This window comes from Phascolarctos cinereus, unplaced genomic scaffold, assembly GCF_003287225.1.
Source record: "Phascolarctos cinereus isolate Bilbo 61053 unplaced genomic scaffold, phaCin_HiC Scaffold_726;HRSCAF=1367, whole genome shotgun sequence".
NCBI classification, from domain to species: Eukaryota; Metazoa; Chordata; class Mammalia; order Diprotodontia; family Phascolarctidae; genus Phascolarctos; species Phascolarctos cinereus.
In genome coordinates this window covers 102,836,258-102,908,346 of record NW_027556098.1, presented here as the reverse complement: position 1 = coordinate 102,908,346, position 72,089 = coordinate 102,836,258, and the positions used below count along the sequence as shown (strand labels likewise).

The window sequence follows — 72,089 nt, the reverse complement described above, 5'->3', positions numbered from 1 at the left end:
GAGAAACCCTTCCCTAATAGGTGATCATGAACTCATATAAAGAAAGAAATCACTAAAGTTTGTTCATGGTTTGAATTTCTGATTTAGCTCTTAATTCTCAGGACTCTAGACTCTAGAGAAGAAGTTCATTACCTGGGGATCCATGGTTAGATTTCAAGGGGTGTATGAATTTGAATTGAAAAAAACTTACATCTCTAGTTTCACCAACCTCTGAGATTAACTCTAAGTCAGCATCTCCTTTTATTATGAAGGTAGGCAGCAAACATCATTCTGAGAAGAGGTTCATAGGTTTTACCAAACTACCGAAGGGGTCTGTTGTTTATTTGTCCTTCGTTCTAGAAGAGGACCATGGCATCAGGGAGGTGATGCCATGACATGCAAGTGAATCGGTTGTAAGTGAGGGAGGGCTGTGCAAAGTCACCAGCATCACTTTATCCTCTGGAGCCATCTGAAAATGGTGGCAAGATATAGATCAAGATGACTGCAGATGGCCCTCACCGAAGGGATCCATGACACTAATCATAGGCTAAGAAGACTTGTTTTAGAGCAGGGGTGGGGAATCTGCAGCCTCGAGGCCACATGTGGCCCTCTAGGTCCTTAAGGGTGGCTTTTGAACGGAATCCAAACTTCATAGAACATTCAGTCCAAAGGCCACCTTTGAGGACCTACAGGGCCACATGTGGCCTTGATGCCGCCAGTTCCCCACCCCTGCTCTAGAGCGTTCTGTAAGTATAGTGAATAGGCTAACATTTACTCAGGACCTTTTGTTCAGTGCTTCCCGTATTGAGGCATCTTGCATCTATGAGACAGGCCAACAGACAGTCGCCTAGGGCTAGAAGAGGCCCTAATAAATATCCACTCTTACCCAGGATTCTTTTGCTTTGATGCCATTTTCTATTCAAGCTGCCTGGCTCTAATATACTTTTCTAGCCTTCACATACTTCCTCACATATTCTGTGTTACATCCAGACTGAAACATTATTGTCCTGCCTTTACTAATGGCATCTCCTATGCTTGGGATATACTTCCCCATCTTTGTCTATTGAACTGCAATTCTGTGGTTCTGTGAAGTTCTTCCCTTTTCAAGGCTTAATTCAAATGCCATATGTTCATGAAGGTTACCTTCTATCCTGACCTGCCAACTGAAACTTATCTTCCTCATTTTCAAATTTTTCATATCTCTTTGTCTGGACCTTTCTTTTGCATGTATACCACTTTCCCTTGTATATAGTCACTAGTGTTCATAGATTGTGGGTAAGGTATGTTGGCATGCTGGTATGTTCTATGAGAGTTTTCCTATTGACTTTTCCCAAGTGTGTATTGGTAATACCTGGAGATATTTAAGTATGTCTATGACATGGTAATTTGTGTATATATTATTTTCCTCTATTAAATACCTTACATATTCTACTTTTTGATTTTGTTCTAATTTTTTGTTTCTAATTTTTTAATTTTGTTCTAATGATTCTTGTCTCATTGAATCACCGAGTTCTTTTTGCTCTATTCTATTTTTTAGGGTGTCTGTTGCTTGAGTAAGTTTTTCTACTCTGTGTCCTAGAGTGTGTATATTCATTCCATTTTGTTTTCCTCCACAAGAGCTCTAAATTAAATTCCAATGCCATTTTTAAATCTTTTGCTTCATTTCTTTTAGCCACTCTTGGAGTCCTTATGGCTGAGCCATTTCTTCCTCTGAGGCTGTACTTATGCTTGGTGTAGAGTTACCCTCTTTTTTCCTGAGATTGCCTTTTGGTAATCTCTTACCCCATAATATTTCTTCATTATGCTTTTCCTTCACTTCTGCTTGCCCATGTCACCGTTAGGTTCTGAATTGGGACTTTGCACAATTTGGCTATTCCTACATTCTTATTTAGGATGAGCAAGCCCCATTGGGTCCCTATCTCTTTGTAATCTGGGAGTTGCTGTTGCATTTCTGGATGGGGTGGCTTGGACCATGTCCTACCTTCTGCTGCAATCCTTCACTCCCAATGCCTTTCCTGGTGGTCCAAGCAGGGTGCTGGCCATCTCTGCCTCCTTCACATTGCCCTATCCCCAACCAGGAATTGGGTCCATGCTCTCCTATGGCCCTAAAATGCCCCAGTTGGATATTAGCAATAGGTGGCACAGTAGATAGAGCACTGGGCTGGGAATCAGGAAGCCTCATCCTCCTGAGTTCAAATCTGGCCTCAGACACCAGCTGTGTGACCCTGGTCAAGTCACTTACCTCTGTTTGCTTCAGTTTCCTCATCTCTAAAATGAGCTGGAGAAGGAAATGGCAAACCACTCCAGCGTCTTTTCCAAGAAAGCCCTAAATGGGATCATGAAGAGTTTGATGTGACCGAACAACAAAAACAACAAAAAACAATCATGCTGAATTTAAACTTTCTGCAAAGACCCCAGGCGTTGAACTCTTTGTCTCTTGCTGTAGCTTTGACACTGCCCTGCCTTGTGATCTTCCTTTCTCCCCACTCCTCACTGCTGCTCTTTCAGTCTAAGATCCTGATCCCACTGACTTCAAGACCCAATTTCTAGAGCTCACTCTAGCTTCTGTATCCTGGAGTGTGTCCCTACTCAGAGCTCCCACACATTTCAGGCCCTGTGAGATCAGGCTAGGTTCAGGCCCCCTCACGTTTCCCTATACACGGTACTCAGAGGTGCCAAGCTTTCCACTGCAGCTCATGCTGGCTTCCAATCATCCCGTCTGCAACCATTCTCTCAGAGTCCCTAGGCTTCTGACTTTTTTTTTTTAGCACTGTACAGGATGCTTACTGCTGTTTGTCTTTGGTCTTCTTGCTTATTGTTCCATCATCTAGTGCTTGATTAGATCTTTGCTGGTATCTGTGTGAGAGAGCTAGGTTGCTTTATAACTTTTTACATTGTCATCTTAACCAGAAGTCCCACAGAGTAGAATGTTAAGTTCCTTCAGAGCAGAATGTGTGTTATATATATTTGTATATTTCTGGTGCCTAGTATACTGTCTTAATAAGAAGTTGATTAATAAACATTGAGTTGAATTGAGTTCAGAAGGCAATATCTGTTTGACTTAGTCACCCATAGATATGCTAAATTTATCTGTGTGGGTTTAAAACGTTCTAGCTACCCTATGGTCAAATGTCAAAGGGCGCACCTTTGAAATAAATAATTTCATTATAGGAAGTGATAAAATGTCAGCAACTACATCACTGTCTAATGAGAGATACTATATTCTTACATGCAAATAGATATTCCTATATTACAATCAAAACAGTACTGATATGAGTGGGATTATGGTATCATAAATTGAGAGCTAGAAGAAACCACCTAATTGAACTTCATCAGTATAGAGATAAGGAAACTCAGAACTAGAGTGTCTAAGTGACTTTTCCAAGCTCAAACATGTAATAAGCGGCAGAGCCCAGATTAAATCCCAGGTTCCCCAACTCTAAATCTAGAATCTTTTCAATTGGAACATGTTGCCTGACTGATCATTGACATGACCATTGGTGTCTAGAATTTTGGTGAGCACAATATAAATTATGCGTCTTCTGAATGTTGTTTCATCATACAAAAAGAGAAACCATAAACCAAGAATGCTTGCCAGAGGTATCTGCATTTAATCAAAGTCAAATATATATTTCACTTTTACATGTATAGAGTTATATGTGAATTACCTGGGACAAGCAGCAATTTTGATATGGGCTTATTTTGTGACAGGCAACTAGGTGTTGCAGTGGATAGAGTGCTGGGCTTGGAGTCAGGAAAACGCATCTTCCTGAGTTTAAATTGGGCCCAGGCAAGTTACTTAACCCTGATTGCCTCAATTTCCTCATCTGTAAAATGAGCTGGAGAAGGAAATGGCAAGCCACTCCAAGGAAACCCCAAATGTCAATAAACCCCAAATAGGGTCATGAAGAGTTGGATCCATCTGAACAACAATATTTTGTGACAGCAAGGGGTGTGTGTATGTGTGTGTGTGTATGTGTGTATATGTATGTGTGCATGTGTTTATATAAACACTGGGCTTACATGTGACCTCGATCAGATGAAACTAGATTGAAAATTGTTTCCCCACTTTAAGACAGTTAAGGACTGGATTTCATGCCATACACTTATCTTCTTTGCTTTTGTTGTTGTTGTTTTTTATTCTATGTTTTTTTTAAAATGAATGTAGATTACTCCAATTAAACATGAAAAGGGTGTGGCTTCTAAAGAGTGTACCTCAATGACTTTTGGTTTGTAGAATTCAAACGTTTCAAGGACCATTCCAGTTCACAATAAACTAGGATCAGTCAAACCAAAAGGTTGATGAAAATGAAAAACAGTGCCAAGAATTGGCAAACTGTTATTGCCTAATGAGTCTTTAGATTAATCCTCAAATCAACCCATGCCGAGGAATCTGGCAGCTGGAGGAATTGTTATTGGTTTCCTTATAGTGAGGCATAGGCTTCTCGAAGTTAGAACAACCAAAAGACCAGTAAATAAATAGCTGCTAACCATCACTATGATGAGAAAAAAAAAGGTTGTCATGGGCAAGATAACGAAAAGATTGGAATACTGAAGATTAGAAAAATATAGTCTTTACTAATGAAACTTATTTTTTAAAAGGCTATACCAAAATTGTTGTCAGAATAACTCCTAGTGAGATCCGGGCATTTTCGTCAGATCGTAAAATATCAACCCTAAAACATTTTGTAGGTTTTTGGGTTTTTTTGCTTCCAGTAGGCCTAGAAGTCACATCACCATTACAAGAATGATAAACTCAGATATACAGATATGCTGAGAGGCAAAGTTGTTATGCAACTACATACCTCTTAAAGCAAAGAAGTAATATTGCAACACAACCTTGCACTGGGCTGTAAGGCAAGAAAGGTTAAGATATGTACCCAGAGATGGAGATAAAAATACTTCAGTGGTGTAGGAAGTCACCAGATTTAAACCCCATGGAAAACCCATTACTATAAAGAAGGATAACTAGAAAAATGGACATTTCCTGAACAGTGAGCTGAATATCAAGTGTGATATAGTTTTCGTGATGAAGATTTAAAGACTATGTGACAAAATCTTGCGATTTTGCCAATGCCAAATTATGTAAAATAAGTCATTGAAACAAAAAGAGGACATATTACCTGTTAAAAGTTCTTAAACGATGAAAAAATTATAAGGCTTATTGTATGACAGTAAATTTAATTAATTTACTTTGTCCCAGTTAATCTGCATTCCACTGTATTTAGAACTATTTTAAAAATCATTCATTGGTACAAATAAGTCTTAAAATTAAATTGCTGACTAATGAATAGCCATTATTTGGAATAAATGTTATACCTTTCTAGGGAAGATTGTTATGCATGCAAAATAATCTCAGCCAGATGAATGTTCAACGGAAGAGAGTCATTTTCCAGAGAAGTATGAAGTGTTATCAATGCAGTGAGATGATTTAGAGAACTGAAATCTTCTTCATTTTGTAAGCCTCATGCGATTTTAGAGCCATTACAGAGAAATCTTTCTGGAGGTTCATTTGAAAAAAGCTGAGGAGAGGGAAGAAGATGAGTCATAGTCATAGTAACCAGGAAGTAGAGAAGGGGATGGAACCATTGCAATGCCATCTTCCTGTATCATCTTCCCAATGAATGTTACATCCACGGGGTTCAAATCTGATGACTCGTGTGTGTACATGTGTGTGTGTGCGTGTGTGTGTGTGTGTGTGTGTGTGTGTGTGTGTGTGTGTGTGTGTGTGTTAGGTAATAAGGCCTATGTAATTTCACTGGGGAACTCCAGCTCCTTAACAATGGAAGCATTGACTTGCTCCAGGGGAATGAAAGGACTTGGCAGGGGACAGCCTATTATTATACAGAACTTTGAGTTTCCTGCTATTCTTCACATTAGTGGGTACTTGCTTCTGGGATAGGATGTCTCACAAGGGCTTAGGTGAGAATAGGGTGGTTTTGACTAGAAAGGACCCAATCAGACAGGAGAGAGAGTTGGCATATGATGTAAGTTGGATGGGTCAGAAATCAAAGTCAAGCACATCATAAAAAAGCAAGCAGGTCCAGATATACAAAGTGATAATTCATTTAATTATGTTCAATAAATGTTGATCAAGTCTGAATAAGAAACTCTATGCAAGATATACTTCCAATACATTGAAATATTAAATCCAGGACAAGCAGATGAATTAGAGAAGGGAAGGTGGATACTATAAATCTAGCTAAGGAAGATTCAGACTCTGGCAGGTCAGACAGCTTAGGAACTCAGGTGAGCAGATTAAGGATCTGGGACATTGTCTTACCACCTCAGTTTATGTCTCATCATCTCTCTCTTGGGGTATTGTGGTAGCCTTCTAATTGTTTTCACCTTCCCACTACACTATCCTACCCAGGGCTGTCAAAATGATTTTCCTCAAACAAAGGTCAGACAATGTTACTCCTCTACTCAATAAAAAATTTCAATGACACCCCATTGCCTCTAGCATAAAATATATATTTCTTTGTTTGGCATTGAAAGTCCTTCACTATTTAGGATGATTTTAGAAAAACCTGGAAAGACTTACATGAGCTGATGCAAAGTGAAGTGAGCAGAACCAGGAGAATGTTGCACACAGTAACCTTTCATATATTGTATGATGAAGAATTGTGAATGACTTAGCTACTCTCAGCAATAAATGATCCAAGACAATCCCAAAGGACTCATGATGAAGCACACTATCTCTCTCCAGAGAAAGAACTGATACTGTCTGAATACAGACTGAAGCATACTATTTTTCGCTTTGTTACTTTCATTCTTTTTTGTTTTATTTGGGTCTTCTTGTGCAAAATGACTAATATGGAACTGTTTCATATGATTGCACATTTATAAACTATATCGGATTACTTACCATCTCAAGGAAGAGGGGAGGAAGGGATAGAATTTGGAACTCAAAACTTGAAAAAGGTTAAAAAATTGTTTTGACATGTAATGGTGGAAAAAATTAAATATTATATGTTAAAAAAAGAAATCCTTCACAAATTGACCCCAATCTACATTTCTTAGCTTCCATTATGTATTATTCATATTCTTATACTCTATGGTCCAGCCACAGTTCCTCTCTTTCACAAATTTCGCTGTAGTTTACATACATTTTGTCCCTCATATATAAGGCTTTGCACTGGTTGTCCCCCAGGCCTGTAATGTATTGTCTTTATTTCCACCTTTTAGAATCTCTTGCTTCCTTCAAGATTCAGCTCTGTCTCTACCTTCTACACGAAGCCTTTGGGGATCCCCTCAGCTGGTGGGCTCTCTCCCCAAACTATTTATTTTGTATGTGTTCTGAATATGCTAATGTATGTACCCATTGCGTCCTTTGTAGTAGAGACTGTTTCACCTTTTGTCTTCATACTCCTATTGTTTACTGAGCGTAGTACATGGAACTTCACAGGTATTTACTAAATGCTTGTCAACTGAATGGGCAATGGGAGTCCAGAATATAGGCGGTGGGTCTTGGCAATAGGCACCAAACCTCAGCACCAAGAATCAAGATGAAAATACTGAGTCAGAGGCTTTGTGATCCAGAAGTAACTTCTCTACTTTCTCACTGATTTCAGAATGTGAATGGGCCTGAGCAGGAGTGGAGTAGTAAAGAGGCATTATGTGTCTGAATGATTATGATTGCATTCCAAATGACGGTGACCTAACAAAATGGACCGTAGGCAACGAGTGAGATCTCCCCAAGTTCAAGTCATTATTGTAATAGATATCTTGGATGTTCCATGCCTTCCTCTGCTTCTCTTCATTAATATGGGTAATCAAATACATTCCTATAAATAAATTTCATTCTGAGCTGTAACTAGCAATTTTGGTCACTGTGGCAAGCTTCACAAATATATTTGAGGCATGCAGAATGAAACACAACCTCCTATTAAGTTTTCAGACGAATTTAGTTAAATCAGAGAGACCCTAGGATATTGTCCCATGTGGAGAAAGAGAATTTAGGACATTATGAGACCACTATTGGAAAGACTTTCGCCTGGGTGGGGAAAATAGGGCTGAGCTGGGAAGGAGCTTACCTGGTAAGCAGTGGCCTGTAAGGAGAAAGTCAGTTAGTCAACAAGGATTTATTATGTGCTAGTTATGTGCAAATGCATACTCACTCAGTATTGTTGTTGTTGTGGTGGTGGGAGAGATACCTCCCTGTATACCACTATAGATTTTAGACCCCCCACTGGTGTGATTCCTATATATATATATATATGTATATATATATATATCAAACCAGTCAAACCAGCCACTCATAATAATGAGAGCTTTAGTTCTTAAATATAGCCATTTACTTAACAAGGTAAAAACAATAATAAGCACCACATCACAGGTACTTCATATAAGGCAAATGCAAAAAATAAGAAATATCTCACAGTCCACACATAAACCTGGGTCACACACTCTCACCTATAAATCCATTATCTGGGGGAAGAGTAGGTATATGCTTAAAGAAAAATGGCATGGAATTATATGAGTGAAGGAAAACCATGTACTTGGGGTAACTCTTACTCTGGATTTTAGTCTTAAATGTCACTGATCTATTCAAGAACATCTGCAACACATAAAGTCAATTCTCTGCCAACCATTGTCCTTTAGGTCCTCACCGCTGTCTTACTGTCTTCTCTCTGTTTTTAAATTTATTTTTTAAACATTCTTTTCTTTTTAAATTGAATTCTAAGTTCTCTCCTTCTTTGAAGCCCTCCCCTACCACTGAGAAGGCAAGCAAAATGACATCTATAATACATGTGAAATCATGCAAAATGTATTTCTATATTAGCCACATTGCAAAAAAACCAAAATAAAACAAAACAAAACAAAACCCAAAACAACCAAAAATAGAGAAAGTGAGAAAATTATACTTCAATTTGCACTCAGAGTTTGTCAGTTCTCTCTCTGGAGGTGGAGCATATTTTTTCATCATAAGTCCTTTGGAATTATCTTGGATCATTGTACTGATCAGAGCAACCAAGTCTTTCACAATTGATCATTACAGCCTTGCTGTTACTGTGCACAGTGAACTCCCAGTTCTTCTCACTTCACTTTGCACCAGTTTATATAGGTTATGTCATGTATTTGGTTTTGTTTTTTTCTGAAACTAACCCTCTCATCATTTCTTATAGCACAATAATACTCCATTACAATTATATGCCACAAGTTGTTCAATTGTGAACATCCTCTCAATTTCTGGTTGTGCTATTGATGGGTCAAAGGGTATGCATAGTTTTTATAACCCTTTGGGTATAGTTCCAAATTGCTGTCCAGAATGGTAAGACCACTGTACAACCCCACCAACAATTTATTGGTGTACCTATTTTCCCTCATCCCCTCCAGCATTTGTCATTTCTGATAGGTATGAGGTGGTACCTCAGAGCTGTTTTAATGTGCATTTCTCTAACCAATAGTGATTTAGAGCACTTCTTCATATGACTATAGATAGTTTTGATTTCTTCTTCTGAAAACTGCCTGTTCATATCCCTTGATCATTTATCAATTAGGGAGCGACTTTTTTTTTTAAACTTTGACTCAGTTCTTTATTTGAGAAATGAGGTCCTTTTCAGAGAAACTTGCCTTATAAATTTTTGATGTTACTTCACTGTCCATGGTACCTTTTAGCAAAATATAGTTTCCCTGATTGTTTCTTTTAATTAGGTCTATTTTTCTTTTACTTTATCTGAGATCATGATTGCTACCTCTGCCTTTTCTACTTCAGCTTAAGCATACTAGATTCTATTCTAGCCCTTTATTTTAACTCTGTGTGTGTTCTTCTGCTGTCAACAACGTATTGTTGGGTTCTGGTTTCTAATTCATTCTGCTATCTGTTTCCATTTTATGGGTGAGCTCATCCCATTTACAGTCACAGTTATGGTTACTAACTATGTATTTTCCTCTATCCTGTTTTCTTCTAGTCATCCTTCTCTCTTTTTATCCTTTGTGTTCTCAAGTCTTTTCAGCTTCCAACTCCTGCCTCTTTTAATCTGCCCTCCCTTTTATCGTCCTTCCCTCCTATCTTTCTCCTCTTTCTCTATTGGGTAAAATAGATTTCTATACCCAACTGAGTGTGTATATATAGTCTTCTCTCTCTGAACCAATTCCATTGAGAATAAAGTTCAAGCATTGCCTGCCACCTCTCCAATTTCTCCCTCTACTATAAAAGCTCTTCCTTGTGTGCCTCTTTTATGTGAGAAAAATTTTCCCCCTCCTTTCTCCTTCCCCTCTTCTCCCAGTGCATCCTTCTTTCTCACCCCTTCATTATTTTTGAGGTCATCCCAACATAATCAACTCATACCCATGTTCTGTGACTATGTAGACTCCTACTAACCACCCTAATAATGATAAAGTTCTTAGGAGTTACATATGTTATCTTCCTGTATGGGAATGCAAACAGTTTAATTTTATTGGATCTCTTATGATTACTCTTTCATGTTTACCTTCTTATGCTTCTTTTAAGTCTTGTGTTTGAATGCCAAATTTTGTATTCAGTCTTTCCATCAGGAATGCTTAAAAGTCTTCTATTTTATTAAATATCCATTTCCTCCTAAAGAATTATACTGAGAAAATCAAATATTGATTTAATATCTTGTATCTGATTCCATTCTGTAATTGATTCTGTTCAGTAACTACTTGAGCTCTGTTTCTTTGTCTGAGTTAAGTTCAAAAGTTCATGAATCCAGAAGTTCAGTTTTCCTCTCTGAGTTAAGTTTAAAAATTGTTTCCCTATAAATCACTTTAATTGAAAGAAAACTGTTATCTCTGTACCACTAGCTGCTCTTTATAATTAGAAGAAATTTGTTATTATTGAAGGGTGCAGTTGGAAGCCAGAGAGTCTATTCTATTATCTCTGCAACAGTGACTGTCCTTTAAGGAGGTCTGATCTGTTATTGCTGTGACACTAACTATCCATTCAAGTGCATATTACCAATAAGCTTTCCATAACAACAAGATGGAAGAAGGAGTTGTTGTTATCCCTGTATTATAGACTTCCATCCAATCATATTATTTTCCAAATGTGATACTTCCTGTTCTTTGTTCTCTTGTATTTCTCAAAGCTATATGAAGGCTAGTAAGCCTTGCCTTGTGGTCTTTTAGCTTACTGAGGAGCTAAAAGAACCATTTTATCAGTAATTGTTAGCCTTACCAACATGCTCAGAACTTTGTGCCTCCATTTATCTTAATTTCAATCATGATAATACTCAGTTTTGCTGGATAGATTATTCTTGGTTATAATCCTAGCTCCTTTGCTTTCTGAAATATCATGTTACAATCCCTCTGCTCCTTTAACATAGCAGCTGCTAAACATTGTGTGGCCTTGGCTGTAGCTCCACAGTATTTGAGTTGTTTCTTTCTGGCTACTTGCAATATTTTCTCCTTGACCTAGGAACTCTGGAATTTGGCTATAATATTCCCAGGAGTTTTACTTTGGAGATCTTTTTCAGGAGGTGATTGGTGGATTCTTTCAATTTCTATTTTACCCTCTGGATCTAAGATATCAGGGCAGTTTTCCATGATAATTTCTTGAAATATGATGTCTAGGCTCTTTTTTTTTTTGATTATGGCTTTCAAGCAGTCCAATAATTCTTAAATTATGCCACCATCCATTTTCCAGGTCAGTCATTTTTCCTTTGAAATATTTAACATTTTCTTCCATTTCTTCATTCTTTTGACTTTATTTTGTTGTTTCTTGATGTCCAATGGACTCATTAGCTTTCACTTGCCCAATTCTAATTTTTAAGGAATTGTTTTCTTCAGTAAGCTTTTGTACCTCCTTTTGTACCTTTTTGTACCTTCCCCCTCCCCCCCCCAGCTAATTCTGCTTTGTAAGGAATTCTTTTCTTCAGTGTATTTTTGTACATCCTTTTCCCTTTGGCCTATTCTCCTTACTAAGAAGTTTTTTTTTTCCTTCAGTGAATTTTTGTGCCTCTTTTATCATTAGGCCAATTCTGTTTTTTAATATGTTATTTTCTTCAGTATTTTTTGTGCATCTTTTTTACTGAGTTGTTAATTCTCTTTTCATAATTTTCTTGCATCACTGTCATTTCTTTCCCCAGTTTTTTCTCTATCACGCTAATCTTATTCTTTAACTTCCAGGAATTCTTGCTGGGAATGGATCCAAATTAGCATGCTTCTTTGAGGCTTTGCTTGTAGCTGTTTTTATGTTGCTGTCTTTTTCTGAGTTCATGTTATGGCCTTCCCTACCACCATAGTAACTTTTTATGGTCAAGCTCTTTTTTGTTGTTGTTGTTGTTTGCCCATTTTCCCAGTCTATGTATTATCTTTGAACTTTATGTTAAGGGTGGGCTCTGCTCACCTTAGGGTGGGGAGGCAATATCCCAACCTGCAGACTTTTTTGTGTTGCTGGGGTTTTCAAGTTTTTGGTGCTTCTAAGGTGGTGTGATCTGTGAAGAGGTTTGGATACTGCTCTCCTAGTCTGCACCCTGGTCCTTACCCAGTAAGGTCCCCTGTTCCCCTGCAGCCGCAAGTGCTAGTGCTCCTCTTGGCCCTAGAACTGTGACCAGGTTGCCTGCTTTCCTGAAGCTAAAAACCTAGTGATCCTTTCTGCCTTGGAATTGTGACCAGGGCCCCTGCTCTGTTGTGATGACCACAAGGGTCCCTTTCCACTCTGGAACCGTGTATGGGCAACAGAGTTGGCAATAAGTGCCAGCAAAGAGTCTTCTATAATCTCTTTCTGACCAGTTATCTCCATCTCTTATTGTGTTTGGGCTAAGAGCTCCTGAAGCAGATGTCCTGCCATGACCACCTCCAGGGCCCTGCTGGTGCTGCTATCATGTATGCTTTAAGCTGGCTCCCACCTTGATGTCACAAAGCTTTCCTGCTGACCTCCTCCCAAGTTGTCCTAGGGTGGAAGAATGTCTCACTCTGACCTTTTGTTGGCTCTGCCACTCCCAAATTTGATTTGAGGAGTTATTTTAAAGTTGTTTGGAAGGGAATATTGGGAGCATCCAGCTGCTGTTGCTACTTCTAATCTGTCATGTTGGCTCCGCCCCCACGCCCTTCTATTATCAAACTGATGAACAGTGACAAACTGTTTAAACTTACAATCACCCTAAAAAAGGTACTGGGAAGGTGTTAATGTTTCTAGCAGTTCCCTTTAAGCTAGAGAACTGCAAAGTTCATCCCGCTAGCTCTTTCTGGGCAATATAGACAAGCCCAACCATTTCTTCACTCACCAGGAATCTGAGATGTGCAGTCAGGTGTTAGCTATCCAATCCAACAGCAAATCAATTACAAAGACTATATTTCCCTCTTCCTTCCTCATCCCAGAGAGGGTGATGACAGATAGCAACTGAAAGGCTTTATTTATCTCATATTGTAGATGGTGTTTAAGTGCAATTCAGATATTTTTCAATGAGAAGCAGCTTTTCTTAGTCGATCAGGAACTATCATCTGAAATTTTCTAGTTAGATAATTCCCTTCCCACTACCTAGTTCTTCGTCAACTCCTTAAAGCTGTCTTTTCCCTCCCCTTGCTCTCACCTGATTTCTTGACCACTCCCCCCAGATGCTTCACTGCTTTCAGTGACTCAAATCAGTTCCTTTTTGTACTCAATGACTTACCTTTTCCTTATAAAATTTTTTAAAAATCCTCATGAACCCCCCTTTTCTGTTACTTATAAAACCAACAGACCTTTTAAAAATCATAGTCTCCAAATGATTATATAAAAGTCTGTTTCCTCTTCCTTTTGGCAACAGAACTGCTCATACTGTATCTGAAAACTACACACATAGATTTTTAGCAGTTTTTATTAAACATACTTTTCTCTGCCCATTTCAGCCACTAAATTGTTCCCTTATAAAAAGGACATTATTTTATCCTTTTCCCAAGCTAATTTATTTCTTCTTAACCCAAAGTACTTTTTTTCCTGCCTCTTTCAGCAGCTGAATTGCTTAAATCTTAAAGGGGAAGGAAGCACCTTACAGTAGGAAGAGGTCATTTGAAGAGCTTTACATGTCAAACAGAAGACTTCCTTTATATTTGATCCTGTGGGTAATGGGGAACCACCAGAGTTACTGAGTTGGGGGGAGGTGAAACGAGCAGACCTACACTTTTGGAAAGTCATTTTGGTTGAATGAAATATGTAGCAGAATAGGGAGAAACATGAGGCAGAAATACCAATTAGAAGGCTATTGTGATAATCCAGGCCAGAGGTAATGAAGGCCTGAACTAGGGTAGTGGCTGTATGAGTGGAGAGAAGAGGATGAAGAAACTGAGGCTCAGAGTGGATGTGGCTCAAGATCATGCAAGCTATAAGTGATACAGCCCAGATTCAAACTTCTGACTCCCAAACCAGAAGGCACGTTGTGAAAGGAAGAATGTCATCAGAGATATATGGCCAGAAAAAAGATGGGCTGACCACTCTTCTTATACTTTACTCCCTACCACATTCTCTTGGATCTAATAACACTGGCCTTGTTTCTGTTCCATGAACAAGAAGAAATTCACACCGTCTCTCAGCTCTGAGCCTGGAATGCTCCCTTTCCTTATTTCCTTCTGCTGGCTTCCCTGGCTTCCTTCAAGTAGTAACTAAAATCTCATCTTCTGTAGGAAGCTTTTTCCAATCCCTCTTAATTCTTGTGCTTTCCCTCTGTTAATCACTTCTTATTTATCCTGTATGCAGTTTGTACATATTTGTTTCCATATTGTCTCCCCCATTAGATTGTGAGCTCCTTGATGGCAGGGACTGTCTTTTGACTCTTTGTTTATCCCTAGCACTTAGTATATACTACCTGGTGCTCAATAAATGTTTATTGACTGACTGGCAAGATTGAAAGATGACTAAAAGACAGCCCTTGGGCTCTGCTGGTATCCATGTGAGGTCAAGAGATCCAGGGAAAGGCCTCCAGCACATTCTACTCTCATGGAAGGACATATACAAGGATAGCACAAAGAGGGGCAGAGAGGAATGGCTCATACCGGTGGTGGGGGCACACGCACATCATTGAGATCTCAGATCCATTGAGTTGTCTAAGTATTCTTGCTATCAGTGCCTTCTAAATTCTGTTGTCATGGGTGAACAAAGCCCTGATCACCACATTCTAGTTATGGTCCTGTAGATATAGAGATGAATGTACATCTCTTATACAGTAGAAACCAGCATTTAACATTTCCTGCCTAATAATATTTGTATATCAGATACTTGGTATTATACATACATTGAAGCAGGGTCATGTTCTTTTTTTTCTTTTAAAATTATTTAACTGGGTATAAAATGTCTTGTTAGATATTAATATAGACCTATCAGTTCTTGCCCTCAAAGAGTTCACTTTCTCACTTACTGTACATGAATGTACAGAGAGAAAGTATGATAAAGAGATGAGGAAAATTGAAAAAAAGTTTAGAAAATAGAACAGGACTATAAATCTCAAAGGCAAAAATGCAAGGGTTTTTTTTTTTTTGTTATCTTTCCTGGGAATAATTTGTTTTGCCTTACTGGAGAGCTCTGTATAGCAGTCAAAGATTCTCAGCATGTAGAGGTTCGTTACTCACCTTCCATATATGGTTTGTCCTTTTAATAGGCAGAATTTAAATGGACTGCCTCTATTAAATTTACCAGAAAGATAGTACTGTGATAGGTTGACATGTTAATGAGGAAGTAAAATGAGATTTCTCCTTGTCATTTTCATTTTTTAATTTAAAGCTAATGAATGGCAAAGATACAGAAGAATGACAATGTTATCCTTAGTCACATGTGAAAATCCCCACCGAGAAATTTATTCATTTTGCATAGGAAAAAGATTGAGTTATCAGGTAAGAAAATTATTGTTTAAACTTTGTCATTAAGACCATGGGGCTTTTCAAACTTTAAAAAGCTTCTGATAGTTACCATGCTGGGGATAATTCAGTGGCATCGGTCAGGTATAAATAAATATCCTGCCTTACTATCTACCCTAAGTTACAGAAATCCGGTTTGACTTCATTTGAGTACCCTACTGAAAAGTTAATCAGTTCACAACAGAACCTAGTAGAGAACCAATGAGCATGCAGATAATCTTGTCAATCAGCTTCCTTGGTTTTTCATCTCAGCATTTCTTACAGGAAATCTGTTGCTGTGTCAAGTTATAGAGAACAGCTCTTGACCCAAGTTATAATCAGTCAGAAACACATATTGCTGAAGGAAGAGGCTGGTTGGGGCATGGGTGTGGGAGGACTAATGAGCTGGGAGCTACCAGCAAGGAGAAGAGAGGTCATGTTAGAGAAGGACTCATCATGGCCACAGTTCTGTTGCTAGCTGACTGGCGAGGAAGTACAGAGTGAAGGGCAAAAAACTATGGAAATGAACTCCGTTTGGAAGGCTTTTGATTTGATGCTGCTGACCCTTCTGATTAGCTTCTTAATAGCCGGTAAGTCTGAATTCTCTTTGAAAGGATACTTAGAGAATGAGTAGCAAGCCTTGATCTTGGACTGCTGAACTTTGCATTTGAGTACTGTGACGGTTTTTTAACATATATCCACATGTATGTATACAAACATTTGCATATGTATGTTTTTTTTTGGGGGGGTGTCTTTCATACTTTCCTCAAGCCTTTTCATTTGTTTTTTTCTAAAATAGTCCAAACACCTTTTGGCTTCTGGTTAATAGAAGTTGGAGGCAAATGACTGTTTTCTGTTAAGTGCACAGGCTACAAGGTCGTTTTATATAATTGAACAGCTCTGGCATCTTATCTATGGTGGAGGTGTGTAGTCATCATTGAGAACTGTGGGTTGGAGGAGATACTCTTCAACCTGTGGGTTTCTGTGGGAGTTCTGAGGAGCAAGAAGTTGCTCTTTGGGAGTCCTGGTTTCACTGTCAAAGGTTGGTAGGAGTTACTGTAGGAGGTGATTTTGAGGTTTCACTTTGAGTAGAAAGAAGTGGGTACAAGGGAACTATATGTGTTTGTGTCATTTAATAATCAAATGTGATTAAAATATATTTCCCCAAGTTTCTAACCTGAAATCTTGTCCAGTCTCTAGAGACATACTTTTGTGTTGTTTTTTACTGATGGGATAATTTAGAAGCCTAGAGGTAGAAACCCAAAATACTTGATGTCAATAAAATGCCTGTGTATACCTGTATCTTAGTAAGCATTTTGAGCAGGGGGGGTTTCCTCTACTTTGTACTCTGACTTTTATGTTTTTTTTTTAAACAAAGAGTAGTACTATTCATAGTACCACTGTAACAATCCTTAGGTTGAGATACTGCAGCAGTTTAAACTTATATTTGACATCAGGTTGCATACTTTTTAAGTTATTCCTCTGTGACTTGATGCCTCTGATACAGAATATTTTGTAAAGCTTCATTAACATTTGTTCAATGAAAGACTCAGGTTTTTTTTTGGGGAATAATAGTAGGTTAGTGGGTACTGATAGAGATGCAAAAAGAAAGGAAAAAGCTTAGATAAAAATACATAGAAAAAAACAGAAGTTAAAAAGGAGATGCACACAGGGTAATTTTGTTATTACTCTGTTAAATATAATATGCACTTTAAAAATCCGAACAGTATGTAATAGAAGCTCATGGTTTCATGTACAATCCTCTTTTTTAGTGAAATATTTTTGATGATAACATTCATAATAAAATCATTTAAAAAAAGAAAATTATGTTTTCAAAAAGTTTCTATAGCACTTTCAAGTTTACAAAAGCTTTCATCACGATATTCCTATGTAAGATCACAAGTATTATTATCCTTATTTTCTAAATGAGGAAACTGAGACTCAGAGAAATTAAATGATTTGCCTAATGTCTTATGACCAACAAGCTTCAGGAGCAACACTGAGTAGGGAAAAGAAATACATTACAAGTAAGAAATTGTCCCATAGATATTTTCCTATAAATTTTGGGTTAAGAAAAAAAACCCCAAAAGCGGTTTAGAAAAATTCAAGGTGAATCCTTAATTTATGATCTATAATTTGAGAGTATCTATGATATAACCAACAAAATATTTTCTGGATTCTAAATAATAAAGGTACTAAATAATACTAGATAACAGAAATGCTAAAGGACAAATGTCACTAAAATGTACCTTTTGTTTTCTTATACCTTCCTTTCTACTGATACTCTGAGATCCAGTGACAGTGGCCTCCTTACCTTTGCTTGTAGAAGGCACTTTATTTTCCTGGTCTGTGTGTGTGTGTGTGTGTGTGTGTGTGTGTGTGTGTGTGTGTATTTATATAAAAAATTTTTCAAGTTGCCTCCTGTGTCTGGAATGCTCTCCCTCCTCATCTCTGTCTCCCGACTTTCTAAGCCTCCTTTGAATCTCGAGAGCAACAAAATCCCACCTGTAAAAAGCCTATAAGATTGTTCTTAATTCTAGTGTCTTCCCTCTGTTCATTACTTCCAAATTATCTTGTCTATAGCTTGTCTGTGCTTTATTGTTTGTGTTGTGTCTTGTCTCTCCCATTAGACTGTGAGTCCTTTGAGAGCAGGGACTGTCTTTTGCCTTTTTTTTTTGTAACCACAGTACTTTGCACAGTGCCCAACACACCAGAGGTGCTTAATAAACTGACGTCTTGCTGACAGACTCATTGTTTCAGAGCTGTTAAAGAGCTTTGCAAACCTTATAGCATGATATAAATGCCATATATTATTATTATTATTATTATTATTATTATTATTATTATTACGGAAAGAAACTAGATATGTGATTCCATTAATATAGATAACTCCCAGGTGAGGAAACTCTACCAATGTAGATAAGCATTTTCTGTGCAATTTAATAGTTTTAGAGGATTGCCTAGAGCACTGAGAGGAAAAGTGACTTGCCCAGGGTCACAAAGCCAGTATTTGTGAAAGATAGGATGTGAGCTCAGGTTTTCCTGGCTTCGAAGTCAGCTTTCTATTGCCTATGCTAGATTTCTCTAATTATTATTAATACTAAACACAAATATATGCAATTACTTAATACGATAGATTCTGGGATATGCTGTAAGGTAATAGATCTTACAGAAACTTGACATAATTTTTTTAGAAAAAATGTGGATTGTAGGATAGTTTGGGCTGCTGTTTAGCGCTTGCAGTAACTTTGGGGCTATCCTGCTGATGTACATGTATTGGGATAAGTAGGTTTTTTTAAGTACCTGAGACCCATAGTGATAGTCAAGAACAAACAAATGGTATTATGGTAGAGTTTTGTAAGAATAAGTGAATAAAATGTGAAATAAATAAATTTTTGTGGAATTAGATTGTTTCAAGAATTCCATCCCGGTACTGAGCTATCAGTGACTTTGATGTGGATCATGTTAACTGCTTATGACCACGGTTAGTGGCAGAAATTTTGTTACCTCAAGCAGGCAATAGAATTGGGTTTTCAACAGTGTCTTGAAAGAAAATAGACTTAAGCAGTTTATTATATTTCTCATGTTTTTCACATTTTAATTTATCTAGTTTTTAAACATCTACCTTTGTGGACATGACCATGAAGAAGCTTTTCATAAATTATTTTAGCTAATTTCTCTCTAGTATTAAGGCTAAAGTTCCAAGTTTCAATTAGATTCACTATTGCTATATATGAGAGTAATTTTGGAGAGGTCTTATCTAGGAGACCCTGTTACTTTTTTTCCTCTTTTCTTTTTGTCTTTGGCTAATTTTCATCTTCCACTAGAGGTCAGGCAAGTAGCAACAAAAGGAGGTGAAATGCAAACTTCTTCACTGTATTGTTAAAGCCCTCCAAATGCCTCTCAGCTTGTGATAGAGAATTGACCCTGGCTTTTTGAAGGGTGTACTAAACACAGGGCAAGCTTGGCATGCAGGAAGCTGGTGGGCTTGGGAGGATGAATCTGACAGTGGTTTATCCTTTGTCTGAGGACCAGATTGAAAAGCAGTATATATAAGTGCATCCCTTCATTGGCTGTAGGCTAATGAATATTTTGAATATAGTAACTCTTGAAGACTATTTACCAAGCTTTAGAGCAGATGTTCTTAACGTGAGATTCTCAGGATCTATGAATTTGGATAGACAAAAATTACATATGTATTTCAATATAGTTACTTTCCTTTGTAATATTATGAATTTCATTTCTTTTTTCACATTTAAAATCATTCACAGGCTTCCCTTGATGAAGAGGCAATGAATGACACAAGAGGTGACCCCATTTTAGGAGAATTGTATGAATGGAAATGAGGGTGGGAATGGGGTGGTTTGGGGAATCAGCTTCTGAGGAAATAACACTGAGAAAATAACAGACTCTTGAAATACTGAAGTAAAAAAGCAGCTGTTGTAAAGGCTAGTATTCAAAAGATGTTGAAACTGATTTTTGAAAATGAGGTGTTGTGTCCAGTCTCTCTTTCTATGGATAATGGAAATGAGCTTTGCTGTGACTCCTCTTCTTCATAGTGATATACATTTTTTGGTCTTCTTGTTAGTGTTTTTATTAATGCTGTGTTAGGTTAGTGATTACCATTGTTCACAAAGTTACTGTCAATCGATAAACATTTGTTAAGGGCCTCCTGTATGCCAGGCACTGTGCCAAACACTGAGGATTTAATGAAAGACAAAAGACAGCTCCTGACCTCAAGGAGCTCACAGTCTAATAAGGAAAACGACATGCAAACAGAGTTATGTACAAATAAGCTATATATAGGATATATATCCAAAGTACATGGGAAATAATCAACAGAGTGAAGATATTAGAATTAAGGGGAATTGGGAAAGGATCAAGTAAAATAACATATGAATGCATAAAAATCTCTAAGACCTATATAAACATATAAACAGTGAATTACTGTCATTATTATTTTTAGGATACTTTAACAAATCAGAAAATACCCCAGGCCCCCATATGATACTAATTGTACTGCACTCTCTCTGCTTGCTGATTAAGAAAATATGTAACAGCCAAAAAAGCCTTTAAATGAATTGTTTAGTCATTTTCAGTTGTGTCCAACTCTTTGTGATCCCTTTTTCGGGGGTTTTCTTGGCAAAGATACTGGAGTGGTTTGCCATTTTCTTTTCCAGCTCATTTTATAGATGGGGAACTGAGGCAAACAGGGTTAAGTGACTTGGTTACATAGCTAGTAAGTGTCTGAGGCTAGATTTGAACTTATGAAATTGAATCTTCATGATTCCAAGCCCAGTGCTCTATTCACTGGACCACCTAGCTGCCCCATAATTATCCAGAATTAGTAGGATGTATACTATGAATTGTTATTCAAATGATGTCTATGCTAATGCAGAGGGTAGCAGAGGCCTTTCTGTGATATTTTCCTGACAGGATTTTAAGTTCTTGTTAATCAGGGTCAGGTCTTTGCTTTGACATTAATCACAGGATCAAAGAACTAGAGCTGAAAAGAATCTGAAAGGTCATCTTGTCTAACGCCCTCATATACATAGTAAAATGGAAGATCCAGGATTCAAACTCAAATCATGTGACACCAGGTACTGTATTCTTTCCACACATTCCACTGATAGCTCCTTATCAAAGTGAGCCCTGAGTACTTCTTGGTCATTTGGGAATTATTGCAGATGTAATGGTAGAACATCCAAGTGGAGTTACCCTATCAGTAATAGTTAATACAAGCCCACAGCACAAGTAAGAGCACATGTCAGGGCTGGAGCTATAGATCTGTGAATAATCCCTAAAAAGGTAGGCGATAATTAGAATAATGAGAATAATTAGAACAGGTATGTATAGAGGGAAGAAAAGATATGACCACCATGGAGGAATACTCACAATGCAGAAGAAAAAGACTCAAGAATCAATGCTCAAAAAGTCAGAAAAAAAAACCAGGCAGTACAATAGAGATTATGTATAAGGGCAGCTAGGTGGTGTAGTGGATAGAGTGGCTGGCCTGATGTCAGGAAGACTCATCTTCCTAAGTTCCAATCCCACCTCAGACTCTTATTAGCTGTGTGACCCTGGGCAAGTCACTTAACCTTATTTGTCTCAGTTTCCTCATCTGCAAAATGAGCTGGAGAAGGAAATAGCAAACCACTCTAGTATCTTTGCCAAGAAAACTCTAAATGGTGTCAATGAAATGACTGAACAAGAACAACAATGTAATGGAAGCTGAGGGAGAAGTTTCAAGAATAGGGTTGTTCTTAGAAGTGTGCATTAGAATTCTTAGGGAGGTTGAGGAGAAAGAGGAAAAGACTGTTGTATCCGTTAAGGTGGTTCCTGGAGAGCAATAACAGTTTGTAAGGGAGTAGTCTGGACAGGAGCAACACTATAAAAGATTAACACAGTACATGACACACAGGAAGTGCTTAATAAATGCTCTTTCATTCATCGAGAGCGTGCTTGGGGAGTGAGGAAGCAGGTAAAGATCACGTGGTTTAAAACTTTGGCAATGAAAGGAAGGAGATAGAAGACATAATGAGATCAAAGAAAGGTGTCTAGGTGAACTCTTTGAAAAAAGAAGAGCAAGAACCTAAGAAGAGGGAGAGATTGCAGATACTGGAGGAGGACAAGAAAACTGTGAGGGCATAGAGGAAGTGGAAAGGAGTGAGCAACAGCAGAAGTGGTTTTTGTTTGTTTGTTTATTTGTTTTACTTTAGAGAAGAAGAGAAACATCCCACTCCTGCCCCCTACCATGTACTGGGGAAGGATAAAAGAGTAGGTCTTGGGGCGATGATAAGTTTGCTATGAAATGCTAGAAAACTGTGGCTTAGATTTGGGGTCAGGAGGTCGAGGTGTGAATCACAACTCTGACATGTATAGATTGGTTGGCCTCTTAACTTTTATGAGGTTTAGTTTCCACATCTGTAAAAGAGAAATAATAGTATTTACACTTAGCTGACAGGGAAACACTTGGCAAACCTTGGAGGATTACATAAATATGAGGTACGGAGGTTAGAATGGGGAAAGATGAAGAAGCTCACAATGGATTAGTTTATTGATATGTGGACAAAATTTACCTCCCAGCAGATACCTTAAAGGGTATCTGCTTCAATTAATTTTGGCGACTTAATGAAATAAATCATCTTTCCACATTCTGATATCTCTATAAAAATTAACCTGAGTGATGACGAGTTACATTAAGTCTAATCCTTCCCCCTTGTGACCAATTAACACACATTTACAGTCTATCTGGTCCTAGTTAGGGATGCAGTTGATAGCAATGAAACTGAGAATTTGTCTATGGGGTGCCACTAGCTGTGCCAAATGGGATTCAGGTTCATAACTAATTGTGGCTTTATTAGCCTTATTGCAAAAACTAACTGAGCTACTGACTTTTTTTTTTATTACTATAGTATCTTGGATAGCCAGGTACAGTTTATTTATGTTACAGTTTATACTAACTTTCTGAATTTTGCATCCCTTCAAGAAATCAACATTATTGCTTTTTCAATATCAATTAAGAAATACACATATGGGGGCAGCCAAGGTGGCGCAGTGGATAGAGCTCTGGCCTTGGAGTCAAGAGGATCTGAGTTCAAATCTGTCCTCAGACACTTGACACTTACATTTACTAGCTGTGTGAACATGGGCAAGTCACTTAACCCCGATTGCCTCACCAAAAGCAAAAAAAAAAAATAGACATATGCAAGTGACATATTATGTTATTTCTTTCAGCTTCACTTATTTTTTAAACCTCTTACTTTCTAAAGCCTAGTCACCAGAGTCCTCATTTGCTGATATCACTAATGCTGTAAGTTCACACGTTGCCCAAGCATGAGTCCTTTGAAACAATCCTTATGTTTTGTCAGCATCTGGGCCCAGATTCAAATGCAGATCCTAGTTATAGTTTCTTTTTTTAAAAGCTCTGTCATTCATTTGGAGTCGTATATCCTTCCACTCATGCATATTAGAATCGCTCCACACCTGTGGTGTAGTCCATGTCCATCTCTGTCTTTTGCTTTCTATTCTTTCATTATTATTTTTTAAAGTCATATTACATTGATGGTTAATCCACCCATCACAACATACAAAGAGAGTAGCCTAGGTCTGCTATATATCTTGAAACATTAAGGATTTCAAGGGGAAAAAAATTCCAGTTTTAAATCGGTAGGTTTCACCAAGTGAAATTAAGTTATACCTATCTTCCACAAAATACACAATATGTGGATAATTAGTGACACATTTCTGAGTTTGTGACCCAAACATCTTTGTGGCCTATCAAAAAGAAACAAATACGATTGCGTCTGAGAACAGTCTAGTTCTAATAGCTTAACGTTCCTCCATTGTGGCTTTCACTGCCAACTGATGCTTTAATAAACCTTAACAAAATGGACAAAAAGAATAAAGATAAAAATAAATTACTACATTGTCACATGCAACAGTCCCTCTTTTAGATGAATGGTTCTTATATCTCTTTTGAATTACTTTGTAACTACTTAGCCTTATCCTAAACTTTCTCTTTTCCTAAACATAATCCTTTCTGCCACCTTTGGATAAATTCTAATTTAGAAAGAACTGCTAAGTGTGACTTAAAATAGAAAACTGTGCACTTTGTAGTTAAGCTTCCTTCCTTTTTGGAAGGAACTAAAGCTTAGAACTAAAGCATTCAGTAAATGAAGGTCTGGCCACAAGACGTGCCGATGAGAAGGATTAGTTTTAATTTTTCCTTTATTTGAAAAACTTCTCTGTATCCTGCCTCTAAAAGCACAAACTTTTATTTATTTTATTTTTCTTGTCTGGTAACTTAAAAGTTCACTGCCGCACCAAGGCCATCTATCACGGATCAAAATAAATAACATTTCAAATCCTTAGAGGAGAGAGGCTTAATGATAGAGACAGTGGTTGAATGACTGTCATGGGTCAGGTAGGTTGAACTGAGGAGGAGAATTTAGATGAGAGTATTCAGTGGATCAGTGGGGTCTGAATTACTTTTCATCCTCATTATCTGACTGTTTACTTTCTTAAAAATCATAGGCTTAGAGTAAGATTATACATTCAACTTCCTACCTGGGAATCCCTTCTAAACAGGATTGCTTCATAGTACTCTTCTAAGACGTTTATCCATCCTCTGCTTGTACACCTTAAAGGCTGAGAAGTCAAAATGTCTTTTACGTATGCATTCAGAGGTTCATAGAATTTTTAAATTGGAAGGACCTCAGAGATCATATAGCTCAGCTCACTTTTTTTTTTTAACCAATGAGGAAACAGGCCTCCAGTGGTTAAGTGACTTGTCCAAGTTTATTCGAAAACAAGTTTAAGAAAGCCTTGAATGTGAGGTTTAGTAGCAAAGCTGAGACTAAAATTTAGGTCTTCCAATTTTTTTTTTGTCCATTGCTCTTTCTGTCACAGTACATTGCTCTCTACAAAAATTAATTACAGACGGCAAACATTGGAGAGAACCTCTTTTGGTGGTTATCAGACTTTTACAATCTGTGGATCACTTCAGCAAGGAAAAAGACCACCATGGACCAATTACCTGCCTCCAAACATTTATTTGCCAAAAGTACCTCAGCAGAATTATTAAGAATGGATTTGCTTTTAATGATACAGCAATAAAGAGATTTCTAATAATGAATTTCAAATCTATTTCAAAGATAAAAGAATAGCCATTGCCCTTTGATATAAGGGAGGTAGGGATTGGAGTAGTATTGGGGAAATTGATCTGGGTTTCTTGAGAACCCAGAGAGAATGTCAGCCATTGCCAGGTCTGAATAAATGGAGGTCCAAAATGTAACAAAACTGAAAGAAAAATAAATTTGTTAGTAGGCTAAGGAAGACTGCTTGCTGGGGGCAGCTTCAATTCCCTAGGACGTAGATTTGGCTTATGTAGTTTTTTAGGCCTGAGAGTACATGACCAATCAGTAGCATTCTGAGGCATTTGATTAGATCAATGGGATATTGTCTGTCTCTATAGGAAAAGTGGTCTGTACTGCTGAGTTTTGTGTATTCAGCTTCTGCAGGATAGGAGTAGTTGAGTCAGGTTTTGCTATAGCAGAAGGGAGAAAAGGGAAGGCAATTCATTCAGGTTCTGTCGTGTAGTCAGCAACACACTGAAGTGTGGAGGTTCTAGTTCAGCCAAATAGCGTGTTCAGGATAATAAGATTTTTTTTTCCTCTGCTATAGTAGCTATAGTAATGAAGGAATGAAAAAGCATTTATTAAATACTCACTATGTGCAGGCACTGTGCTAATCACTGGAGATAAAATACAAGCAAGCTAGGCAGATTCCCTTTTCAAGGGGCCTAGTCTCTCAATAGAAGACAACTCATATAGAAATGAAAGCCAGGGAAGAATGTTTTGGACAGGGAAGTCAAAAAAGAGTGGTGATTGGAGTCATACAGAGTGATTGACATGTCCTCTCCAGGAATGATAATGTTGATTTGATTGCTATACTCAAGTAGACAGATAAATAGATATAGATAGATAGATAGAGTAATTATTAAGTGCTTAATGGCTGTGGGTCCCCTCTTCAACTGGTAGCACAATGGCAATCTGTAGTGGGGAAGTATCCCATTTGCGTGTGTGTATTTGTCCTTGTTATTTGCTTTGGTATTTTGTTTAATTAAGTATTGTTACCAATTAACGTGCTACCTGTTTGCTCTTGTAAAAGGGAAACTTGGAGGGGTTGCATGAGCTGTGTTTTTTTTTTAAATGGATATAGACTCCAAAATGTATCTTGCCCCTAGGCACGTGTCACATTGAAGAAGCCATGGGCTATATGATAAGACTAATACAATTCTGATAGTTTTCATGGATCAGTTCTTGGATAACCTGAGAATCCCTTATTAAACACTACTAGTCTCCAGATGAGACTTTCATACTTTTTTTTTTTAGATATCTAGTTTACCCCTTTGAACTTAGGTAAAAGCATATAAGCCAATCATTTAATTATTTTAATGAGCTCTAAGAAAGGAGTCCCTACAGTGGCTGTCTGTAGTCCATCTTGGAGTCTATAAATGGTGCCAGGAAATTTTCCCTCTATGTTCCCTACATCCTCCAGTTTAGAGATTTAGGGAATATAAATATTAAGTGGGAATTTAAAGTGTTCAGTGAAAAATTTCCTTAATTTATCTTATTTGGTCATTTACGGAGTCATTCTTATTATTGCCTTTTGTTTTTATTCCACAGTCATTTCTAGATAACAGAAATGTCCCTCTCCCCATCCCCACCTAAAACTGAACATTTCCTTACAACGAAGAATATAGTTAAGCAAGAACAATAGATACAGTGACTATATCTGATAATGTATATAACATTTTGCCACCATAATTCCATTCTAGGCCCTTTTTTCTTCTCCCTCTAGCGTATTTCACTTGGTAATCTCGTTAGCTCTCATGGATTCAATGATATCTCTTTGCTAATGATTCTCAAATCTGCTTATCCAGTCCTGTCTGAAAAACTCCACTCTTGTGTCTCTAACTGCCTATTGGACATCTCCAACTGGATATCCTGTAGACATCTTAAACTCAACATATTCAAATTGAATTAATTATCTTTTCCTTCAAACCTTTTGCCCTTTCAAACTTTTCTATTATTGTCCAAGGCAACACCATCCTCCCATTCACCCAGGCTCAAGGCCTAGGTGTCATCTTTGACTATTCACTCTTTATCATCCCCTATATCCAATCTGTTACCTGTTGAATTTAACTTTGTAACATCTCTCACGTATGTTCCCTTCTCTCCTCTGACACTAAATGCCACCTGGTGCAGGTGGTGCAGGTCCACAGCACCTCGCTCCTGGACTGTTGGAATTACCTACTGATTGGTCTTCCTGCCACAAGTTTTCTCTCACTTCAGTCCATCCTTTACTCAGCTGTTCTTCCTAAAGCACAGGTCGTATCATGTCACTCTCCTTCTCAATAAACTCCATTGCTCCCCATCATTTCCAGGATCAAATATAAAATCCTCTCTTTGGCAATCAACCCCCCCCTCCAACTTTCCAGTCTTCTTACACCTTACATCCCCCCCCCCCCAGCAATCAAGCAATTCAGTGACATTGGTTTCCTTTCTGCTCCTTGAACAAGAAACTACATCCAATACATCTCCTGACTCCTGGTATTTTCACTGGCTGTCTCCCATGCATGGAATACTCTTCCTCCTTATCTCTTCCTCCTGCCTTCTTTAGCTTCCGTTAGGTCCCAACTAAAATCCTACCTTCTACAGGAAGCCTTTCCCAATCCTACTTTGTTCTAGTATAGGCCTGCACAACCTGCAACCTGCCAAAGGATTTCCTCTACGTACAAAGGATGTTTTCCTCTACATTTTTTGCAGGCTGCCCTAAATCCTTTGGCATGACGTAAGCCACCTGCGGGCCGCAGGTTGTGTAGGCCTGTTCTAGTTCCTTCCCGAAGCTGATTATTTTCAAGTCATCCTATATGCAGCTTGTCTATATGTAGTTATTTTCAGGTTCTCTCCACATTAGACTGTGACCTCCTTTTAGGTAGGGACTGTATTTTGTCTTTCTTTGTGTCCGCTGCTCTTAGCAATGTGTGGCACATACTAGGTAGGCACAGTTATTTAGTTAATAAATATCTATTGACTAGCACTGATAACTCTGTGCCTCTCTGCTAAGAGGAAGGAGGCGTGTGTATGTGCGTGTGTGTGATTTTCTTTTCTCTGGGATCATTGTTATTTTCAGCGACTCAAAATTCGGCTTCCTTTGTCTTTTCATTGACTTTGTTGTAGTCATTGTGTCTACTGTTCTGGTTCCATTTAGTTTATACCGAATTAGTTCATACAAATCCTATCACATTTCTTTGAATTTATAATATTCACCATTTCCTGTTGTACAATATTTGATTATGTTTACTTTTCTATTACAGATAAGTGTAATAATGCTTGTTGTTTGATTCCTATACCACAGATTTTTTAGGCATTCTCCACTTGATAGATGTTCATTTGGTTTCTTTTTCTTTTTTGCTATCACAAGGTATACTGCTATGAGTATTTTGTATATATTGGAACTTTGTTTCTGACTTGGATCTTCATTGGCTATACCCAAAGAAATCTGAGCCTAAGGTGCTGGATCACTTTTCTTGAGTGATTTTGAATTATTATCCAGTTCAGCTGGACCAATTCACAGTTCTTCCAACAGTATGTTAGTTTGTCTTTCTTCTCCTAGCACCTGCGACATTAATGGTTTCCATTTTTTGAGTCATGTTTTTACAACTTTGCAGGGAGCAAAGTAAAACCTTAGCATTGTTTAATTTGCATTTCTTTTTGTTAGTGATTTGGAAAATGTTTACCATCTGGTTGTGGATAACTTACGCTCTTCTGGAAAATGGTTTGTTCACATTTTTCATTAGGCCTTCGAGGCAATTTTGAGGTTGACATTTCAAACACCCAGATGCTAGGAAATTTAGAGTACAGCTTCCCTAGTCACCGCACTTGAGTCAGAGTACATGAAAAATTGTGAGAAGGTCCAGAAAATATGTCACTGGTACACTGTCGCAAAAGAGAGTTTGCTTTTAGCACACCTCAAATTTCCTGGATTTTGCGATACTGATTAAGATCTCAACCAAAATGTACTAGTAATTTGAGATAAGATCTCAGAGTTTAGAGATCTCAGAAAAAAAAGCGTGCTGTATGAATTCATGGCATTATTAGTCTTTGTGTAATGCTTTGAAAGGTATTTTATAATTATATTCATAACAATCCCTCATTGCATACATGCAGGTTGGTAAGCATTATTTTTCACTTTAAAAAAACGAGGACACTGCAGTATATAGATTAATTGAATTGTGTAAGTTCAGTTTCATGTATGATGAGCAGAACTAAGAGAAGAGAATGTGTCTTTCCCTTCTTTTCCTTCACTTACAGTTTAATCCATAATGTTTTATTACTACATTCCAAATACTTCTAATTATTTGCTGAAAATAACTAAATATGGAATTTATGTTTCAAGGAAGCAGATGTTGTTTGACCATGATTTATTTGGGAAAAAATAAGGAGGAGTAGTTCAGCCAGGTGGTGCAGTAGATAGAGTGCTGGACCTGAAGTCAGAAAGACTCCTTTTCATGAGTTCAAATCTGTCTCAGATACTTACTAGTTGTGTGACCTTGGGGAAGTCACTTAACTGTGTTTGCCTCAGCTTCCTCATCTGTAAAATGAGCTGGAGAAGGAAATGGCAAACCACTGCAGTAGCTTGGCCAAAAAAACCCAAATGGGGTCATGAAGAGTTCTACATGACTGAAACAACTGAAAAACAACAAGAGGAGGAGTAATAATTAGAAAAATCAATGAAGAGAAAAAACAGTAATCAGCAGTCTGTGACCCTGGCTCGCCAATTTTAAAATGTTTTCATGAAAATTTAAAAAATGCATCTGTCCATTCAGATATGCATTTTTCATGAAGACAAATATAAATCAATCAGTAAGCATTTTTAAGCACCTATTATGTGTGACACACTGTGCTAAGAGTTGGGGAAGAAGCAAAAGACAGTCCCCGACTTCCAGGTGTTCACAACCTGGAAAGTGTCATAATTTATCTGAATCTTTTAGAATTCACTTGATGTTTTTAGCTCCTGTTTTTCTGGGTTAGAAAAGCAGTTAAATATTTAAATTGAAGAGGAGGGATTATGCCTAATTCAATTTTCTATGGCAACTAGAACATGGACAAAGTGATGCTTTGATATTTCTGTAGATAGCTTGACCTCATCAATGTGGATACCCATGTTCTACTGTTATAGGTAGGTGAATGCTGCCTTTAATTCTTCAGTGTTAGTGTGGCAAACTCCCAGAAAACAGGTGAAACATCTTGATCCAGTATGCAAACCTATAGATACAGTTCCTTAAATGATAACAACATGTAAAAGAAAAAAGCATTCAAAGGAAGCTGACCTATGAGTAAATAAGAAACCATTAATGTTACCAGAGAACAGAAATCCATAAATGTTACATCCATAGATGTAACTACTTCTCATAGTCGTCCCATGAAAGAAGTCTCCCCAGGGTGAATGCTTGGGATTGTTCACAGAAAGGGGACCTGAAGGCCCAAGATTTTATCCAATGTACTCTTTTTACCATCATACAATAAACTCCATAATATTAAATAATTAAAAGTGTTAGATTATGTAACATTTACTTACTGGTCAAATTCCATAATAGAATTATAAAGCTCTTGATACTAAAAAATACTTCTAAAAATCACCAGGTTCAGTCCTCTGCCTTCAATATAGATAAAGTATTGTATCTCCATTTTATGAATGAGGTAATTGAGAGCAAAAGAGGTTAAGCAGTTTTGCCCAAAGTTACATAGTAAGCATCAGTTCCTCTGTGTCATACTTGACATCAAATTATAGGGAAGTTTTAATAACAATGTCTTGTAAATTAGCTAATCCTTACGAATTCAAATTAAAATGCTAAGCATGAATACTATTTTTTCTTGGCCAATAATATAAGAAGAATGGATAACAGTTGAATTATTATCAATTTTTTTACAGAGAATAAAAAGATGGTAGATATAATGAAACCCTCTTCAATATTTAAAGGCATTTTAAATTGTAAGCCTAAAAAATAATGGCCTTGCTCTAAGTTTTTTTTATCTCCCAAGTGAAGAGAGAAATATTGAGTGGGAGAATAAAAATGTTTTGGATACATAATGCTATTATGTTATTCTAGTTTTAAAATTCAGTTCAGGGGAAGCTAGGTGGCGCAGTGGATAGAGCACCAGCCCTGGAGTCAGGATAACCTGAGTTCAAATCCTGTCTGAAACGAGACGCTTGACACTTACTAGCTGTGTGATCCTGGGCAAGTCACTTAACCCCAATTGCCTTGCAAAAAAAAAAAATCAGTTCAACTGGAAATAAAGTAGGCACCCATCAAGGGATATCTGGAAAATCTGTGGTCTAGGAATATACTAGAGTATTATTGAGCTGTAAGAAATGACAAATATGAGAAATTCAGAGATGGGATGATTTATATGAGTTGTTGTAGAATAAATTAAGCAGACCTCAAAGTTTCTAAGATGACTAAAATAATGCAAAGGAAAAGATTCCTCAAAGGAAACTACCTCTGAGTAAATAAATAAAAAATCACTAATGGTCCCAGAGAATAGAAAATGAAGTCTGTCTTCCTTTCATCAGAGAGGAAGGGGACTACCAGAGCTGAATGTTGTATTACATCCTCAGAAGTGGCCACTGTGTTTTGTTTTGTTATAAGAGAGAATTCAATCTGGGGTAGCGAAGGCTTGTTTCCCCATTCTTCCATATGTGTGTGGTACAACAGTAAAAACAGTTTTTAAAAAAAGCAATTCAGACTTCCAGAAAGGGAAAGCAGTAGGTTCGGAGGTTCAGAGACAGAGGAGACCCTTGAGGTTATTTAGTTCAATCCTTCTATTTTGTAAATGAGGACACTGAAAACTGAAAGCCAGAAGGGTTGTGACTTACCCAAGGTAACACAGGTAGCTAGCAAACAGCAAACCTTAGAACCCTGAACCTAGGTCCTTTGACTCTTAAGTCAGTGGTTTTTCAGCTGAATCACAAATTCTGAGCTGAGGAACAATAAGAATAGCTGTTCAAGCTGAGACCTTACTAGAAATGTAGATTATACTAAAATATACTAAGGGTTACTTGAGGGTAATTGTTATTCAAGATGGATAATAATTTATTCATAATGATAATTATTCAGAATGAATGACAATTCATTCAGAAAGCTTTGGATCATGTAATTTAACACCTATAATTAAGCTATAGAATAGAGAGCTGAAATGGAGGATGGGAAGTAGCAGTATAAATGGACTTGGGGAGATCATAAGCAGGAGAAAAATAAGCCAATGTAAGAAAAAAACTAATATTAGTGACATAATACACAAAATTGTGTGGTGCAGTGGAGAGAAAGCTGGGCCTGGATTCAGGAAAACCTAAGTTTAAATCTGGCCTCAGACACTTAGTAGCTACTGACCTTGGGCAACTCACTTAACTCTGTCTCAATTTCTTCATCTGCAAAATGAACTGGAGAAGGAAATGCAAACCACTCCAGTATCTTTGCCAGGAAAAACCCAAATGGGGTCCCAAAGAGTCAAACATGATTGAAACAACTGAACAGCAACAGTACACAAAACTGGCACTTACGAAGCTCAAGTTTCCTTTAAAATTTGTATATTTCATAGATTATAAGTTGAAAATTATGTTAATTTGTATTATTTTATAAAAATGGATTAGTCCATACCAAAATTAAGTCTAATTGCTCTGTCTGCCACAATTTAATGATGTATCAAGCATCACTGGTACCAGTAACCAGTGTACCAGATGAAGAACTTATGATGATTTTTAAAAGTCTCTCTAGGACTCAGCTTGAGGCTTTAACTTCCTCAAGGTGATGTAGATGTCCAGAAAGCAATAATAGTAAATGTCATGGTAGTTGAACCAAAAGAGGAAGTATATTGAGATTATACCAGAGCGATGTAACTTTATTGTTGATAATTGGCAAATAATTGGAAATAGTGAACTTTGTGAGAATACCAGAATGAGGAGTAGAGCAGCTTGGTTTGATTATATGCATGTGGCACTTTGATTAAGGATTGGAGGATAAGAAGGAGGGTAATGGTGGGGTTGGGGACTAGTGATAGTGATACCAATGAAAAGAAGAAAGGAAAGAACATCATTGAGACACTTAAAAAATACACAGAAGAAAGCAGAAGGAAGGTCTCAGACAAGCAAAACAGTTGGAAGTCTGTCCTAAATTTAAGTTTATATTTAAAAATTCTAAGTTATATATAGTAGAGATTAATCATCACATGTTATCTTGTTAGTCTATTCTTTATATATGGAAATGTTCATATTTATTGATAATTGCCAAATTCATCATCATCAATTTTTAAAAGATAGTCATGTCCAAGCATACTTGGGCAAACAGAAACCTAAGGAAGCTTAATGACTTTATGGATACCTGAAAGGACCTATGCTGGAGGTGAGTTTTAAAAGGAAGAATTTTGATTTCTCATGTACTATGCTACTTTCTCCAGATAAATACGTTTTAGGAAGGAGTCAGAACCATCGTTATAATTATTAAAATTAAAAGAAAAAAAGAAAGTGTGTTAGGAGCCAAATTCTGAGAATTACCTATCATAAATCAAGGAATCATAGAACTGAAAGAGAACTTAGAGGATGTTTGTGTAGCATCTGGAGTATTCCTCTTTATACAACAGGCCCTCTAGAATAGATGTTGTTGTTCAGTTGTTTCAGTTGTGTCCGACTCTTCATGACCCATTTGGGGTTTTCTTGCAAAGGATACTGGGGTAGTTTGCCATTTCCTTCTCTAGCTCATTTTACAGATGAGGAACTAAGGCAAACAGGGTTAAGTGACTTGCTCAGTGTCATACAGCTAGTAAGTGCTTGACGTCAGTTTTGAACTCAGGAAGATGAGTTTTCCTGACTTCAAGCCCAGCACTTTATCCACTGTGCCACCTAGCTGTCCCCTTCACCTAGAATAGATACCTGAGGTGTAAGGTACTCTGTAGATCTGCAACCCTTCAAAACTATAGATCATAACCCTCTACTGATGGGGTGTACTTTTTCTTCTAGTCAGCTAGAGGACACAAGTATTTCTAAGCAAAGTCATTTAATGAAATAACATAGTAAGAAAAGTCACAAAGGAATGTTCTCCCACAAATCTGAGACCCACTCTTCCATAAATACAGAGACTTTGGCTCCCCAGGGCTACCCATCCTTCCAGAGTCTAGGTATAGTTCCTGGAATCTCTTCTTAAAACACAGGCGGACAGCTCCTTACCCAGCCATTTAATTGAAGTCAGACAGACCAAGCCTCCAGACTAAGTTTAAATCTTTACTTTTCTGGTCTACAATGTGGGCACAAAAAGAGAGATTCTGGATAGTCAAAATTCTCATCTTAATTCATAATAGCCTAGTCAGAGGTGGGGAACCTGTGACCTGGAGGCCACAAGTGGCCCTAGAGGTCCGTGGGTGTGGCCTTTTGACTGAGTCCAAGTTTTACAGAACAAATCCTTTTATTAAGGGGATTTGTTCTGTGAAGTTTGGATTCAGACAAGGGGCTGCACTTGAGGGCTTACAGGGCCCCTTGTGGCCTTGAGGTTACAGATTCCCCACCCCTGGTAGGTGGTCTCTCTCTTAGTGCTTCCCTATTAAGCTCTCTCCATAAACATCTATGAGTGGATCAAGAAGCAATAAGGGTGATTATCATAGGTAGTATCCTTGTGAGGCAGCTTGGTCTAACTCCCACTTGCTCTTCCTAGCAAATAGAAAAAAAACCCCTAAGTAATAAAACTCTAGTCACATAATGATAACCCAGAATAATCCATGCTGTAATTTCAATTAGCACCAGGTACTTGGATTGGGGATTAGTATTGAGAAAATATTGAAAATGGGGTTTTCTGGAGTTTTCTGGTTGGTAATGTTAAATAAGATAATACAGCTTTTGTTGTGTTTAGAAGAATTAACCAGTGACTCATAAGGAAGCGATGTGCTATTTCCGATGACCCTTTTTCCATGATGTGAAGCACCCCAGTTATGGAAGTCTCTGCAATGTCAGGTGTTGCAGAGTCATGCCTGTTCAAGGCCTATAACGTGGGTGGCATACTCTCATTTAGGCATATGATAATAAAAATTTTGGAAAGGAAAATTTTAGTGTTCAAAGTGAGTAAGAGGTTTCAATAGTGCTAAAATAAGAGAGTGATTATGCTTCCTATTATGACTTTGTCCTAGAGAAAGAAACTATATATGTTTTTGAAAAGTTATTGTTTTTGGTGTTGTGGTTTTCTTTTTTAACATCATAGTTATGAGGGGCTAATATTTCTGATATATATTTTTACCTACAAGAGTTTTTATATAATTTTCAAAGCAATGATTAGAAGAAAATTCTAGAGAATTAATGACATTGTAATATATTAATGACATATTGATATATAATATCTGATATAATATAATATACAATATTGGTGTATGGAATATGTAACATATCAATGACAAATTGAGAGACAAAATGAATCATATATTTAGAACTTGAAAGGACAAGATGTTGTTCAACCCCCTCATTTTTACAGTAAAGGAATTGAAGTCAAGAGAATTTAAGTGATTTGTCCAGTCACACAGTAAATAATAGAACTAAAATAAGCCTAATTCTTTGGCTTCAAATTCAGTGCTTTCTCCACTGAACCATAACAGTCTACGTAATTACATGGCTAAAAGAATGGTTAAGCTTACTCTAAAAGGAACTCATTGGAGTGGAAAGAAAACTGGACCAGGAGTTGTGAGACTTATTTTCTTGTTCCAGTTCTGAAATCAAAGTTATGTGATTCAGGACAACTCATTTAATCTCCCTGGGACACTTTCTGCATGTTCAGAACAGAGAGTTAGACTATATTATCTCAAAAGTCTCTTTCAGTTGTAATGTTCTGTGATTCTAAGTAAAGCACAAAGAAAAAGATGGTACACAGTATTTAAAAGAGCAAAGAAGGATGCTGACAAATAAAAGTATAGAATTTCTTCATCATTATATAAGTTAATAACTGTAACACCCCCTAACATTCCCTATAGTTTTAGGAGGGCAGACCCACATGGTTAATCCCAGAACCAATGGTAGCAGCCAACACTTGGGGCAATCCTTCAACACAAATTCAGACTTTAATAGTAGTGAGGTATGTATGTAAGGAACATTTGTCAAATACAATTCTTAACTCCAGAAAGTCCTTTTCTTTTTCTTTCCTTATTCAATCCTTTCTGTGGCTCTACTCTTGCTTGCCAGGGCCAGCCCTCCCTTGCATCTGTAGCTAACTTTCTTCACTGCCACCCTAGAAGCAATAGCCTCCCTGGAGTGATGGCCTCTCTGTATCTCTTGTCTCTGTATCTCTTCTGGATACGATGTCTCCTATTGGCCAATTAGCTTCCTTCCGAAGTAACATGGTTGATGGTGAGGGAGTGAAAAATTCTTTCCTTCTCCCCCTCCGGTTGTGGGTTCTTCCACTACTTGCTCCCATTTTGGAACTCCCTCTGATTTTTTTTAGGGCTTAGCTCTTTAAAGTTAAGCCTCCAGGTGCATGGCTAATTTGTTTTCACAACCAATTGTGTTATTCTCATTTCTCAAAGAGGTGTTCATAATACGTGAAGATTCACTGCATATTGCTGCATTTTTACAGTGAGTTTAATATCTCACTAACACCTTGTGATTGCATTTTGAGTTGGGGTAGGAGGAGTTACATATTATTACTGGTATTATTCTGAAGAACACTAGTTTAAAGTCATTCTCTTTAGTAAGCATTTAGTATTTCTCTGTTTTAGATGTACATGATCATAGACTTATAGAGAGACCATCTTGTCCAGCATCTCAGTATAACAGACGAAAAAACTGAGATATATGTAATTTTAGTGATTTGCCTAAGGCCAGAGCAGCTAACCTAATGCTTTCAATTTTCCTCAGTTTGTCTATAACTTTCTTAATTGATCTTTCCCCCTTTTATGATAATGCTCAAAGTACAAAAATGAGATTTGAGGGTTTAAGATGATTGTTTTGAAACCTCATGTGTTGCCATATTGCTTTCTAGAAAAAATCTCTCAATTTACAATTCTATGAGCCCTCTAGGACTATAGCTCTTTCCCTGGTAAGTTAGTCAGTCAGCAAACATTTATTAACTATTAATTACTGTTGAAGGGGGGTACAAAAAAAGGCAAAAACGATTCCTGCTCTCAAGGGACTTTCTAATGAGGGAAGCTACATAGAAATATCTGGGGAGCACAAGAGATATACAGAATAAATGAGAGATAATCTCAGGGAGGAGATGGGGGTGGGGAAGAGAAGCCTCATTCGGAAGGTAGGATTTGAGTGGAATCTTGAAGGAAGTCAGGAGAACTATGAGGCTGATGTGAGGGAACAGAGCATTCCAGGCATGAGGACCAGCCATTGAAAAGGCACAGAGACCTTTGCTTTAGAAAAATCACTTCGGCAGATGACTGGATGATGGATTAGAATGGAGAGACACCTGAGGGAGCGAGATGTTGTTTGTCCTTCTTTCTCAAAGAGGACCATGACATCAGGAAGGTGATGCCATGACTTGCAAGTGAATTGGATTTAAATGGGGGTGGGGTGCTGTGCAAAGTCACCTTCCTCCTCTGGAGCCATCTGGGTCCAATGGCAAGATGTAGAATTAGGATGACTGGAGATGGCCCCTGAGTGAGAGAGGACAATTAGAAGGCAATTGCAATAGTCCAGGGAAGTGATGAGGGCCTGAACTAGGGTGGTGGAAAAGCAGTTCAACTTGACCAAATAACTTTGGGCTGAAGGTAACACAATTTTAGAAGTACACAGGGATTGATTTTCAAGATTTCTTAAATTCTTAAATTCCAAAGAATGAAAACTGTCACATGTGACATTGTGAAAAAAATTACTGAGAAGAAATCACCAGTTGTTGATTGATGCCTAGAATTATGTCTTGTCACCTTCACTTCTTAGGAACCTCAAGGTTTAGCTCAAATGCAACTTTCTTTTAAAAACCTCTGATTATCAACAATCGATGTATATATTTGTGTGTGTATATCTTTATATCTATCTATCACTTATATAGGGGCAGCTAGGTGGTGAAGTAGATACAGTGCCAGGCCTGGAGTCAAAATGACCTCTTCCTGAGTTCAAATTTGGCTTCAGATACTTGTTAGCTGTATAATCCTGGGCAAGTCACTTAACCTGATTTGCCTCATTTTCCTCATCTGTACAATGAGCTGGAGAAGGAAATGGCAAACCACTCCAGTATCTTTGCCAAGGAAATCACCAATGGGGTCACAAAGAGTTGGACACAACTGAAAAATGACCAAACAACAACAACAAACATCATCTATACCTATATCTTTCCTGTTTTATCTGTGAATACGTTTTATGTAGTAAAAAATCCCAAGAAAAATAAAGTGGAAGAATGTATTTCAATCTTCATTTAGAGTTAATCAGCTCTCTCTCTGGAGGCAGATAGCATTTTTTATCAAGAGTCCTCTGGAATTGTTGTAAATCATTATATTGATCAGAGTTGCTAAGTCTTTCATAGCTGATTATTGTTATAACAGTGTTCTGTTGCATTCATATGTCAGAATTTGAGCAAATATTCCACAACAGATGACCACCCATTTTCTAGCTTTTTACTCTCACAATCGCCAAATGCAATTTAGCCCATTCTCCTTCCTCTTCAATTTTAGGCCCTTCTGCACAATGGGCTATCCATCCACTGTATGTCACAGTCTGAACAACAGGCATCTTTCCATTTGGTTTCTCCTGCATGAAATGTGAGGATAGTATGTTTGGTGTGGGAGTGAATCTTATTTCATCATACAGAATTCATTTAGAGAGGCAATCACTGAGCTAACTTTGTTCAATAGCTTTCTGATTACACCTCATTGCACTATTGGTAGCATTGCAAATTGATTCAGTCTCTTTTGGAAAGCAATATGGCATTACACAGAAAAGAACTAACTACAAAACTGTTCATAACTTTGATTCTAGTGATCCTACTACTAGGATGGCACCCTATATATCCTGTCTTACTGACAGGAAATAAATAGACCTATTTAAAAAAAATTAGCACAAGTGTTCATAATAGCAAAAAGAAAAAGAAAAAAAGAAAAATCCATGTGCCTAATGATAAGGGAAAATCTGAACAAATTGTGGCATGTATGTATAATGGACTATTATTGTGTTTTACAAATATGGAGAATCAAAACAATATGAGGTTTATATTAAATGGTACAGATTGAATAATAGTAACTGACATTTATTATCCAGTTTCTTCATCTGCACAATGGTATGCTTTGCCTAGATGGTCTATGAGTTTCTTTCTATCTCTAGATAGAGGATTCTAGAACCTTCACATCTTCAGTATTTTCCCTTATAGGTTACTGGCTGCTATATTTGTTCTTTATTTGCCAATAACAAAAAGTAAACATTTTGATAATTTCATATGCTTTAAAACTAAAGAATAGCTGTTAAATATATGGAAAATATTCATTGAAATTAAACTTTTTTTTTTTGTCAGAACCATAGGACAGCTAGGTGCTGCAGGCTCTGGAGTCAGGAAGACCTGAGACATTTTCTAGCTGTGTGACCCTATGCAAGTCACTTAATCCTGTTGGCCTCAGTTTCCTTATCTGTAAAATGAACTGGAGAAAGAAATGGCAAACTTTGCCAAGAGCACCCCAAATGGGGTCACAAAGAGTCAGACACAACTGAAATGACTGAATAACAAATATCAGAACCCTATACTAAGTCCCCTGGGTAAAAATAGTATTTCGACAATCAAAATTTATATTATATGTGTAAAAAAAACATTCATCAAGAATTTAATATTCCCCTACTCTATGTAAGGCACTGTACTAGACATTGGGGATAGAAAGTTAAACTGAAAAGTTGTCCCTGTCCTGAAGGAGTTTAATTCTGCTAAAATAATAGAAAAGCTTATTATGTAAGAGAAACCTAAATAAGCCAACAAACAAAAAATTAAATAAAATGAATGGGTTTAATTAGCTGATTTCTAAGGGTCTTTCCAGGTCTAACATTATGCTGTAGCATTCTATGACTTTATAAAATTGATATTGGCTATGCCTTGGGAGAGGTCTCAGAGAAATTATTTTGAGGCATTGAAAATTGTCAGTCAGAGTCACCTGTCTCAGGTTTCCAAGATTTGTTTCAAGACTTTAATAACTATTTGATTATCCATAACTATCCCTAAAAGAGGGAAATGCTAGGTTATACCATTGTCAGTTGGGGGCAGCTAGGTGATGCAATGGCTAGAGCACCAGGCCTGAAATCAGGAAGCATGTCTTCTTGGGTTCAGATCTGGCCTCACACTTACTAGCTGTGTGGTCCTGGGCAAGTCACTTCATCTTGTGTGCCTCAGTTTCTTCATCTGTAAAGTGAATTGGAGAAGCAAATGGTAAAGCACTCCACTATTTTTGCCAAGAAAACTCCAAATGGAGTCCCAAAGAGTCAGACATGACTGAACAGCAGTAACACTATCACCAGTACATACACATTCACCCACTAAGGATGGAGAGAAATAAACATCCCAGAAATATTCATCAAAGCTAGATTAATGGCTAACAAGTTCATTGTTACAAAGGCAAAGATAGGTGTCCCAGTAGATATACAGGAGTGGATTCAGAGTCTGGAAGACCTGAGTTCAAATCCCTCCTCAGACACTTAGTAGTTGTGTGATACAGGCCAATTGGTCTCAGTCTCAGTCTCCTGATAGGTAAAATGGGGATAATAATAGCACCTACTTCAGGATCAAATGAGATAAAATAAGAAAAATGCTTTGGAAACCTTAATGTGCTATATAAATACCAGCTATTATTATTATGAAGATTTTCAATTGGTGTGGGCAGTGATACCCAAATATCCTCCTTCTGTCGTAAGGGAAAAAAGGTGGATAGCAACACAAAGGATTACAAATATTAGTATCAGTGTTCTGTTTGTTGTGATGTCATAGATACTAAAAAAGACTCTTAGGCATCTACACTGTCAAATATTTCTTCTACTTGTGAAATGATAACTAAAAATGTCTTCAACAGAGAAAAAAACCTCTATTCCATAATTTGAAATAAAGCTTAAAATACATTAACTGGTAGGTAAGATAAATACATCGATTTTAATTTACTTGGAGGCATATGCAACTGAAAGCAGGCCTCATTCTAATATCAGATGTATATTAATAGAAGGGGTAAGAGAAGCACTGGGTAACTGAAAAGCAATTTGTGGTTGGGAAAAAGATACTACATGGTCTAGCTTTAGCCTATTTTAATTTCCATTTTAATTTCGTATTTTTCTTCTTTCTACATTTTTCATTTTAGCTAAATTGAACTGTTAGCTGTTCTCTGAACATTTCATTCTGTCTCCCACCCTGGTGCATTTGCCCAAGCCCAATGTTGGAAATGTGCTTCTTCCTCATCTATGCTCCTCAGAATTCTTGTCCTGATTCAAGGCTCAGTTGACTCTAAACATTTTTCTCTGGTTTCTCCTGATGTATGTGTTCTACTTGTAGTTACATTTCTGTGTAGTATGTTTTATAGACTTCGTGGAAATTTTTTTGGTCACTGCAGGTTTTTAATATGTTTGTTGAAATGAATTTAAAAGCAAAAAGGGCAATTGAGGACACATTTTGTGGACTTGAAATGTTTCTTAGGGCTGTATCTCATTTCCATTACCTCATTGGCAGCTACAGTCTAAAAATAGTCTGAAGATTATGAAAATAAAAGTGTTTTTTTTTATTTGAAGAAGATGTTTCAATGTGTATTTCCCCCCTTTCAGAATATAAAAGCGCACAAGTAGCAACTCAAGTTCCACCAAGCAATGTGTCAACTGGACAGATGTCACAGCAATGCCCCACCAATGGTAATGTTCTTTCCTCAGTAGTTATGGTTGTGAGGGGCACACATGGGCAATGCAGGCCTCCAACATGGCAGGGCCCCTTATCCCTTCTCTTCTCAAGAAGTCCACATGCTGCTGCTCTCCTGGGCACGGTGTCTGTGCTGGAGGATAGGGCCCTCACTTTGTCTTCCTGAGTTTATTCCTCTTCCCAGCTCAACTCTCAGCTACCCAGGCTACTTTTCCTTGAAGGTGCTTCCTGCTCCTCTCTTTTCCATGCCTGTGTCTGCTGGATATGGTGTCTCCTATTGGGCAATTAGCTCTGATGCAAGACTCCATGGCTTGGAAGTTTGGGTTGGGGTGGGGGGAAAATTTCTCTCTCCTCCAATTCCTTCCTCCTCCTTCCACATCTTCTTCCTCTTTCTCTCCCCTGGCATGGCTAATCTAATGGCCAGCTGCCCTTTTCACTCTGTCAGGGAGAACTCCTAGAGGAAGGTTAATAGTACCTGGACATGTCTTTGCATTTCTTTTAATGCCTCCACATCTCATTACCTGATTTATCCACTATGCTTGGGGCTGGGGTGGGGGTGGGGAATCATTTAGTAGGGTCCCAACTACTCCCTCTCCCACAATTCACTTTGGGATTTTCTTAAGTGTTCATTCCATGAATGTGTAGGCTCACAGAGCTGGGAGGAGCTGCTCCAGAAAAATCTTTATGATTCTCTCGTTTTTATGTCCAGTTACCAAATCAGTGTCTGCACAGGTGAATGCCATGACCAACCTCTCCTGCTTTACTCACTCAATAAAGGATCTTATAATGACAACATGGGAAATACTCCTCAGAGACAAAACTCCTTGTATCATAGCTTACAGAGAAGACAAGAATGAAACCAAGGAAACCAACTGCTCTGGTGAAGGAATAACCTGGGAATCTAGACCAGAGTGGAACCACACACTTCGGATAGGCCCAGTGACCATTGATAATGATGGATCTTATAAATGTGTTTTTGTAACCACTGCTGGGAATTTCCAAACTGTCTATCACCTCAGTGTATTAGGTAAGGAACAGCTTCTGTCAGGTTATTATGGGTAACCAGATCCAGGACTGGAAAACAGGTAACTTGCTCAGAACCACCAACTCCCTCTAAATCTCTCTCTCCACCTTCTGTAGTGCCTCCTGCAGTAACCCTGTCTGAAGAGGGGGATGGTACTGTTGTGTGCAAGGCTATTGCTGGGAAGCCAGCTGCCCAGATCTTCTGGGTCCCAAAGGGAGATTGCTTCACTGTGAATGAAACTCATCATAATAGGACAGTGACTGTGAAAAGTACCTGTACTTGGAAGGGCTTCAACGAGTCTAGTGCCACCTGCTTCATTTCCCATGTGACTGGGAGCAGGAATATGTCCATAGAACATCAATCTCATGGTAAGTAGCATTTCTCTCTTATACTTGTGTTTGATTCACTATTCACTCTTCCAGAGAAGTAATATTATGAGAGAAAAGTAGTGTTCTAAGAGGCATAAGAATTTTACATTTAAAGCTGCCTGAAAATCAAATGAGAAATGACTGAACAAAGAACAAAAATATTCTTGTACATGTTTTGGAATGAATCTTTTCTTCTTTTTTTCGTTCTTCTGCCAATGATGGTTGGTTTTATCCCCTATTCATCCTCCTTTGACAGGTAATTTAAAAGGAATTCATTTAACCAGGATGAGGGAAAAACAAGTCTGCTTGATTTGACTAAGGAAGTATTAAACTGAAGGTGACGTGTTGAACTGCCCGCTTAAAACTGCTAGGCCAGATAGAGACCAGCAGGTGTAATATAAGGAGTATAGCAGAGGAGATGCTGAATGATGCACAGGAAATAATAACCAGGGAAATGGGCAAAAACCATATTCATGACCTCATGCCAAGGTCTTGGATAGTGTAATTAATAGAGACCTCCATTAAAGCAGGTAAATATGAACTCATGATATCGCTAAGATGTTATGGGTTGTGACTCGTGAATGAATTAGATCAGTAGAAGGATATACATATATCTAAAAAGAAATCACCAAATAACCAAGTATTAAGTGTCTACTAAATGCCAGACACTGTGCTAGAAACTATAAAGACAGAAGTGAAACTGTCTCTGTGCTCAAAGAGCTTACATTCTAATGGGAGAGTCAGCATGTACATATATCAATATATAAAAAAACCCATATAGAACACATATCAGAGGAGTGGAAAACATTAAGAACTAAGGGGAGGAAAAGGGAACAACAGGAAAGGCGTCTTGTAGAAGGTAGAGCTTGAGCATGAATGAAGCCATGGATTCCAAGAGGCAGAAGTGAAGAAGGAGAGCATGCTAGCCATGGGGTATTGCCAGGGCAAAGGCATGGAGAGAGGAGATGAGTCTCATGGGTAAGGAGCAGCAACAAGTAGCTAAGTATGGCTGGACTTTGAGTGTGTGGAGGGGAGTAATGTATAAGAAAGCTGGATAGAGAAGATGGGGCTAGGTTGTGAAAGTTTTTAAAAGAGATTACATTTAATCCTAGAGGTAATAGGAGATCACTAGATTTTATTGGAGGGGGTAACATGGTTAGATCTTCACATAAGGAAAATAATTTTGGCTTATATGTGGAGGATTGATTGGAGTAGGGAGAGACTTGAGTGAGACCACTTAGGAGTACTATTTCAATAGTCCAGGTGAGGGTTTATGATGGTGTAAATCAGGGATGCGGCTGTGTGAGTGGAAAGGAGGACAAGAGATATTATGTAGATAAAATCAAGATTTGGCAATAGACTGGCTATGTGGATTGAATGAAAGTAAGGAGTTGAGGATAATATATTAGATGGAAGACACAAAAAAATTGTCTTCTCAAACAAGAAGATGGGAATCAATAAGGAAATCTACAGAAATAATTGGAAAAAAACACGGTGAAAAACATTTGGTGAAGAGCAACAAGGAAGGATAAGCAAAATCAATATCATGGAAGGAGTATACTACAGACCACCTAGCCAGACACAGGAAATGGATGACCAGTTCCTTTTATAGGTCACCATCACAAAGAAAATCTGATGCTGGAATGGGAGTCTTCAATCCATGTAGATCTTTTATGGCAGTCCTTTTCCTATTAAAAGCAAATCAGCCAGTATATACTTAAATTTTCTGCTGACAATTTCATCTTTCAAAAGATAGAGAGAGCAATAAAGGGAATAATTATCTAGTTCAACCCAATATGGAAGAAGCATTTGATATAGTAAAAATGCTAGAAACCATGGGAGGAATCAACCATGCCACTTTATAATGTGTGATATATTACATTAGAATTTGTAAGAGATAAGGAAATGCTTAGGATAATTTGAGACACAGGATGGTATACTGGAAAACAATCTGGACTAAAAGTCTAGAGACCTAGGTTTGAATCTTATCTAAGACACTGACTAGCTGCAAGTAATTTGAACTTTTGGAACCCAAATTTCCTCGGTTTTGAATAATACTACTTCGTTGTCCTGTCTCACTGTATTGTTTTGAGGAAAGCATCTTGCAAATCTTAAAAGTGCTATATAAATGTGAGCTATCATTATTATTTTTATTTTATGAAAAAAAATTTCAAAAAATTTAGAGAAAAGATAGGTAGAGTCTTATGACCTCAGTCCCAGAAAGGGAAGTTAGCTCAAGAAATAAGGAAGGTCTCAGGAAAAAAAAATTGACAATGAAAATACAAATTATTGTGATAAGGAAGAAAAGGTGCCCAAGGAAAATATCTTTGTATGGCTTGCTTATTAATAAATTCAGCTAAAAAACAGTATGTGTACAAAAGATGGAACCAAGTGCAGGTAAATTAAGATGGATAGAGAGTGTCTTGAAAATGACTTTGTGAATGACTTGTGAAAAAATGACAATATGAATGGCTTTTTATAAAGCCAAGGAAGAGGCATAAAGAAAAGACAAGGGAAAGAGGATGTTAACTGATACTTACTCTTTTCTTTCTGTTTTGTCTACTAGGAAAATGATCTTCAGATTGTTAAGGATAGATAAAAAACAATTAAGAGGGGATTGAAACTCAAGATAATTCATGGGATCAGAAGAATCAGAGCACCTACCTAAACTTTAATGAGTTACATTACCTGTTTCAGAAGAATGTTATGTTAGGATAGGGAGAGAACTCAGAAATCCCAGTCAACAACCTCTTGGAGGAATAGTGGAGAATTCAGTTGATGATACAGGATTGGAAGTGAACAATGTTTGTTTTGTTGTGTTCATGGCTTCTTCAAACTGTAGGCTGCTGAGCTAAACTTTGATTCCTGGGAAAAGTCTAGAATGCATCATTAAGGGATGGTTTATGAGGAATTAGAAAGGGAAGTAGGTGTTACTATAACTCAGCATGGGCTCATTAAGAAGTTCTGTTAGACAAACCTCATTTCCTTTGTTAAATCTTTTTTTTTTTGCAAGCCCCAATAGACTTTTTATTGAGTGACTTCCACCTGGAAGAATAAAGAGAAATAATTCTCAGTCATTACCTAAAGGTTGTGGGGGTGGGGGGAGGGGAATAGGTAGGGGAAGTCTTACTCACTGGGAAATACTGAAAAAGAACTAGGCTCCAGAACTAGTTTTGTTAAAAAAAAATGCTGGTGGGTGATGCTTTGTTGTTGTCATTCAGTTGTTCAGTCTTATTAGACTCTTTGTGACCCCACGACCATAGAACGCCATACTGTCTGTGGAGTTTTCTTGGCAAAAATACTGGAGTGGTTTGCCATTTCTTTTTCCAGTGGATCACCTTTTGTCAGAACTCTCTGCTATGACCTATCCGTCTTGGTTCACCTTGCATGGTCATAGTTGCATTATAAAAGCTCTTCCATCATGACAAGGCGGTGATCCAGGACCAGAATCCAGGGTGTCCCTTAGCGCAAAATAAACATCCTCCTACACCTGTTTTCTGAACATGGAAAGCACAGTCCTATTTCAAATGAGAGCAAGGGCTAAGCTCTGATGCTCATGAGGATAAGGGAATGGTTCCTTTCCCCTAAAGGATTTTCCCGACTTTCAAGATCAGGAAGGCATGGTTAGAACACATGCAGCCTTAGACAAGAAGGGACCAAGAACTATCAACATGGAGTGCTATGATGTGGAGGCATTGGGTGGGGCAGGGGGGTCGGGGGGCAGCTCAGAGGAGAGGGCAACTTTGCTGCTGTTGTTCTTTCAGACCTACAGGCCAGCCTGCATGGCCATCTCAAACATTTCTCAGATTCTCTCCTTGGTCTTGGCAGAACACTCAAGGCAGCCAAAGGCAGTGATCTTATTGTCCATGTCTGGGTCCTTCAGTAACCCCCCAGGTTCCACCTTCATCTTGGCCAACTCTCTCTGGGTATGCTCATCCTGCCTTAGGTCTTTTTTATTCATTATGAGGATGATGGGCACATCGGGAGAGAAGGGCTTCACTCCTGCTGTCCACTTCTTAGGGAGGTTCTCAAGGCTGTTTGGGCCATCAGTGGAGAAGCACATGAAGATGACATCAGTGTTAGGCTAAGAGAGTGGTCAGAGTGCAGTCTTCCAGCCCAGCTGTGTCCCATAGTGCCAGCTCCACCTGCTTACTTTCCACTTCAATGTCAGCAATATAGTTTTCAAAGATGGGAGGGACATAGGCCTCAGGGAATTGGTCCTTGCAGAAGACAATGAGGAGGCAAGTTTTCCCACAGGCACCATCACCCACAATTGCCACCTTCTTCCAAATGCAGCCATGGTTGGAACTCAGGCTCTACTCTGTGCTGCATAGTCATTGTACTAGGCAAAGAGATTGATACCTCTTTTCCTTTTTTGGGGAAGTGAGCTAGGTGGCACAGTGGATAGAGTGCTGGGACTAGAGTCAGGAAGACCCGAGTTCTAATCTGGCCTCTGACACTTACTAGCTGGGTGACCTTGGGCAAATTACTTAACCTTGTTGGACTCAGTTTCCTCATCTGTAAAATGAGCTGGAGAAAGAAATGGCAAACCACTCTAGTATTTTTGCCAAGAAAACCCCAAATAGGGTAATGAAGAGTCAAACACAACTGAACAATGAGATTATTATGTTGATAGGTCAGAGGATTACTGCAGATGTAAGTGGATTTCAGAAAAGCATTTGAATATCTCTTGGCACATCTTTTTGTACAAGATGAGGAGGCATAGGCTGGATGGTAGCAAAGTTAGATACAGCCAATGAATTGGTTCAAAGTGTGGTAATTAACAGAATGAGGACAAGGCAGGAGGTCTGCTGTGGAGTGTTGTATGGTTCTATCCTTGTTCTTATTCCATTCAATATCAATTAGTGCCTCAGATGGAGGCACATTTATCAATTATGCAAATATCACAAAAGTGGTAGGCATAACAAATTTGTTGGATGTTTGAACTGGGATCCAAAAAGGTTGGAATAATGGACCATATTTAATAAGGTGTAATTTAATAGGAATAAGTGTAAATTATAACCCGTGGGCTAAACATACATATACACACACAGAAAAACAAAACCAAATTATATGAATACAGGGGAGATGTGTACAGACAGCAGTTCTTGTGAAAACATCCATGGGATTTTACTAGACTGAAAGTTCATTATTAGTCAACATAGTGACAAAGCTTCAAAACTCATCATCTTCCTTCCTAACTGAGCTCCTTCTCCCAGGCACTGCTAAATATGTTAACTAGATCAAAATCAAGGCCACAACTCTGAAGCAAGCCACTAGATGGCCTCCTTCAGGCTGATAGGGGCAGTCTCCTACATCTAGACTCTCCAGGTTGACAATTGTATGTTAATCAACAGAATCACAGAATCTCAGAGAAAAAAACAAAACAAAACAAAAACTTACACCATGAAATATATCCTGAACCCAGAGAAGAATCTCTTTCTCTAACATAACTTACAAGTAGTCATCCAGCCTTTGCCTGAAGACCAGGTAGGGGTGTTGGGGGTGGCCTGACACCAAGACCCTGTTGGTTAAGGTTGGATTTGGTGATGAAATGAGACAGTTGTAAGTCATTGGACAGTTAACAAAAGCTGATTTACTTTGCCCTAATATGGAAAGAATATGCCACAAGGATAGAGAGGTACGTAGATTGTATTGATGTGGCCCCCAAATGGAAACATAGCTGGATTTCAGAAAGGCATTTGAATATGGGCAGGGCAAGGTATGGTGATTTTCATGGTGTTTATTCACCATGTAGGATGAACCAGTTCTGCATGAGTGGGACTTTTTATACCCTTAAGTGACCAGAAAGTTGTGAAGGAAGCCGTGGAAGTCAGAAGGCTTTGAACCCTTTGAAACCTGCTTCAAAATTCTAAGATATATATTACCAGCATGTCCTTCCTTGTGACACAAACATACAAAGCACTCAGCTTATGAGCTGCTACCTGCCTTAAGCATTCTCTTTTCCCATGCAGAGGTCACCAGAGGATTGAGCAGGGCTGTTCATGTCTGCCAGGCTTTCTTGTCACAGTGCCCAAACACCAGAATTGCTCTATATAGATGAGTGCAGGAATACACAAGCCTCAAGTTTGCCAGCTAGGTACAAGCTAGGAGCACCTTCTTCCTTGCACTGCTTTAATTCCGATAATCTCATGTTCCCTAATGGAAATCTACTCAAGGGGACATTCCAAGAGCTCTGGAGATCTGGACCTGAAGCTCCCCAATGCACACATCAATTTTCCAAGGATACACACCTAAAAACACATCATGAATCCCACACACTGATTTACATTTCTTCAGCTTTTGTATGAAATATCAATTCTCTTTCTTTACACACAGTTATTCAGACCAGATATTAACTTTCTGCCCTCCACATATTCAAACTGCATCAGAAACACCCAGAGAGAAAATTTTCTACTCCTCCAACTAGTAGCACCAGGAAAGTATCCTGACACTCTCTTATAGATCAGGGGATTATTCACAACTATAGGATACTTCTTCACAGTCTATCTCTTAGGTCTTTTTCCTGTTATGGACTCCTTTGAAGTCTATGGACCGCTTCTCAGAAAACTGTTTTTTTTTTCTTGCTTTTTGGTGAGGCAATTGGGGTTAAATGACTTGCCCAGGGTCACAGAGTTAGTAAATGTCAGTGTCTGAGGCTAGATTTGAACACTCTCCTGACTCCAGGGCCAGAGCTCTATCCGCTGTACCACCTAGCTGCCCCACTGCCTACTGTTTTTTTTTTAAAGCATGAAATTAGATTATGAAAGAAAGTAATTATTTTGAGATAGTTATCAAAATGTGATTTTTAAAAAATTGAAGCTCCTTAAGTTAAGAATCCCTAACTTGGGCTATTATGAACTCTTAATGTGATCTTAATATGATTATTTTCTCCTATAGCTCCTATTGCTTCCACCATCCATAAAATGGGTATGATGTTGGTATTTATACTACTACTTTACAGAATTGTCGGAAAGCATTTTGTAAACAACTGTGGGATGATGGTACTCACCTGCATTTGTAGAGTACTTATGGTCTTTCCAACTATGATGAAGTTCAGCCTCCTGTGCAATGCTCCCTTCTGCAATATCCCTGAGAGAAGGTCACCCAGACTCTCTTTGAACATATCCAGGGATACAGAATTATACACAGAATGAAGCAGTTCATTTTATTTTGTTCAGCTCTAATTGTTAGGTAGGTCCTTCCCCCTCACCTTTTTTTGAGTTTTATATTATTTCTAATATGAGGCAGGATGTCACCACAGAAGAGTGAAAGTCCTGGGTTCCAGTCCTGCTTTTGACACTAGCTTTGTGACCCTAGGCAAGTTGTTTACCTTCTTTGTGCTTCAGGGAACTGTGGGTCTTATGTAGTGAGTTGTGCAGGGAAGTTCCACACTGAGAGTTCTCACGCTGGGTGATGATTACAGTTCTCAGGATTCTTTTTTTCCAATTACTTTACATACCCCTTTTATTTTTGAATCTTAGTAAGTGGTACTTGGTTAATTTTGGGTAAGTTATTAGTGTTATTAGTTAACTAATAATTAATTATTAATTAACATAGTTATTAGTGTTCCTGAAAGCTCTCTAGTTGTTTCGTTCTCAGCATCAGTAATTCTCCATTCATTCAATCGTCTAGAAAGTGCTGAGTGGCTCTGCATCAGTAAGGGTTCTAAATGCTTTCATAAGAAAATGGCAAACCTAGAATTAATCAATCAATTATCATGCATATATTAAACACCTATTCTGTTCCAGGTACTGTTCTAGTTCTGGGGCTACAAAGACAAAGAATGAAGCAATCTTTACTCATTGGGAGTTTGCATTCTAATAGGGAAGACAAGAGTTCTAAAATAAAGAGAATAAATACAAATAAGTGTGACATAGTTAATTCAAAGGTAGTTGGAGAATTGCTTAGCACATGCCAGGCACATAGCAGGTGCTAACTAAATGTTTATTGACTGATTGATTGAAGAAATGTGTTAACAACTGAGGGGATCAGGAAAGGTTTCATGTAGAAGATGGGGCTTAAACTACATGCTGAAGGAAGAAGGGGATTTTATGATGTAGAGATGAGAAGATGATGCATTTCAGGCACAGGAAATAGCCAGTGCAAAGGCATGAAGACGAGAGATGAAGTATTGTGAATAAGAAACAGAGTTGTAAGGCTAGTCTGTATTGAAGAATTCAATGAGGCTAGAAACACCAGGGCCATTACTGATAAGTCAATTTTATAATGAGATTCCCTAGAACATTTAGGCTAGAAAGATGTAACAGAAAATTTCTTGCCATTGTTAAAATATTATCTATGTCTTTATTTAAAGGTTCTTGGATTGCTTTAAAATACACATATGTGATCCTTTCTGTTGTTTCCTTGGGCATTCTGGCCATCGTGGGATTGGTTTTTTATAAGAAATCCAGTGGCTGCAGGTATTGATTAATATTTTTAAATGTATCTTTTAAATTTTACTAGAGAAAAGGCAGGGAGGTAGGGTTTGGGTAGTGTGAATTACTTTAGGGAGGGTAACCTACCTTGTTCCATTTAGTTAGGGAAGGTTTCATGGAAAAGGTAAATTTGGGAGGTGAATGTCAAATGAAGGAAGGAATTTCGTTAGTTGATAGAGAAATCAGAGGATCTTCCAGGGATAAAGAATGTTATGGGAAATGAGGTAAAAGCATGGTGAATTCAGCCATGTAAGATTTTGGGGCCTAGAAGAAAAGGTGTCTGCCAATAATCTATGCTGGGAAATTAATTATAGCCTCCCATCTACCAAGAAGAGTTGCCTTCATGTATAATCTCCATCTAGTTCAAATAGCTGTTTTTTAACCTTCCCTTCCTATTTTGAAATTAAGCCCATGAAATAAAGTCCATCTCCCACCGTACTCTCCCATGTCCTAAGTGTGAGTGTTCTGACTTTCCTGCATGTACTGAGCTCTCCCTGAGCTGAGCTCAGTACATATTCCCAGGAGTAGCACTCAGGGAGTGCTGGTAGCTGAGAAGTAGGTATTAATTTCTTACTCATATGTTTGTTTGTTTGTTTTTTGTCTTAGAAAACTTCTAAACTGCTCATTCCTATCAGGACAAGCAAAGGAAAATAGAATAATCAGGAATTTAGTGCTTCTCTTCATTCTGAGATCTAAGTAGAGATTTGCTGTAGTCATTCCTGCTTACTTTCTTTTTTATTTATTCATTCATTTATTTGTTTGTTTATTCATTTACCTATTTATTTATTTATTTATATATGCATTTATTTATTTTTATAGGACTTGTAAATCCCCAAAGCCAGAAGCTACTCCAGGGCTTAGAGAGGTGAGATAAAGGGGGAAATTTCTGTGAATCTTTTTTTTTAAAAATAATTCAGTCTGACTGTCTTATGTTAAGGTTGATCTTTTATATGAAAATAGCACATTTTGTTTTATCACTTTGGGCTGGTCCCATTTGTTTGCGGTCAACCTTTAGGAAGACCTTCCCAATTGAAGCTGAACTGAAATCCACCTTGTTCCGTATTCAAGCATATAAGACTTGAGATTTTTCCAAATTTTCAAAGCCACTGGGGAAAGTGCACTCATCCTCTCTTTTCTAATCTTCCTCAAACCCATTCCTATTTCCAGCTTCCATTTCAGTTAATTGTACCACCTTTCTTATTATCACCAAGGCCTAAAACCTGAGACTTGTGCCTTGGTTATAGTCACCAACTTTGATGATTTTTTTTCTTTTTAAATGTCTCTTATCCACTGCTTCCTCTTCATTCATACTTTATCCATTCAAATACAAGCCATCATTGCTTCAACTTATAATATTATAACAATCTTCTTCAAACATAGTGTCAAGTGACCATAATTCTCTGTCTATGATGGATAGATGCTCAGTAATTTCATATTGATTTATTGGTTAATTTATCTTATCTTTAATCACTTCTTGTTCTGATTTGTTCTATACGTTTTCCCACTTTAATCTGCCTAATCACTCATTTCATCATGTCACCACATGTCATTAATCTCAATTAATTTTCCCATTGCTGCAGGATAAAATCCAAACTCCTCACCTGGCTTTCAAGGTTCCAGTTTTATCTGCCACTATCTCCAAATACACCTTTACTATAGCCAGGCTGTTTTCATTGGAATGTGTTTCTCATAAGCCTTTGATGAAGGTCGAATAAAATGGATACTTATGAAGCACTGTGTATGTCTTTCTCCTTCTTCCCTAACTATTCAGATATTACCCATCATTTAAGACCAAATTCTAATCTGAGGCCTTCTCTAACCATGCTAACCTACACAGATAATGTCTTTTATTAGAGTTCTATAGCACTCATGTGCCATGCAGATTGTAAGTACTCAAGAAATATTTATTCAATGTGTGAACCATCTCTTTGATTTACACCTACTGTTTACTTACCTATGAGATTGGTGACTTGCATTGTGTATGGACTTGAAGGTAGTGAGTATCTGTAAGAAGTTTGATCTTAATAAAATAACACCACGTTTTTGCAATACTTTTTTGTCTCTGTATTTGGGGTTTTAACTTTGGTTTTTATATGAAATTAGGATGAAGTGGAGCCGTATGCCAGCTACACAGAGAAGAACAATCCACTCTATGATACTAGGACTGAGGTGATGAATTCTACAGCTTCATAAAGTGAAGACTTTGTGTTGGAGTTCCATGCAGGACTCACCAATTAGGACAGGTTAATCCAGGTGCAATAGAAACCCTCTGCTGCTTGTCATGTCCTGGGATTTCTGGGGAATAGAAGACCCTCTTCTGAAACCTCGAAATGTCAGAGACTTTGAAAATAAGACACGCTTCCTAATAATCACAGAAGTGAGATTTTGGGAAACTTAGTAGCTACCAGCTGGTGTCTTATGAGATGATGGATTACAGAGACATTCCAGGATTTGTCATTTCCTAAGCCCCTTCACTTGACTAACCAAACTCATATTCTTAGCTAACACAATAAAATATTGAACCATTTATTTAATCATTATTTATTTAGTCATTGATTTAGTCATTCCAGGACTGTTACCTTTTAAAGTAGTTATGAAGCATATGTGTACACACATCTATAAATATATATGTGAATATGTGTATGTATATGTATGTATATACACAGACGTGAATATGAACAATGTTTGGGATCATGAGACCATGATCTTTATGACCATTAGAAACTTAATTTGATTTAATAACACGATAATTTGGAAATAAGATAATTTTACCACCTTGAATCACATGGTAAAATATACAATACCAATCAACAAATACTTCTTAAATACCTCCAATATTTTCAGTAGTAACCTAGGTGCTATGGGAGATAAAAAAGAAGTATATGATTCTTGCTTTTAAGGAATTTACAGTTTAACTGAGGAGAGAATGCTAACATCCATGAAAAAATAGTAAATAATATGGAATAATTGATAATTATTTATAATTAAGTGCCAAATGGTATGATATAGGCTATGGATACTCCAGGGATTTAGAATTTTGAGTTATACAGATCATCAAGTATAAGCCATTCATTTTTTTTTTGTGAGGCAGTTGGGGTTAGATAATCCCCTCATTTTACAAATGAGTCTCATGAAAAAGTGACTTGCTCAAGGTCACAAGTAATTGGCAATTGTTGACATTGTTTAGTCATGTATGACTGTGACCTCATTTGGGTTTTTCTTGGCAAAGATGATAGAGCATATTGTCATTTCCTTCTCCAGCTCTTTTTACAGATGAGGAACTGTAACAAACAGGGTTAAGTGACTTGCCTGAGATTTGAACTCAGGAAGATGAATCTACCTGACTCCAGGCCCAGTGCTCTATTCACTGTGCCACCCAGCTGCCCGGTAATGGGCAACATTAGGATTCAAACTCAGGTTTTCTGACTCCAAGTCCAGGACTCTTGTCATTACATCATGAAGATCAAGGAAGGCTAGAATAGTCAGGGAAAACTTCAAAAAGGAGATGACATGTGAGTATACTTTGAAAGATGAGCAGAATTTAGATAAGTAAAGGGGAGAAAGGGTGACTATTCCAAGCAAGGGGAACAACATAAAGGAATGAACATGGGTAAAAAATGAGCCTGACGCTCTTGAGCACTGAGAAACTGACTCTTGAAGTGGAAATTGTGTTTGGAGGAGTAGTGAGGAATGTTTAAATTCAACAGGGATTGTGTAGATCAGGCCTGCACAACATATTTCCCCCTACTTCCACTAGCAGGATACCCCAGACCCTATCCAGGTTAACCTGACAGTCCCCAGCTAGAACTGGGACCTAGAATGACCTAGCTTCCCTCTCTTCTTACTCTGGAGTCTAGCTCCAATTTTCCTGCTAATGTCACTTTCCCTTTTTCCCTCCCGGCTAGACAATGGATACCTTCCCCAAATCCTCACCCCACTCCCACTCCCATCATCCTTACCCTTGCCAAAGAGAACTCAATCCTCTCTTTATTCTGACCCTGACCCATAGGCCCAATTTCCTCTTGGCAGCTTACTCTTAGACAGACACATTGATGGATTGTAAGAACTCCTGAGGTTGCTACATTCCCTATATAGGGTGTGCTAAAGCTAGCTCCAATGGGCTTCAGACCTCTTGTTGTTAAATATTCAATGCAAGCATTTACACCTTGGGAATCAGCAAACACTACAAATCAGGACTTAGTTTATTGTTTTGTTGATCACCTAGACTTAAGAAAGTGATGGAGAAAATGTTAATATGCAGATTAAACTTAAAAGTGTGTCCAGGAAGGAGGCAGAGCCAAGATGGCAGAGAAAAGACAACTACTCACCTGAGCTCTCCCCCAGACCCTTCCACATACTTGTAAATAATGTCATAAAACAATTTCTGAAGCAGCAGAACACACAAAAGGACAGGGTGAAATAATTTTCCAGCCAAAAACAATTTAGAATGTTGGGAGGAAAGGTATGTGGCACCTGGGTGAGAGAGGAACACAGTCCGAGTATGCTGGGTCAGCACAGACTGGGCCTCAGTGAACCAGGAGCAGGCCTTGTGACCCATGGAATCAGCAGCAGCAGCAGCAGCAGCAGCAGCTGTTTCTGGAGTTCTCAGCCCACAGCTGGTAAAGGGGTTGAATAACGGATTCTGATGATCAAGAGATAAAAGGATCTCTTTTCTGGCATCTGCTGCTTTGCCCATACTCAGATCTGGGTTGCAGTCCCAGGTAGCAGTCCCAGGGTGAGAAGGAGCACTAGCATAGCAGAGCTTGCAGCTGCAGTGGAGCAGGGACCTTCATCACCATTCCAGGGCAGAAAAGAGTGCTTGTGGTCATTCACAGACCAGAGGACAGACCAGGAGAATAGCAATCATGTTATATTGTAAAGCTGTGGAAGGAGTGAAAAACGTATAGGTCCCTAAAAGTATCTCTGAAAACAGCTGCATGAACCCCAAGAATATTGGGACAGTGCATCCTCTACCATGGAAGCAAAGCCTCACTTTAACAAAAAGTTAAAAGTCAAGAAATAGACTGGGAAAATGAGTAAACAACAGAAAAAAAATTCTTACCACAGAAAGTTACTCTGGTGACAAGGAAGATCAAATCACACACTAGGAAGAAGATAACAAAGTTAAAGCTCCAACATCCAAAGCCTCCAAGAAAAATACGAATTTGTTTCAGGCCATGGAAGATCTCAAAAAATATTTTGAAAATCATGTAAGAGAGGTAGAAGAAAAATTGGGAAGAGAAATGAGAGTGATGCAAGAAAATCATAAAAAACAGTTCAACAGCTTGGTGAAAGAGACACAAAAAAATAATGAAGAAAATAACACCTTAAAAAACAAATTAGGCCAAATGATAAAAGATGTACAAAAAGCCAAATGATGAGAAGAATGCCTTAAAAAGTAGAACTGGCCAAATGGAAAAGGAGGTACAAAGGCTCACTGAAGAAAATGATTCCTGAAAAAATTAGAATTGAGCAAATGGAAGCTGATGACTTTATGAGAAATCAAGAAACAATGAAATAAAAGGAATGAAAAAAAAAATAGAAGACAATGTGAAATATCTCATTGGAAAAACAACTGACCTGGAAAATAAATCCAGGAGAGATAATTTAAGAATTATTGGACTACCCGAAAGCCATGATCAAAAAAAGAGCCTAGACATCATCTTTCAAGAAATTATCAAGGGAAGCTGCCCTGATATTCTAGAACTGGAAGGTAAAGTAGAAATGGGAAGAATCCACTGATCACCTCCTGAAAGAGACCCCAAAATGAAAACTTCCAGGAATATTATAGCCAAACTCTAGAGCTCCCAGGTCAAGGAGAGAATACTGCAAGCAGCCAGAGAGAAACAATGCAGGTATTGTGGAACCATAGTCAGGATAACACAAGATTTAGCAACTTCTACTTTAAAGGATTGGAGGGCTTGGAATATGATATTCCAGAGGGCAAAGGAGTTAGGATTACAACTAAGAACCACCTACCCAGCAAAACTGAGCATAATCCTTCAGGGGAAAAAATTGATATTCAATGAAATAGAGGACTTTCAAGCATTCTTGATGAAAAGAACAGAGCTGAATAGAAAATTTGACTTTCAAATGCAAGACTGAAGAGAAGCATAAAAAGGTAAACAGGAAAGGGAAATCATATGGGATTTAATAAGGTTGAACTGTTTACATTCCTACATGGGAAGATGATACTTGTAACTCATAAAAACTTTCTCATTATTAGGGCAGTTAGGAGTATATGTAGACAGAAGACATAAGTGTAAGTTGAATATGAAGGAATGATATCTAAAAAAATAAAATTAAGGATAAGAAAGAGGAATATACTTGGAGACAGGGAAGGGGAGGGGTATAATGGGGGTAATCTATCTCACATAAAAGAGGCAAGAAAAAACTTTTACAGTGGAAGGGAAGATGGGGAAGGTGAGGGGGAGTGAGTGAACCATACACTCATCAGAACTGGTTCAAAGAAGGAATAACATACACACTCAATTGGGTGTAGAAATTTATCTTACCCTATAGGAAAGTAGGAGGGGAAGGGGATAAGAGAAGGGGGGAAGATTGATAGAAGGGAGGGTAGATTGGGAGAGATGGTAGTCAGAAGCAAAACACTTTTGAGGAGGGACAGGGTGAAAGGACAGAGAGAGTAGAATAAATAGGGGTAGGGAATAAGATGGAGAGAAATACATTTAGCAATCGTAACTGTGAGAAAAATTTGAAGCAAATTTCTCTGATAAAGGCCTCACTTTTTAAATATATAGACAGCTGAGCCAAATTCATAAAAAAATTATACATGATCAAGAGATAGGAACAATTTTCAGATGAAATAATCAAAGCTATCTATAGCCATATGAGAAGGTGCTGTATATTGCTATTGATTAAAGGAATGTAAATTGAAACAATTCTGAGATACCACCTCATACCTATTAGACTAATAGGACAGAAAAGGAGAATGACAAATGTTGGAGGGGATGTGGGGCATTAGTGCATTATTAGTGGAGTTGTGAACTGATTCAACCATTCTTTAGAGCAATTTGGAACTATGCCCAAAGGGCTATAAAACTGTGCATACCTTTTGACCTAGCAGTGCCACTACTGGGTCTGTATCCAGAAAGAGGTAAAAAACAAAAGAGAAAATGTCCTATATATATGGAAATATTTTTAGCAGCTCTTTTCTGTTGGCAGGGAGTTGGGAATTAGGAGGATGCCCATCAATTGGGGAATGGCTGAATAGATTATGCTATGTGACTGTGAGGGAATACTATTGTGCTACAAGAAATGATGAGCAAGATGCTCTCAGAAAAAGCCTGGAAAGACTTACATGAGCTGATGCTAAATGAAATGTACTGTGTACAAAGTAACAGCAGTATTGTGAGATGATCAGCATGAATGACTTAGCTATTCTCAGCAATACAACACTCCAAGACAACTCTGAAGGACTTAAGATGAAAACTGCTATCCATCTCCAGAGAAAGAATTGATGGTGTCTGAATACAGATTGAAGCATACTGTTTAAACTTTATTTTTCTTGAAAATTTTTTTTGTCTATGTTTTCTTTCACAACTTGATTCATACAGAAATATGTTTTGCTTGACTACATATGTTTAACCAAATAGAATTGCCTGCCTTCTCAGTAAGGTGTGTGGAGAGGGAGGAAAGGAGAGAATTTGGAAGGCAAAGTTTTTAAAACAAATGTTAAAAATTGCTTTTCCATTTAATGAGGAAAAATAAAATATTAAATTTTAAAAAAAGAAAAAAAGAAAAAAAGTGGGTTCAGGTTATGTTGTTTCCCCCCTTTCATCTCTCCTCTAGAGAGTTGGTTGTTAAGCATTTACCAGCATACCCCTGCTTGTAGCTACTCCATTAGGACCTCTGGGCCTTTTCATCCATTCTTTAGCTGAATAACTCTCCCATTAGTGCTGTCTCTCCCAATTAGAGGAGGGGTCCTTGAAAGCAGAAACTTTCTTTTATTCCTATTTGTATCACCAGCACCTGGTATATAACAAATGCTCAACATTTCCCCACCCAAACCTTAAAGTGCTATAGAAATGCTAGCTAGAATAACAACTGCAATTAATATAGTAACTTGTTATTTTTAACAAATACTTTTCATTCATTCATTCCTTCAAAGTTGATATCAGAGGAAATAGGGACCATGTTTTTGAGCAAGAGAGTGATGTGGTAAAAATGGTATTCTAGAAAAATTAATTTTCACAATTGTAGATTCAGCTTAGTATCTCATCTTCTCTATATCTGTTGCTTTTGAGAATCAATGGAGATAACTATAGTAAGGTGCTTAGCACAGTGTCTAGCATGTAGCAGGTGCTCAAAAATAAATGCTCATTCCCTTTCTTTTTCATTTCTCTCCCTAAGAGTGGTAACATTCTATAGATGTGCTCTCTTTCTTTCCAGCCTTGTCCTTTAGTTCTCCTAGTGAATTCACCATGGAGTATTTCCTTAAAAAGCACTATATTCCTACCAAGATAGTTGATATCCTCTATGTGCCATATCTAGAGGAAAATACATCATTGTTTGTTCATAGCATTGTATGAAGAAAAATAATGAACAGGTTAATGTAAATTGATTGATCTGCTTATTTATCTTCAGTTTTGCAATTCACGCAGAAAAAAAAACCTTTTGGTCACAGGGTCAAAAGAAGGTACTTTATCTGAAGTTGTTTATTAGATACAAATAGAATTCAGAGAATGAAGCAAAATAAAGTTGGGCTTGTGAGCTAGAAGCATCTGACATGAATTAAATGGAGAATTGCATAGTGATCTGTGTAACTGAATATACCTTTTCATATTCCACATCAATACTGTCTGAGCAAGTTTGTGGTAGGCAGGGATCATGTTTGTTTTGTTTTCTTCATAAACTTCTGAAAGAACCAAACCAATTCCGTGTTGTAAACAGCATCCATTTTGTGACTTGAAGTTTTATATTCTTGTAAAAGCTTTGTTTATATGATTTTGGGAAATCTGATAGTACTAACTGCGAAATATTCTGAGAAACAATGGTACAATTTGTGGTTACTACTCTTTGATTTTGTCATACTTTGGTCAATCAGAAAGAATGAATGTCCTTGTTGCTCAAGATTATGTAACCTAATTTATTCCTTATTATTAACTATAAGGAAGCTTTGTTACCTATCATTTAGTGTCCTCGTGCCTACTAAGTGGCCTTGGATCTGATTTATTATGCAACTGTTAGTCTTGCTAATAAATGGATTTGTTCTCATTTTACTTTCTCAGTCTTGATCCATTTCACTCAAGACACTACCCAGCATAGCATCGAAAGTATGATAGCATTCTCTTGTGCTGTTGTTCTTTACCATTTCACTCCTAGAAGAAGCCATCTCTACTCATTGGCTCTACTTCCTCAACCCCCATTCACTTTTTACACCCCCCCAAATCTATTTTGCAACCCTACCTCTTGGCTAAAACTGTTCTCTCTAAGGTTACAACCAATGATGTTTTAATTGCTAAAAATGATGACCTTTCTTTACTTCTCATTATTCCTGAACCTATCTGTGGTTTTTGATACTGTTGATGAACATATTTTATTTTTTAGTTTTCTTCCTCAGTTTCCATTACTATACCTTTCTCCAACTCCTTCCCCCAACTGTGACCCCAACAACTCTTCCTGGGTACTTTTTATCTCTCTCTCATTGAATCAGCATCTACAGGTTAAATTATCATCACTATTCAAATGATTCCCAAATCTATAAATCTAGACTTAATCTTTTTCTTGAACTCCAGTACATTTTACCAAATGCTTTTTGGATATTTCCAATTAGAAGTTTTTTCAAACTTCCCTCTTTATGTTGAAGGCATCTTGTCTTTCTAGTTATCCCAGTTTACATAGTTGGAGCCATCCTTGCCTCTTCCTTCTTCCTTACTCTCCATATCTATTTCATTTCCATGTCTTATAGTTTTCACTCTTATTACCTATTAAGTGGACTATTAACATAACCTTTTAATTGAAATCCTTGTTTTTTCCTCTTTCCAATCCATTTTTCACTTAGCAACCAAACTAATCTTAAGGCACAAGTCTGACTATGTCACTCTCCTTGCTTAGAAATCTTCAATGGTTCTCCGCTTTAAAAGCAAAAGACAATCTGAACTCCTCTGTCACTTCACAGATTAGAGAGAGAGTTGAAAGAGCCATCGGTGGCAATCTAGTCCTACTGATCAAGCCCATATACCTTACAAATGGTTATTTAGCCTTTGCTAAAATACTTCCAAGGAGGGAGAACTCAGCACCTTTCATGGTGGCTCACTTCACTTTTGCATGACTCTAATTGTTAGAAAATTCTTCCCGATATTGAGTCTAAATGTGCTTCTTTGCAACTTCTATCTATTGATCTCTGATGGCAAACAGAATAAGTCTAACCTTTCTCCCTATAACAACCATTCAAATATTAAAAGCTAGTTCTATGTCCCTTTCTAAATCTCCAGGCTAAATATGCCCTGATCCTTCAGCTAATTCTCATGTGACAGGGACTCAAGGCGTTTTACTATCAAATTTGCCTTCTTCTGAATATTCCACATCTCAGCCATGTCCCTCTTAAATTGTGGCACCTAGAATTGAACACAATACTTCAAATGAGGTCTGAATCAGGGCAGAGTACAGTGGGACTAATGCATTCCTATTCTAGGTAGCTGTGTCTCTCAATGAAGACTGAAGTTGAATAATTTTGTTTGTATGTTTTTTGGCTTTCACATTATTGACTCAAATGGAGTTGGCAGTCCACTAAAAATTCCCGGGTCTTTTCAGAACAATAACCATATTATAGTTACAAAGTTGATTTTTTTGTAAAGTATCCAAGTATAAGATTTTATTTCATCTTAATAGATTCATCCCGGTGCTCTAGCCTGTCACAACCTCCTTTGGATCCTGACTCTGCCTGTAGTGTATTAGCTCTCTCTTCTAGCTTTTTATCATCTGCAAATTTGATGAGCATGACAAGTACACCTTTATAAAAATGATTGATAAAAAAAGCTAAACACATAGGGTCAAATGCACATCCATGGGATATTCCACTAGAAACCTCCTGCCTTGTTGACATTGGATCATTTACATCTACTCTTTGAGTCCAGCCATCTAACCATTTCTGAATTCATCTAATTGCATTACTATCTAGCCCACATCTCTCCACTTAGTCTGGCATGACCTGTTCTTGATGAAGCCAGGCTGACTCTTTGAAATCATCACTTCTTTTTGTAGACCTTTGCCAACTCTCTCTTTGAGTGTCCATTCTATAATTTCCCCATGAATTGAAGTCAAGTTAATAGACCTCTAGGTCCACTTTCTGTTGATCAGTCCTTTCTACTAATGCTAGATGTCCCAGTCAGTTTGTTAAGTCAAGACCTCTAGCGTAAATTGAAAGCCACCATTTCATGCTCTCCTGATGTCGCCACCTTCCTGAGGATGCTCTCTCTCTATTTCCCATATTAATAGATTTTCAAGATGATCTTGATGATTTTCCAGATAATTCCAGATAATTTTGAGGAGTTGCTTGCTATTAACAAAGAGAATTTGATCCCTTTTCCCCCCAGTTCCAATTCTAATTGCCCAATAGATTGCAGAGACCAGGCCAGTTCTTCAATATGCTGTCCCTAAGTCTCTGGGAGCTTCTTTGACCTCAGATGGAGAGCTACTAAAATCAACTGTCCCTAAAGGAGGACCCCCTCCCTCTGTTCTTTAATACCTTCTGTCCAGAGAGGCTATTGAAGGAATCTCACCTATGATTTACTCTTTCAGAGATCAAGGCATTATTGTACCATGCAAGTCTCCTTATATTACTTGTATTTTTCTTGTTAAAGAAATCTAAAATAGGTCCTGATGGGAAACCTTTTCATTATTTTGTGTAAGATTTATGAACTGCCAGTGGTGCCCAACTCAAACACATCTTCCATTTCTTGTGAGGCTACTTGTTTTACTGTGATAGATCTTTGCTCAACTTTTGTTAACATTCTGATTCACCCACATACACAGCATCTTTTTGCTTTTACCCTGAAGAATACGCAATGGACATGGACTCATCTGCCCCACCCTCTTCTCTCAAATCCAACTTAGGACTTAGCTTCTGTTCCTTTCAAGGACTCTACTCTTAATATCAGTGCCCACTGTCAAGCCCTGTCAAGAACACAACTGTCATCGTCTCCAACTTAGTGAGAGACCATAAAGTCTCCAAAGCAAAAGTCCAATGGAGCCTCTGTTGGGTGGAGTATCCTCATCTCATGAACCAATGCAAACTCAAAAGCTTACTAGCGAAAGAAGGCCGGGGCTGTGGCTTTACTACATTCACTGTGTTGCTCCCAGCAATGCTACCCATAGGCCACTCCTTTCCACCTCACTCTTCTCATGAGATTTGGGTAGTGAACAACATTGTCTTTAAATTTCATAGTCAAGTCAGGTATAAACTACACCAAGTCAAACTCATTGGGCCCCATGGGTGTTGGATATGCCATCACCTCCATCAGAATACCCCTGACTTATGGGTACCTATTCCTGTTTTCACAAATGAATTCATGCCACAATTTGCAGGTTAAGGGGACATAGTACCTTTTATAATGTCTTTTGCACCTTTTGTGCTTGCTTCCTGTAGGATTAACAATAACACCTGGAATTGAGATAATTGGTCACAGCCAGTGAATGTAATGTTCAAATTTTTCAAGATTCCTCATATCCAAGTAACATTTAATATTTCATCTGAAGTGATTTTAAAAGAAAGACTCCTTCCTTTCCCACTCTCACATCCTCTGCCAACCTTTGACCTCTGAGTAAAATGTAACAAGAGCTCAAAAACTATTTATGTATGTATATACATATATATACACACATGCACATAACACACACATATACAAACATATATATCACATATATACATATACAATATGTGTATTTGTGTATATGTACACATGCACATTATAATATATATCATGTATCATATATAATACAACATATGTAAGACATAAATGCAATCTCCCTTTTTTAACCCTGATATCAGCAGAGGCGCTGTTGCTGCTGCTGTTATCGTTACTGTTGTTGAGTCATTTTTCAGTCATGTGCAACTCTTTGTGATACTATTTGGGGTTTTCTCGGCAAAGATACTACAGTGGTTTGCCATTTCCTTCTCCAGTTCATTTGATGGGGAAACTGAGCCAAACAGGGTTAAGTGACTCGTCCAGGGTCACACAGCTAGCAAGTATCTGAGGCCAGATCTGAACTTAGAAAGATGAATCTTTCTGACTCTAGGCCTGGTGATCTATCCACTGGACTACTTAGCTGACTACCTTATCTGTGCTAGAACCTGTCTTTATAATGCTACTAGCACTACTAGTGTTACAAACCAGACCTTTTCTTTTTTAGCCTTTACGATAGTTCCTAAAGACTAGTGATCAAAGGTCAATCTTATATTTGAACTGAATCAACTTCCTCCTCTCTTCCCCCAGGATGCTATGGGACATGTAGAATTGCTTATGTAGCCCCATCAGTCCCAGCCTAATTCAGAAACCACTCAATAGGTCAAAGAGGAAGAGCAGTTATTTAAAATCTGGGAGCTTAGTGGCACCATCACAAGAGGTCAGTAGCTTCAAATCCTATAAAGGATTCTACTCCAAGTGAAGAAGTTCTTTTTACTTTATTCTCAAGCATTGGAATGTCTCAAGTAATTATATCAATCAGAAATATTTCTGCAGAAATTGAGAAAATAGTTTAAGAAACAACTCAGCTTATCTCTGACACCTTTGATGCTTTCTACTCCCTCCAAGTAGAAGCTAACACTTTAGTAGAAACAGTTATGCAAAACTGTTTGGTGTTGGGTACTCTCGCTGCTGCTCATAAAGGAGTCTGTGCTTTTATTAATCAGTCCTGTTGTTCTCACATTAGTAGATCAGGTAAAATTGTTACGAATATTTTTGAGCTCCAATGAATTATGAATGAAACCCAACAAATTGTAACAGAAACCCATAGTTCAGCCAACTCATGGTAGGATCTTCCTTCCTGGTTCCCTTCCATGTTTTGCTGCTTAGGATGAGAAGACATACTAGTTACTCTGGTTCTCTCTATGCTTTAGGTGTATTAATTGTTTTCTGCCTAGATATTCACTGTCATATTAATTGTACCCAAATTGTCTCAATTATTGCTCATGAGTATTACTAAGTAGCTTTGAGACAACAGAAGAATGTAATCTCTTTGAGAGAAGGGACTAACATTGTGCTTCACATAGAGTAGGCCCTTAGTATTCTGTCTATTGAATACTTCAGTGTTATTTGTTGAAAGTCATAAAAATAAAGGAAAGAAAACTGTTCACATAAAAAAAGCCAATCATGTGAACAGATCAGTCCACCTACTTAAAATATAAAAAAAAAGTTCTGAAAATTCTAAAACTTTATTTTGTGGCTAAGCCTGTGCTGGGAGTAAGTACACAATCTATCTTTAATGTTTTTCTGGGTTAAATATTTTGTATTTTCATGTCTGAAATGGAAAATGAATTTATGAATAAAAAGTACTACCCAGGAAGTCTACTCTGTCAACCATCACCCCAGATAAATTACACACAGGATATGTTCCATTTGAGGCTGCCTATAGGCAAAAAAACAAAACAAAACAAAACAAAACAAAACAAAACAAGCAAAAAAACCCCAAAAAATAAGAAGAGAGGAGAGAAGAGGAACAAAAGAATTCATCAGTAATGATGGCGTGGTATAATCCAAACTAGAGAAGATGTGGAAAGGAAAGACCTATCTATATTTAGGTACAGCATGGTTTCTAGTAGGCTGAAAAAAGACAGTAGGGGGAAGAAAGGAGAGAAAAAAATGTGGAAATGAGATCTCTTAGGAAGATGACTTCTGCTTTGGGGCTGCAGATCATCATAGCTCTTCTACCATTTGGTAAGTCTGACTTAAAAAAAAAGCAGTTACCATGGGTGATAAGAAAACAGCAAATTAGGATGTTCTCCCATGGGTTTTTTGGTTTGCATTGATCAGTGTAATCTTATCCTTCTATGTTTGGCCCATAAATCTATTTTATTTTTCCTTTTTGTTCTGTTCTTAGTATCTCACAGTTTAGTATCAGTGGCAGATGTCAATAATGTGGCTTCTTTCTTTCTTTCTGCCATAAAAATGAATAAAGTCAATGTTAACCTTCTTCTGATCAGGCTCTTTAAACCAATACTTAAATCACCTTTTCTATTTTCTGTCCTTATCAGATTCAACCAATATTACAAATAAGGAGATATTTTATTATTTGAAACTGCCTGAATTTGACAAGATAACTATACACATTCAAAGGGAAGTGAAGAATTAGGGTAGTTATATGAATAACAATCTAGAAAGATCACTTTAACCTCCATTATTAATATGCTTCTGGAGAAAGCACTTTTCTGGCTTATATTTTCTACATGTTTCAATTACCCACTTCATATTGCTCATGTAATAAAAGCCTAAATATAATTAAAGGAACAGAAAAATGTTGTGCTTTAATGAAGAGCTTTGATGATTCTTGTATTCTTTGCATTCTTGTAGGGAAAATACAAAGGTCAATTAGCAAATTAAAGTGTACGATGTCTTCACAAGTGACCTTGTTTTCTATTTAACAGGCCTAAGACTACTGATGGAATTAAATTCTAGCCATATTAACCAATATTATGATGAAATGAATGAAAGCTTTTAAAGAGCTTTAGAATGAACTAAGCCAATTAACATTAAAAAACTATCTAGGAACATTGCATACAGATTAGTTTTGTACCATCTCTATCTTACTTCTTAAACAGGCATATCTATTTGGTAACAATACTCTGGTTATGCTTTGTTGTTAGTCACTAATTTGTGCTATGAATAACTGAAATTTCTAAAATTTAATTAGATTAAATAAAATTTAATTAAAAAGTATGCAATAATTCAAATTTCCTACCATCAAAATGACCTCATTATTTTGAATCATCAAGGATATGTTGCATTTTAGAAATGCTTTAGAATCATCTTTACTAGCCTTTGCACCTGATCCTTCACATATGTAGAGGTGCTTGTTGTGTGTGTGCCTGTATGTGTGTGGTGTTTTTGTTTTTGTTTTTTAAACATAAGCAGTAGATTTGCTCTAGAAGGATTGAGGAAGTTGGGAGTATGAATTCTAACTGTGCACTACTGACAGATTGGGTGACATTCTCTATGTCTCAGTTTCCTTTCCTATAAAATTGGTCTGGGCTTGATTGATCTTTTGGGGATATTCTTCATCTTTTGTCTATCTTGAATGATGTCTGATGAAAAACTAAGTATATTTCCCTTCATCCTATCCTACCTCCCCCCACATTTATTCTATCATCTCTTTTGACCCTGACCCTCCTCGGAAGTGTTTGCTTTTGATTATCTCCTCCCTCAATCTGCCCTCCCTTCTATCAACCCCCTGCTCTCCTGTCCCCTTCCCACCTTATTTTCCTGTAGGGTAAGATAGATTTCCATACCCCATTGTGTATGTTATTCCCTCCTTAAGCCAAATCCTATGAGAATAAGATTCACTCATTCCCTCTCACCTTCCCCCATTTCCCATCCACTGTAAAAGCCTTTTCTTGTCTGTTTCATGTGAGATAACTTACCCCATTCTACTTCTCTCTTTCTCCTTCTCCCGTTATAATCCTCTCTCACCCCTTAATTTTATTTTCCAGATATCACTCCTTCATCTTCAACTCACCCTGTGCCCTTTAAATATCTATCTATCTATCTATCTATCTATCTATCTATCTATCTATCTATCTATCTATGTATCTATACATACATACATATATACATATAATTTTTCCCCTCCCACTACCCTAATACTGACAAAGGACTCATGAGTTACAAATATCATCTTTCCTGCAGGAATGTAAACAGTTCAACCTTAATAAATCTCTTATGATTTCTCTTTCCTGTTTACCTCTTCCACGTTTCATTCGAGTCTTGTATTTAAAAGTCAAATTTTATATTCTGCTCTGATCTTTTCCTCAGGAATGCTTGAAAGTCCCCTATTTCATTGAATAGCCATTTTTTTACCCTGAAGGATTAAACTCAGTTTTGGTGGGTAGGTGATTCTTGGCTGTAATCCTATCTCCTTTGCCCTCTGAAATATCATACTACTTGCCCTCTAGAACCTTAATGTAGAAGCTGCTAAATCTTGCTATCTTGATTGTGTTTCCATAATACTTAAATTGTTTCTTTCTGGCTGCCTGCAATATTTTCTCCTTGACCTGAGAATTCTGGAATTTGGCTACAATATTCCTAGGAGTTTTCCTTTGGGGATCTCTTTCAGGAGGTGATCAGTGGATTCTTTCAATTTCTATTTTGCCCTCTGGTTCTAAAATATCAGGGCAAAGATGATGTCTAGGCTCTTTTTTTTTTGATGATGGCTTTCAGATAGTCCAATAATTTTTAAGTTCTCTCTCCTGGATCTATTTTCCAGGTCAGTTGTTTTTCCAGTGAGATAGTTCACATTCTCTTCTATTTTTTCATTCTTTTGGATTAGTATTACAGTGCCTTGATTTCTCAAATTGTCACTAGCTTCCAATTGCTCCATTCTAATTTTTAAGGAAATATTTTCTTCAGAAAGCTTTTGGACTTCCTTTTCCATTTGTGAATTTTGCTTTTTAGGGCATTCTTCTCCTCATTGGCTTTTTGGACCTCTTTTGCCATTTGGGTTAGGCTATTTTTTAAGGTGTTATTTTCTTCAGTATTTTAGGGGTCTCCTTTAGAATCACTCTCAGTTTTTCCTCTACTTCTCTTACTTGCTTCTCAAAATCCTTTTTGAGCTCTTCCATGCCCTGGGACCAATTCATATTTTTCTTAGAGGCTTTGAATGTAGGAGCTTTGGCTTCTTTGTCTTCTTCTGGTTGTGTGTTTTGATCTTCTTTGTCACCAAAGTAAGATAATATAGTATGACTCTTTTTGCAGTGCTTGCTCGTGATCCTGGCCAATTACTTGAGTTTTAAACTCTTTGTTAGGGTAGGTGCCAGCAGCCTGCCTGATGTGTGACAGAGAGGTGAAGAAAAAAGGGGAAGGGGAACTGGAGAAAGAAAACTCGGGCTAGGCGAGTCTGAGACTGATGCTCATAAGACTGGTTTATTTTCAGAGGTTACAAGATTATATAGAAAACAGCTTTGTACCATGATAAATTATCTACAAGTGTTAATTGATAACATAAACAATCTAAGCAGCTAAAGATCCTCATTAACTCATGAGAAAGTAGTTTTAATGCCAAATTTCATATCTATTGTTTTCCTGCCCAGTTCTTAGTATTGTCTACCTGAGTCAGCCACCTAGTCTCAAGGCTGGGCATGAGTAAGAACTTAGAATCAACAAACCACAACAAACAGAACTAGGGCAAGAGTCATGGGAGCATTTATCCCAAGGCAAGCCTCTATACATACTGACCCCTAAAGTCTATAAGGACTTAGAGATTTTCCATAAGGACTCAGCCTCCCACATTTCCCCCCTTTTTATTTGTTAATTTAAGTTTGTGCAATTGACTCATTATTGGTTTGATGGTAGCATTCATGAATCTTAAAAATAATGGGAAACAAAAACAAAAACAAATTAGGCCAATGCCATAGGGGAACATATGCAAAAGCAAGGATATACTTGAAAAGGATGAAAGTTGGTGTAATGTAGACAGGATAATATTTGCTTTTTTATTGGTGTCAATCCCAAGACAGGGACTATTTTCAATGTTGGAAGTAATATCATGAAGAGCATTAATATTGAAGGTAATATTAGAATTTGCCCGGCTCCCAATAGGTGAGCACCTATCTTAACCCACGAGATATTAGGATCTGAAGCATTATAGGGTAGTGGAGTAACACAAATATATGAATATCTGTAATCACATCGCAAAAGCAACCTTATTTTCAAGGTTTCTAACTCATCTCCTAAATATAATACTGATTGCTCTAATAAATTGACTTTATACAATATATCTCTATCAATAGCTTCTTATGCTTTAAGTGCTAAGCCTATATTTTTCTGCTAAGTCATTTACTTTGTACTTTGTACTTTTTTGCTAAGTCATTTACAAAGTGTGCAGTTTGAATTTCAGATTGTAGCACAATAAATGGAACAGTAGTAGATACAATAAGAGAAGCAACAACGATTAAATCAGTAATAAGGAGACCAATAAATTGTTTTGATTGACTTAGGGAGGAAGCAATAATCTAAAGAACATGTTCACCAGAGTTCTGGAACTATTCATGTGAGATGTTAGTAGGGAAAATAGCAAATGATGATTGTTCTACCAAAAGTACAATATAGTCATTATTATCAGTACATTGTTTGAGAGTACAATTGGCACAAGTAACATTCTATTCAAAAGTAGTATTAGATTGAATAAAATTTACATATCCATTAGATAAACTGGTATTAAAAAATGATGTAACAAGAAAAAGACAGGGTTCAGTATTGTTGCTAACTTTTTGTAAAACATATAGGTGTCCTAAATGCTAGAGATCTGAGGGTAATTGTAGCATTTGCTCTCTCCTGGAGGAAGGCGTACTCTTGGCTTTCAAATATACAGGTATTATTAGTATCTATATAGTCCCAATTTGTCCGTATGTGTGATGGGTTGCAACCAGGGTGGAAAAGGAAAATAAGTCCAGTGCTGAGCACTCTGTACATTACATACTCGAGCAGAAAGTAAAGCTACTATTGCTAAAAATACAAGTTCAAGAGTCTTCCATCTCTTGATGAGAGGGAGGTTTCACTTGACCCCATGTGGGAAGGTGACTTATCGCTGTAGATCAGCTCCTTCTGTGCTTTCCCCGAATCCTCATACTTTGCGTTTGAGCTGTGAATTGTGGTACCTGCTCTGACATTTTTCTCCAGTATCCAGACAGGTTTATCAAAGTTTTCTGAAAAAATACAAGCATACCCTCATCCCCTCATTAGTAATGGATCCAGGCCTCTGGATGTTTATTATTCTCAAGATGTTTTTGGCTGGAGTGTACCCATCTTTATTTTAAAAAATTAACAGCCAATTGTCAAAAATTAATAACCAATTGTCAATGAGGGGTGGTAGTCCAGATACCCCCTTTTTTGTTTAAGAAGAATAGTTATAATATCTTTGTTTTTAATTATATA

General features: G+C 37.6%; 1 protein-coding gene, 1 long non-coding RNA gene and 1 pseudogene across 2 annotated transcripts in view; 1 reads left to right on the top strand and 2 right to left on the bottom strand.

The window, feature by feature from the left end:
- Nucleotides 1–16,007: 16,007 nt before the first annotated feature.
- LOC110222273 (cell surface glycoprotein CD200 receptor 2-like) lies at nucleotides 16,008–53,715 on the top strand. Its single transcript, XM_021007182.2, has 7 exons — nucleotides 16,008–16,343; nucleotides 42,067–42,150; nucleotides 42,864–43,181; nucleotides 43,295–43,546; nucleotides 51,864–51,969; nucleotides 52,804–52,849; nucleotides 53,565–53,715. Exons 1-7 carry the CDS (start codon nucleotides 16,271–16,273, stop codon nucleotides 53,697–53,699), a joined length of 1,014 nt encoding a protein of 337 aa, XP_020862841.1. The 5' UTR covers nucleotides 16,008–16,270; the 3' UTR covers nucleotides 53,700–53,715.
- On the bottom strand, nucleotides 47,226–50,564 carry LOC110222220 (rho-related GTP-binding protein RhoC pseudogene; annotated as a pseudogene).
- A 16,339-nt stretch (nucleotides 53,716–70,054) lies between the features above and the next one.
- LOC144454513 (uncharacterized) overlaps nucleotides 70,055–72,089 on the bottom strand; it is a 5,969-nt gene continuing 3,934 nt past the window's right edge. Inside the window, exon 2 of the long non-coding RNA XR_013482954.1 lies at nucleotides 70,055–71,860. This is a non-coding gene — a long non-coding RNA (uncharacterized LOC144454513). The remainder of the gene's footprint in view (nucleotides 71,861–72,089) is intronic.

What these genes read in the sequence shown, in the direction of transcription:
- LOC110222273 (XM_021007182.2), top strand. Translation starts at nt 16,271, where the DNA reads ATGGAAATGAACTCCGTTTGGAAGGCTTTTGATTTGATGCTGCTGACC. An exon ending in GATTAGCTTCTTAATAGCCG is followed by an intron (nt 16,344 to 42,066) that starts GTAAGTCTGAAT and finishes CCCCCCTTTCAG; the next exon opens with AATATAAAAGCGCACAAGTA. An exon ending in CATAGAACATCAATCTCATG is followed by an intron (nt 43,547 to 51,863) that starts GTAAGTAGCATT and finishes CTTTATTTAAAG; the next exon opens with GTTCTTGGATTGCTTTAAAA.